The 72089-nt window shown below is 37.3% G+C and overlaps 2 protein-coding genes and 1 non-coding gene across 3 annotated transcripts; 1 reads left to right on the top strand and 2 right to left on the bottom strand.

The window, feature by feature from the left end:
* Positions 1-24378: 24378 nt before the first annotated feature.
* LOC104099855 (DNA-directed RNA polymerase I subunit 1) lies at positions 24379-55963 on the bottom strand. Its single transcript, XM_070194923.1, has 21 exons — positions 55711-55963; positions 54684-54853; positions 49272-49431; positions 48857-49171; positions 44167-44427; positions 43839-44018; positions 40426-40588; positions 38358-38548; positions 36428-36706; positions 34248-34336; positions 34017-34164; positions 33687-33905; positions 33256-33567; positions 33014-33152; positions 32269-32474; positions 29806-30008; positions 28802-29000; positions 27903-28201; positions 26354-26494; positions 25381-26149; positions 24379-25037 (listed from the first exon to the last, which is right to left on the bottom strand). The coding sequence occupies exons 1-21, from the start codon at positions 55717-55719 to the stop codon at positions 24444-24446; spliced, it is 5046 nt and encodes a 1681-aa protein (XP_070051024.1). The 5' UTR covers positions 55720-55963; the 3' UTR covers positions 24379-24443.
* LOC117277640 (U6 spliceosomal RNA) lies at positions 48086-48184 on the bottom strand. Its single transcript, XR_004507952.1, has one exon. It is a non-coding gene; the product is annotated as a U6 spliceosomal RNA (small nuclear RNA).
* LOC104117956 (uncharacterized) lies at positions 51434-53836 on the top strand. The gene is made up of 3 exons (XM_070194884.1): positions 51434-53156; positions 53245-53361; positions 53460-53836. Exons 1-2 carry the CDS (start codon positions 51434-51436, stop codon positions 53319-53321), a joined length of 1800 nt encoding a protein of 599 aa, XP_070050985.1. The 3' UTR covers positions 53322-53361; positions 53460-53836.
* Positions 55964-72089: the final 16126 nt, after the last annotated feature.

Below are 72089 nucleotides of genomic sequence, written 5' to 3'. Positions count from 1 at the left end.
TAGTACTAGGTCAAATCAATTTCAATCGGGAATTAACACTGTTACCGGTGGTATTTTATATTATGATCCAAAAAAAGATCGGGAAGAATTGGCAAAAATGGTTAATGTTATGTGCTTACCCTATAGTTTTTCTTCTGGCCCCTAACTTTGTGCATTATATTATAAAAAAATTTAATCCTACTTATAAAGATTTTCCTCGCACAACCGTAAAGAGCGATATTTATAAATATAAACATGAATATGAACAATATTTGCACTATTTATTTACTCATATAAATTATCGTGTTGCTATTACAACTGATTTTGGTAGAAGTGGTAACGGCTGTGATTACCTTACTGTTATCAGTCATTGGATTGATGAGGATTGGATAATGCAAAAGTGCATTATTGCTTATAGAATAATTAATTCACGTCTCATAGGGTAGTTTATTGCTAGCACAGTAAAGGATATTTGTAGATATTTTTGTATTAGTGATAAAATAATATCCATTTCAATGAATAATGCTACTAGTAACACAAATGCTATAGCCTTGCTTACCATTACACTAAGTCCTACATTTAGTAACATTTTTCATGTTAGATGTATTTGCCATATTTACTATTTAATTGTGGGTGATGGTATGAGAATTTTAAATATTGAAATTGAAAAGGTTAAAATGGCTCTTAACTGGCTTTTTTATTCAAATCGTAGAAGTAGACTTAGAGAATATTTTAAAAGATGCGATGAATTTGGCCTAAGAGAAAGAAAGGTTCCTAAACCTTGTCCAACTAGATGGAATTACATGTATGAAAGTTTAGTTGTTGCATATAAATATAGAAAGCCCATAAAGTCAACGTTTAATGCTCATGTAAGTGATGATAATGAGCACCTTACAAATGCGGATTGGGCTAATATTAAAATGCTTGTAGAGTTTTTAGAAAAATTTTATATCGCTACAAATAAATTTTCTGGGCAATATTATCCGACTATTTCTAACTGTTTAGTTTATATTGCAGAACTTGCAAATTTGTTTGCTCATTTTTCAGAGGGTGGGAAAATTTATAAACTTGCTATAGATTCTATGAGAAAAAAGTTTTAAAAATATTGTTTTCCTATTCCCCCTATTTATGGGGTTGCTACTTTGTTAAATCCTTGTATGAAATTAGGAGGTCCTCAATTTTGGTATGAAACTATTTATAAAGGTTTAGCACTTGAAAATGAGGAGTTGTCTAAACTTCTGGAAGCAATAGCCTCAATTAGAATAAATGCTCAAACTATTTATAATGCTTATCAAGTTGCATTAGATCATGCTAAACCAGATATTCCAACTCCTTCTTCTTCTGATTCTCAATCATCTAAAAGAACTGCGGGAGTAGTAGTAATTTTCAAGATTCTAGTAGTAGTGATTTTTCACAACTAAATAAGCTTGAAATTTATTTGTCATAGGGAATTGAGGAAGTGAATCCCGACGGCTCCTTTAATCTTTTGGAATGGTGGAAGGACAAATAAAATTACTTTCCGGTTCTTTCAAGGATGGCCCGAGATATTTTAACTATTCAAGCTTCAACAGTGGCATCGGAGCGCGCTTTCAGTCAAGCAAGACTTCAACTCGATGATTATAGAGCGTCTATGAGGGAGAGCTTGGAAAAATCAGTACTTTTCAGAGATTGGATCCGTTCGGAAAGAAGAAATTTTTGGACTTGCTGAATCACAACCAGAGGCAGACGAAACTTATGAAGAAATGCTAGTTGAACTTGCGGAGGATGTTGCTTCGCCCGGAAGCGGTGATGTGATGACCCAAAATATCATCTTTAAATTTAATAAGTAATTTTGTGTTCTAAGACCTCGAAAAGTACCATTTATCGTTCCTCGACTTGCGTGTGCAGTCCGTAAAATTTTCCGGAAAGTTTTCATGTGAAAAAATAAATTAAAATATGAAATAGAGCTTTAAAACTCAACTGAGTTGACTTTGGTCAATATTATGAGCAAACGGACACAGATCAGTATTTTGACAGTTTCGGTAGCTCCGTATTATGATTTGGGACTTGGGCATATACTCGAAATTTAATTTGGAGGTCCCTAGCTCAAGTTATGAACATTTAACGGAAACTAGCAATTTAAAGGCTAAAGATTTCCAAGTTTGACCACGGGGTAGACTTTTTGATATCGGAGTTGGAATCTGATTCTGAAAATTTGAATAGCTCCGTTATGTCATTTATGACTTATGTGCCAAATTTGAAGTCATTCCGGATTCATTTAATATTTTTGGCACGAGATTTGCAAATTGAAAGTTTAAAACTCAAAGTTTGAATCGGGGTGTGAATTATAATTTCAGCATTGTTTGACAAGATATGAGACCCCAAGTAAGTCCGTATTATGTTATTGAACTTATTGGTATATTCGTACGGGGTCCCGAGTACCCCGAGTGTGATAAGGATTGAAATCGGATCAAGAATTGGACTTAAGCAAAATCTGTATTTTTGCCTTCTGTTATAATCGCACCTGCGGATTATTGACCGCAGGTGCGAGCTCGCAGAAGCGAGACTTTCATCGCAGATGCGGGACTGGGCTAGCCTGGGGTCTTCGCAGATGCGGCCTTTTTGCGCAGAAGTGGATGTCGTAGGTGCGAAAGGAGTGTCCGCAGATACGGAACTTCACCTGGCAGCCTGGCATCGCAAATGCGAGCTTTGTCTCGCAAATGCGGAACCTTTATCCGCAAATGCGAAATGACTCGGCAGAGCCCATAAATTCGGAAGTCGCCATTTTTACTCATTTTTGAGTTTCAAGTCTCGGATTTGGGCGATTTCAAGAGGGATCTTCACGACTTTAAATTGCGTAAGTGTTTTTTTAACCAAAAGTGATTATATTTCACAAATCCATGTCTATATTCATCATTTATTTCGAATTTAGATGGAAGAAATTGAACTTTTTATAAAAAAAGTTCAAAAATAAAAATTTAAGATTTGAAGGTTTATTTGATATCGGAATTGGATAAATTCTGTATGGTTGAACTCGTAGCGGAACGGGTGTTCGGATTTCGCGAGTTTTTTCGGGATTTGAGACGTGGGTTCCACTGTCAAATATTTTAATAAATTTTGGATTTTTATCCGAAAAAATTTCTAAATTCATATGGAATTAATTCCTATGATTAGTATTGAATATATCGAATTGTTTGTGAATAGATTTGAAGCTTTCAGAGACAAATTTAAAAGGAAAAGTTGTGGTTGAATAATTGATTGGAATTTACAAAGCGAAGTAAGTGTCGTGGTTAACCTTGACTTGAGGGAATAGAACCCTTAAATTATTTGTTATGTGAATTACATGTGAACGACGTATAGGTGAGGTGACGAGTGTCTATACGTCGTCAAATTAATTGTTTGTCTGCTTACTTGAAAAATCATAAATTAATTATTATAATAATTATTTCTCTCTTATTCTTTATCAAATATTAATTCTTGAATTTCTGCATTAATTGTTACATGCTATTTGAATTATGTGCCTTAATTGTTATTTGACATTTAGCATATTAAATATTAAACTGCCTATTTTCTCCCTGATTTCCATAATAATTTGTTATTTGTCATTGTTTGCTTCATAATTAAACCATAATTATTGTATGCTTATTGTCTTATAATTTTATATTAATTGTTACATTTATTGAGGAAATTTCTTCTATAAGAATTGGTAAATGAATATGTTGGAGGAGTGGGTTGCACGCCGCAACAGAATTGATTATAATGAATATATTGGAGGATCGGGTTGCACGCCGCAACAGACTTATTAAAAGTCTATATTGGAGGATCGGGTTGCACGCCGCAACAGACTTATTAAAAGTCTATATTGGGGGATCGGGTTGCACGCCGCAACAGACTTATTAAAAGTCCATATTGGAGGATCGGGTTGCACGCCGCAACAGACTTATTTAAAAGTCGACATACATATATATATATTGGGGGATCGGGTTGCACGCCGCAACAGACTTGATTAAAAATGAATATATTGTGAGAGCGGGTTGCACCCTGTAACAGAATCGAATGTGAATATATTGTGAGAGCGGGTTGCACGCTGCAACAGAATTGAATGTGAATATATTGTGAGAGCGGGTTGCACGCTGCAACAGAATTGATGAAAGTGATAATTGGTTATGACTGTTGTGTTGGCTTCAATTATTATAAATGAGTTACCTGATTTATTTCTATTATTATTGCTATTACTAGGTGACCTTCCTTAGCCTCGTCACTACTTCGTCGATGTTAGGCTCAGCACTTACCAGTACATGGGGTCGGTTGTACTGATACTATACTCTGCACTTCTTGTGCAGATTTTAGAGTTGGTCCTAGCGGCGTACCGTAGACTTGCTCGGATTTTAACTACCAGAGGAGACTTGAGGTATAACTGCATGGCATCCACAGTTCTGGAGTCCCCATCTATTTTACTTTAGTTGTGTGTTTATTTTCAGACAGCTTTATTTTATTCAGACCTTATTTGTATTTATTCTAGAAGCTCGTGCACTTATGACACCAATTCTGGGATGGTATTTAGACACCGTTGTTTTTATGGATTATTCACTATATTTTAAACTTTCTTCCGCATTTGTTCTTGGATTATTAATAATTTAAAAATTATTTAATATTATTCTAACGTTGGCTTGCCTAGCAAGTGAAATGTTAGGCGCCATCACAGTCCGAAGGTGAGAATTTCGAGTCTTGACAATTGGTATCAGAGCACTAAGTTACATAGGTCTCAAGAGTCACGAGCAAGCTTAGTAGAGTCTGAAGGATCGGTACGGAGACGTCCGTACTTATCTCTCAGAGGCTATAAAATTTAGGAACAATATCACTTCTTTCTTATTCTATCGTGCGATTTTATTCTATTATCGATGATTGAACCATTCTACTCTTATTCTCTCACAGATGGTGAGAACACGTAATACCTCTACCGATGGTCAGGGACCAGAACCGCCGGTGACAACTATGGCCAAGGGTAGAGGTCGAGACCGAGGTCGTGCTAGAGGCCGAGGTAGAGCTCAGTCCAGAGCTCGAGCAGCTACACCTGTTGTAGACCCTCAGGTAGACCTTCAGGAGGAGGTCCCAGTTCAGAATGTACCAGTTGGACCAGTTCAGGTCCCGGAAGGATTCATAGCCACTCCAGTGCTTCAGGACGCTCTAGTCCGATTGGTGAGTCTTATGGAGGGTGTGGCCCAGAATGGTACCTTTCAAGTGGCACCAGCCGTCTCACAGGCTGGGGGAGGAGCACAAACTCCCACTACTCCCGCTCCGGAGCAGATGGATCCCCAGAATCAGGCTCCAGCAGCCCCGCCAGTTGGGGTAGTTCAGCTAGTTATTGCGACACAGATCAGTGATAGGCCCACCATGTCTTTTGAGGCCTTATTGAGACTGGATAAGTTTACCAAGCTCTTTCCAGTTCACTTCAATGGTACACCTTCTGAGGACCCACAGGATTATCTTGAATGCTGCCACGAGGTGCTGCGGAACATGGGTATAGTTGAGACCAATGGGGTTGATTTTGCGGTATTTCAGATGACGGGTTCCGCCAAGAGGTGGTGGAGAGATTATACATTGACCCGGCCAGTCAGATCGCCTGCACTTACCTGGGAGCAGTTCTCTCAGCTATTTCTGAAGAAGTTCTTTCCTATCACACTGAGAGAGGAATTCCGCAAGCAATTTGAGCGTCTATAGCAGGGCAGTATGATTGTTACTCAGTATGAGTCCCGTTTTGTGGATTTGGCCTGTCATGTTCTCCTTTTTCTACCTACGGAGGGAGAAAGAGTGAGGAGGTTTATTGAGGGACTCACTCACCCTATCAGACTTCAGATGGCCAAGGAGACCGGAAGTGAGATTTCTTTTCAGGCGGCTGCTAATGTCGCAAGGAGGATCGAGATGGTTCTTGCACAGGAAAGAGGGCAGAGGTCTGATCAGAGGCCTCGTCAGTTCGGTAGTTACAGTGGTGCCTCGTCTGGAGGCAGAGGTAATTTTGGTAGGGGTCATCCTCCCAGACCGTTTCATTCAGCATTTCATGTATCTCTCGGTGCTTCCGAGAGTCACGGTCCTATTATGCCTTACTCTGGGCAGCCAGTATTTAGTGCACATTCAGATCCTATCAGTGCACCACCACTCCAGAGTTACTACAGCGTTTATCCAGCCCATTTAGGTCAGCTTCAGCTTCAGCAGCCACGGCATCAGGATGGGTGTTATGAGTGTGGGAACATTGGTCACATCAGGAGGTATTGCCCTAGATTGGCGAGTAACATATCTCGGCAAGATTCTCGTGCCATCATATCGGCACTGGTTGCTTCACCGCCTGCTCAGCCAGCTAGAGGTAGGGGTCAGCCAGCTAGAGGTTGAGGTCAAGCTATTAGAGGTAGAGGTCAGGCCATTAGAGGTGGAGGCCAGCCAGTTAGAGGTCGTCCCAGGGACGCAGTTCAGAGTGGTGGGGCCCAACCCCAATTTTATGCTTTTCCAGCTAGGCCTGAGGCCGAGTCATCTAATGTTGTGATCACAGGTATTATTCCAGTTTTCCATAGATATGCTTCAGTTCTATTTGATCAAGGATCTACTTATTCCTATGTGTCCTCCTATTTTTTTTCATATTTGGTTGTGCCTTGTGATTCTCTGAGTGCTTCTGTATGTGTGTCTACACTGGTGGGAGACTTTATTGTAGTTGATCATGTCTATCATTCGTGTGTGGTTACTATTGGTAATCTTGAGACTAGTGTGGATCTTCTACTTCTTGATATGGTAGATTTTGATGTCATCTTGGGTATGGATTGTCTGTCCCCTTATCATGCTATATTGGATTGTCATGCCAAGACAGTGACCCTAGCTATGTCGGGGTTACCTCGGTTAAAGTGGAAAGGAACTCCTGGTCATTCTACCAGCAAGGTTATTTCTTATATGAAAGCTCGACGTATGGTAGAAAAAGGGTGTCTAGCCTATTTGGCTTATATTCGCGATCCCAGTGTGGATGTTCCTTCTATGGACTCAGTACCAATTTTTCGTGAATTTCCAGAAGTATTTCCTGCAGATCTTCCGGGGATGCCACCCGACAGAGATATTGACTTCTGTATTGATTTGGCTCCGGGCACTCAGCCCATTTCTATTCCACCATACCGTATGGCCCCGCCAGAGTTGAAAGAATTGAAAGAGCAGTTACAAGAATTGCTTGATCAAGGATTCATTAGACCCAGTGTCTCGCCCTGGGGTGCACCAGTATTATTTGTAAAGAAGAAAGATGGCTCTATGCGGATGTGTATAGAGTATCGACAGTTGAACAAGGCCACTATCAAAAACAAATATCCGCTGCCAAGAATTGATGACTTATTTGATCAGCTTCATGGTGCCAAGGTATTTTCCAAGATTGATTTGAGATCTGGTTACCATCAATTGAAGATTAGGGCATTTGATGTCCCTAGGACAGCTTTTCGGACTCGGTATGGGCATTACGAGTTCCTAGTGATGTCATTTGGGTTGACAAATTCTCCAGCAATATTTATGGATTTGATGAATCGGGTGTTCCTGCCTTATTTTGATTCTTTTGTGGTTGTATTCATTGATGATATCTTGATTTACTCCAGAAGTCGAGAGGAGCATGAGCAGCATCTTCGAAGTGTGCTTCACACTTTGAAGAATAATCAGTTATATGCCAAGTTTTCAAAATGTGAGTTTTGTTAAACTCAATTGCCTTTTTGGGGCATGTTGTATCGGCAGAAGGCATAAAGGTGGATCCTAAGAAGATTGAGGTTGTTCAGAATTGGCCTAGACTTACTTCAGTTACAGAGATCCGGAGTTTCCTGGGTTTAACAGGTTATTATCGTCGGTTCGTGGAAGGATTTTCATTTATAGCAAGCCCATTGACCAGATTGACCCAGAAAGGTGTCCCATTCAGATGGTCAGACGAGTGTGAGTTGAGCTTTCAGAAGCTCAAAACCTCTTTGACTACGGCGCCAGTATTGATACTACCCACAGGTTCAGGATCGTATACGGTATATTATGACGCATCTCACATTGGGCTTGGTGCAGTATTAATGCAAGATGGCAAGGTAATTGCATATGCGTTGCGGCAGTTGAAAGTTCACGAGAAGAATTATCTTGTTCATGACTTAGAATTGGCAGCCATTGTTCATGCGCTGAAGATTTAGAGGCATTACCTCTACGGTGTCTCGTGTGAGGTATTTACTGATCATCGTAGCCTCCAGTATCTGTTCAAACAAAAGGATCTTAATTTGAGGCAAAGAAGATGGATGGAGTTGTTGAAAGACTATGATATCACCATTTTGTATCACCCCGAAAAGGCCAAAGTGGTAGCCGATGCCTTGAGTAGAAAGGCTGTGAGTATGGGCAGTCTTGCGTATATTCCGGTTGGTGAGAGGCCATTAGCTGCAGATGTTCAGACTTTGGCTAATCAGTTCGTGAGGTTAGATGTTTTAGAACCCAGTCGGGTTCTAGCTTACACAACCACTCGGTCTTCTTTATATGAGCGCATTAGAGAGAGGCAGTATGATGATCCCCATTTACTTGTCCTTAAGGACACGGTGCGGCCCGGTGATGCCAAACAGGTTACTGTAGGGGAAGATGGAGTTCTGCGAATACAGGGCCATATTTGTGTGCCTAATATGGATGAGCTTCGTGAATTAATTCTTAAAGAGGCACACAGTTCCAGGTATTCTATTCATCCAGGTATCGCTAAAATATATCAAGATTTGCGGCAACATTATTGGTGGAGGAGAATGAGAAAAGATATAGTTGCATATGTAGCTCGGTGTCTGAATTGTCAGCAAGTTAAGTACGAGCATCAGAGACCTAGTGGTTTGCTTCAGAAGTTAGAAATTCCTGAGTGGAAGTGGGAGCGTATCACTATGGATTTTGTTGTTGGGCTCCCACGGACTCAAAGAAGAATTGACGCAGTTTGGGTCATTGTGGACAGGTTGACCAAATCAGCACATTTCATTCCAGTAGCAGTTACCTATTCTTTAGAGAGGTTAGCTGAAATTTACATTCGTGAGATTATCCGCCTTCACGGTGTGCCCGTGTCTATTATTTCAGATCGAGGTACGCAGTTTACCTCACATTTCTGGAGGGTTGTACAGCGTGAGTTAGGCACGTGGGTGGAGTTAAGTACAGCATTTCATCCACAGACAGACGGACAGTCAGAGCGCACTATTCGGATATTGGAAGATATGCTCCGCGCTTGTGTTATAGACTTTGGAGGTTCTTGGGATCATTTCATGCCACTTGCGGAGTTTGCTTATAATAATAGCTACCAGTCGAGCATTTAGATGGCTCCATATGAGGCATTATACGGAAGGCGATGCCGATCACCAGTTGGTTGGTTTGAACCGGGAGAGGCTCGGTTGTTAGGTACCGATTTGGTACAGGATGCCTTGGATAAGGTCAAGATTATTCAAGATCGACTTCGCACAGCTCAATCTAGGCAAAAGAGTTATACCGACCGTAAAGTTCATGATATTGCATTCATGGTTGGAGAAAGAATATTGCTCCGGGTTTCACCTATGAAAGGTGTAATGAGGTTCGGAAAGAAGGGCAAGTTGAGCCCTAGGTATATCGGACCCTTTGAAATTCTTGAAATGGTGGGTGAACTAGCCTACATGCTTGCATTACCACCTAGTTTATCAGCGGTTCATCCGGTGTTCCATGTGTCTATGCTCCGGAAATATCATGGTGATCCGTCCCATGTGTTATATCTCAGCTCAGTCCAATTGGACAAAGATTTGACTTACGAGGAGGAGCCGGTGGCTATTCTAGCCCGGCAGGTCCGGCAGTTGAGGTCTAAGAGTTATCCTTCAGTTCGGGTGCAATGGAGAGGTCAGCCGGTGGAGGCATCTACCTGGGAGTCAGAGTCGGACATGCGGAGTAAATATCTACACCTTTTCTCCAGCTCATGTACTTTTTCTAACTCCGTTCGAGGATGAACGTTTGTTTCAGAGGTGGAGAATATGATGACCCAAAATGTCATCTTTAAATTTAATAAGTAATTCTGTGTTCTAAGACCTCGAAAAGTACCATTTATCATTCCTCGACTTGCGCACGCAGTCCGTAAAATTTTTCGGAAAGTTTTCATGTGAAAAAATGGATTAAAATGTGAAATAGAGGTTTAAAACTCAACTGAGTTGACTTTGGTCAATATTTTGAGCAAACGGACCCGGATCAGTATTTTGACAGTTCCGATAACTTCGTATTGTGATTTGGGACTTGGGCGTATGCTCGAAATTTAATTTGGAGGTCCCTACCTCAAGTTATGACCATTTAACGGAAACTAGCAATTTAAAGGCTAAAGATTTCCAAGTTTGACCACGGGGATGACTTTTTGATATCGGAGCCGGAATCTGATTCTGAAAATTTGAATAGCTCTGTTATGTCATTTATAACTTATGTGCCAAATTTGAAGTCATTCCGGATTCATTTAATATGTTTTGGCACGAGATTTGCAAATTGAAAGTTTAAAACTCAAAGTTTGAATCGGGGTATGAATTATAATTTCAGCGTTGTTTGACGTGATATGAGACCCCGAATAAGTCCGTATTATCTTATTGAACTTGTTGGTATATTCGTACGGGGTCCCGAGTACCCCGAGAGTGATACGGATTGAAATCGGATGAAGAATTGGACTTAAGCAAAATCTGTATTTTTGCCTTCTGTTATAATCGCACCTGCGAATTATTGACTGCAGGTGCGAGCTCGCAGAAGCGAGACATCCATCGCAGATGCGGGACTGGGCTGGCCTGGGGTCTTCGCAGGTGCGGCCTTTTTGCGCAGAAGCGGATGTCGCAGGTGTGACAAGAGTGTCAGCAGATGCGGAACTTCACCTGGCAGCCTGACATCCCAAATGCGAGCTTTGTCTCGCAAATGCGGAACTTTTATCCGCAAATGCTAAATGATTGGGCAGAGCCCATAAATTCGGAAGTCGCCATTTTTACTCATTTTTGAGTTTCAAGTCTCGGATTTGGGCGATTTCAAGGGAGATTTTCACGACTTTGAATTGGGTAAGTGGTCTTTATCCAAAAGTGATTATATTTCAAAAATCCATGTCTATATTCATCATTTATTTCTAATTTAGATGGAAGAAATTGAACTTTTTATAAAAAAAAATTCAAAAACAAAAATTTAAGATTTGAAGGTCCATTTGATATCGGAATTGGATAAATTCTGTATAGTTGAACTCGTAGCGGAACGGGTATTCGAATTTCGCAAGTTTTTTCGGGATTTGAGACATGGGTCCCACTGCCAAATATTTTAATGAATTTTAAATTTTTATCCGAAAAATTTATAAATTCATATGGAATTAATTCCTATGATTAGTATTGAATATTTCGAATTGTTTGTGAATAGATTTGAAACTTTCGGAGATAAATTTAAAAGGAAAAGTTGTGATTGAATAATTGATTGGAATTTGCAAAGCGAGGTAAGTGTCGTGGTTAACCTTGACTTGAGGGAATAGAACCCTTAAATTATTTGTTATGTGAATTGCATGTGAATGACGTATAGGCGAAGTGACGAGTGTCTATACGTCGTCAAATTAATTGTTTGCCTGCTTACTTGAAAAATTATAAAAAAAAATTAATCATAAATTAATTATTATAATAATTGTTTCTCTCTTATTCTTTGTCAAATATTAATTCTTGAATTCCTGCATTAATTGTTACATGCTATTTGAATTATGTGCCTTAATTGTTATTTGATATTTAGCATATTAAATATTAAACTGCTTATTTACTCCCTGATTTCCATAATAATTTGCTATTTGTCATTGTTTGCTTCATAATTAAACCATAATTATTGTATGCTTGTTGTCTTATAATTTTATATTAATTGTTATATTTATTGGAAAAATTTCTTTTATAAGAATTGGTAAATGAATATGTTGGAGGAGCGGGTTGCACGCCGCAACAGGATTGATTATAATGAATATATTAGATGATCGGGTTGCACGCCGCAACAGTAACTTGATATTTACACTTGAGTCCTTAAAAAAGATTATGTATTACCACTAATCAAAGGCATATTACACCCAATAAATAGAGCAATTTTCACATACATGGAAGCAAACAAAAAACACATTGGTAACTTGTGAAACTCAAAAATAACTATACAAATCGGAGTTAAGGTTTTCTCTATGCAGTGATAGTGAGGCCAATTCACAAGTCATATTATACCATAGAAATACATTGGAAAAAAGGTATAAGATTTTTGCCTCGCGAGAGAATGACAGACAAAAGCCGAATTATTGCCGAAAAAGAGATAACAACGAGAGAGTGGCATTAACATCGATATAGTCCTTAACTTAGAAAAGGGCCCTTAAACGTTTTCCAGTCCTCAAATATTTCTCACCGAGTACTTGAGGAACTTGTTCTAGTAATGCGCAAATTCCAAAACAGTAACCTTACTCTATTATATTAGAATTTTATTCGACTAATTCAGATACTAATGCGGGACTAATTTGTAAGAAAACTTCGTCTGATATTGAGTCTTCCAGAGCCAGACTAAAAATGATAATCCCTATGGAAAAATAGTTCGCTACCATCCTAGACATCATCTTATTGGCCCATGGAAATTATCTAAACCGAGCGGTTCAAACCTTTCTTCTTCCTGCTCAACTAGATGCGAACCTCATTATTTAGCGGCTCTCCGAAATCAGAGAGATGGGTGGATGATGTTAGGCTAAAAATCCATATTTTCGCATGTAATTTGCCTTACATTATATCTCAATCTTGTTAACTTTGGGGTAAATATTTGTGACTCGAGCTTAATAATGGTGTTTATATGTGTAGGAGTCAATTTGAAGTGATTTGGCAAGCTTGCATGCAAAGTAAAGTAAAAACAGAAGAATTTGGAGGGAGTATGAGTTTGGTGTCCAGGTTGGTGCCAGGCACCAACCAAAACGCCAAAGGCAGAATAGTGAAAAATTTCGGTGTCCTGGTTGGCACCAAGTGAGACGGCTAAGGGCGGATTTCGCCTTAATTCGGCTAAGACTTGGTAGTTTCGAACCTACACGCCCCCAACATGTATAAAAGGGGTTCTAAACCTATTTCTTGGGGGAGGAACTATTTTGGAGAAAAAAAGGGCTGCAGATCACGGTGGAGCAAGAATCAAATGACAATTCCCTTAGTTTATCTCTGTACTTTGTAGTTTAATGTCTTTGACTATCATGATGATTGTTGATACTTTTATGAGTAGCTAAAATTTCTAATCTAGGGTTTAATGGAACCTATTGGAGGATGATTTTCTACTATGTTTAATATAGATTTGCCATTGATTTTTCTCTACTTGTTCAACTACATTTACATTGTGGTTGATTGAAGAGCTCTCAATCGACTGTGCCTATTTAGTGTGTATTGCTTGGAAAAAGGTACAAAATTAGGTAGTTGTTGAACAACATCACTCCTAACGTATGTGGGGAATCAATACCGAGGGTTTATAGGTGGGATTAGGAAGAACGAAACCTTGGTGCGATCTTAGTGAGTGGTGAATTAGTGCCAGCTAGCGTAGTTCACACTACTAAAAATCTGCTAAAAACCGACCAAATATTTTCGACCAACGTTGGTCGGTCAAAAAAAGCAACCAAAAACCGTCCAGCTTAGACGGAAACTGGAAAAACAAATTTTATATTTTTTTAAACTAAATACAGACCAACGTTGGTCGGTAAATTGGTCAACAAATTAACCCAACTATCAGACAAGAAAATTTTGGATTACCGACCAATGTTGGTCGGTAATCTGGACCTAATTTTTTAAATTTTAATAATTATTTTATTATTTAAAATATTTTATAATATTTAAGAATTTATATTTAAAATTACCGACCAACGTTGGTCGGTTAATGCAAGGGAAGCATTTACCGACCAACTTTGGTCGGTAATTGTTATTTTCTGCAAAATAACCGACCAAAGTTGGTCGATTATTACGTCAACATTGGTCAAACTTTCGAATTACTTTTATATTTACTATCTAAATAATATAAATGTAATTCGTTAACACTTTTGTAATACAAATAATGAATACACTAACATATACTATATATAACATGCTATATATGTAGTTAAAGTAGTACAACGAAGAGTGTTATATATACACACACACACACACACACACACATACACATATACTATAACAAGCTATATATATAGTTAAAGTATTACAATGAAGTGTGTGTGTGTGTGTGTGTGTATATAGAGGTATAGTCGTGTATATATATATATAGAGAGGTATAGCCGTATATATATAAGAACACGAAGCGCTAGGACCACGGGGTCGGGTTCTTTTAGGGATAGACTTGTGAAGATCCTAATTAGTATATATAATTTATCATCAAATATATCTATTTGTAAATTGATTCATCGACTTATAACTTACTTAGATGCATCGATGAATATTAAAAATAAAACGTTTGACCTATATCGACTAATAGTAAAAATAAAACGTCTCGACCTATATCGATTAATCTATGTCATGCATTATTAGTGATGAATGAATAAAAAATATAAGAATTAATACTAAACATCTTTGACATATATATATATATATATATGGATCACAAATTAAATAAACGAAAGAAGTTATTAGTATTAAGTAAACGAGTTAAATTAATAGGTCAAACATGGTCAAACTTTAACAAGCTATATATATACACACTAACATATACTATAACAAGTTATATATATAGTTAAAGTATTACAGTGAAGTGTGTTTGTATGTGTGTGTGTGTGTGTGTGTATAGCCGTATATATATATATATATATATATATATATATATATATATATATATATATATATATATATATAGCCGTATATATATAAGAACACGAAGCGCTAGGACCACAGGGTCGGGTTCTTTTAGGGATAGACTTGGGAAGATACTAATTAGTATATATACTTTATCATCAAATATATCTATTTGTAAATTGATTCATCGACTTATAACTTGCTTAGATGTATCGATGAATATTAATCGATGATTCATCAAAACGTCTCGACCTATATATCGATTAATCTATGTCATGCATTATTAGTGATGAACGAATGAAAAAAGAAGTTATTAGCATCAATTACAATATAGTGTATGTGTGTGTGAGAGAAAAATTATTCACATACTTAATTATAACTTAGAAAATTTACTTAGATAGATGCTATTATAATTTATTAAAATTAAATAGTTAATATAATTATTTATAAAGACTATGCTTATAGTTTATAATTATTTATATTACTTGTATAGTTAAATAAAATAAATACTTGTAGTTTATAATATATTTTTTATAGTTTATAATATTTTAAGAAAAAAACACAAAAATAAAGAATTTAATTTTTTTTTTTAAAAATACCGACCAAAGTTGGTCGGTTTTTAGTCAAACGGTCAACACTTAATGTACCGACCAAAATTACCGACCAACTTTGATCGGTAATTCAGAAATCAGAATTGAAAAATGGGGGAACCCTCATTTCTCTCTTATCTTCCTCTCTCCTCTATTTCCTTCACTCAAAACCTTCCCCTCTTCTTCTCTATTTCCCTCACATAAATCCCATTCCCCACCCCGCATCGCCACCGCCCAGCCCTCGCCCTCGCCACTGCCACTGCCGCCCCTCTCCTTCTCCATCTCCTAAAAATTTTAGGTTTGAATTACGACCCATTTATTTATTATTTCTAGGTTTTGTTAATTAGTTATGAATTAGTTTCAATTGATTAGTGTTTCAATTATTTGAACGTTGCATTTTATTGAGGATTAGGGGTTAGGTCTTGTTTTAATTAGTTTTGTTAATTAGTTTTATTAACTAATTAGTTTTGTCAATTAGTCAATTAGTTATGAATTAGTTTTAATTGATGAGTGTTTTAATTTTGAGTTTGTATTGTCTTGAATAGTTTAGTTAGAATTGAATTATTAACTTTGTATTGTCTTGAATAGTTTAGTTAGAATCTAGGGTTTACGATTTGTTCTTGTGAATCGAACTTTTAGGGTATGGGTTGAATTTCTTTAGTTTAGTTAGTTTATGTTTAAACTCGTAGGATATGAATTGAAATTTTAGTTTTTAGGATTTGTTCTTGTGAATTGAACTTTTAGGATATGAATTGAACTTTTAAGATATGAATTGGACCTTTTGGATATGAATTAAACTTTTAGGATATAAATTGGTGTAATTAGGAAAAAATAATTATCTTGAATTAACTAAAAAAGATATAATTAATTTATAATTGTAGAATAAATTAATTTGTTCTTGTGAATCGAACTTTTAGGGTATGGTTTGAATTTCTTTAGTTTAGTTAGTTTATGTTTAAACTCGTAGGATATGAATTGAAATTTTAGTTTTTAGGATTTGTTCTTGTGAATTAAACTTTTAAGATATGAATTGAACTTTTAAGATATGAATTGGACCTTTTGGATATAATTGAACTTTTAGGATATAAATTGGTGTAGTTAGAAAAAAATAATTATCTTGAATTAACTAAAAAAGATATAATTAATTTATAATTATAGAATAAATTAATTTATTATTGTGAATCAAACTTTTAGGGTATGGGTTGAATGTCTTTAGTTTAGTTCGTTTATGTTTAAATTCATAGGATATGAACTGAAATTTTAGTTTTTAAGATTTGTTCTTGTGAATTAAACTTTTAGGATATGAATTGAACTTTTAAGATATGAATTGGACCTTTTTGGATATGAATTGAACTTTTAGGATATAAATTGGTGTAATTAGGAAAAATAGTTATCTTGAATTAACTAAAAAAGATATAATTAATTTATAATTGTAGAATAAATTAATTTCTTCTTGTGAATCGAACTTTTAGGGTATGGGTTGAATTTCTTTAGTTTAGTTAGTTTATGTTTAAACTTGTAGGATATGAATTGAAATTTTAGTCTTTAGGATTTGTTCTTATGAATTGAACTTTTAGGATATGAATTGAACTTTTAAGATATGAATTGAACTTTTGGATATGAATTGAACTTTTAGGATATAAATTGGTATAATTAGGAAAAAATAATTATCTTGAATTAACTAATAAAGATATAATTAATTTATAATTGTAGAATAAATTTATTTGTTATTGTTTTATTTGTATAGATGGAACATCGTACTTGGATGTACAATAGAAATTATCCTAATCGACGGGGATTGCGGGAGGATTTTATAGAAGGGGTTGATGACTTTATTAGACATGCAATGTCACTTCCACCATACCAAAGTGGAGGAGTAATTAGGTGCCCTTGTGTCAGGTGCGATTATATGAAGTTTAAAAAACCGGAGGAAGTTAAGCTTCATCTTTATAGGAAGGGGTTTATAGAGAATTACTTTGTATGGACTAATCATGGAGAGATCGATGGTAGCCGTGGGATATTTCATAACATGGTTGTTGGTGAAAGTAGTAGGTCAGTGGAGAATACAAATCTTGATTCTAGAATTCAGGATATGGTTGCAGATGCTTTTGGGATGCACTTTAGGGGGTGAGCCCAATGAAAATGTTGAACAAACTCCTAATGATGACGCATTTTTATGAATAGTTAGAGGAAGCTAGTCGTCCACTACGTGAAGGAAGTCCGCACTCTGAGTTGTCTGTTGCAGTTAGATTACTAAGTATCAAATCTGATTGGAATATTTCTCAAGCAGCCATGGACTCTTTCATTGACCTTATGAGTGAACTAGTTGACCCTAATATCAACTTACCTGGTGATTTCTATAAGGCAAAGAGATTGGTTTCTAAGTTAGGACTTTCGTCAATGAGAATTGATTGTTGTGAAGATGGTTGCATGTTATATTATAAAGATGATGCAACTTTAGACAGTTGTAAATTTTGCGAAAAGCCTCGTTTCAAGAGGCTTTCCAGCGGGAATATGGTCGCTGTCAAGGCAATGCATTATTTACCTCTTATACCTAGGTTAAAGAGGTTATATGCGTCGATGAGTTCTGCTCCTCATATGAGATGGCATTTTGAAAATAGAAGACCACCTAGTATTATGTGTCATCCTTCAGATGGAGAAGCTTGGAAGCACTTTGATAGGACATATCCAGATTTTGCTAGTGAACCAAGGAACATTCGGATAGGTCTGTGTGCGGATGGCTTCACGCCTTTTTCTATATCTGCGACACCATATTCATGTTGGCCTGCCTTTCTTACACCTTATAATCTATCACCTCAGTTGTGTATGACTAGTCCATATATATTCTTAAATTATATTATCCCCGGTCCATGTAATCCAAAAAGTTTGATTGATGTATATTTACAACCTTTGATTGATGAGCTAAAACAATTGTGGTGTGATGGTGTTGAAACATATGACATATCAACCAAGCAGAATTTCAATTTGCGTGCTAATTTAATGTGGACTATTAATGATTTTCCTGCGTATGGAATGTTGTCTGGGTAGATGATTGCTGGGAAGCTAGCTTGTCCTTACTGCATGAAAAATAGTAAACTGTTCACTTTGAAACATGGCCGAAAGCAATCATGGTTTGATTGTCACCGTCAATTGTTGCCTGATGATCATGAGTGTAGAAGGATGAAAAATGCATTCAAAAAGAATAAAGTGGAATATGATTCTCCACCTCCGATACTTTCAGGTGAGGAAATTTGGGAGAGGGACAACTCCAGTAAAGTTACTGAGGCTCCACCTTATAGATTCTCCGGATATGGTGCTAATCATAATTGGATGAAACAGAGTATATTTTGGGAGTTGTCTTATTGGAAGGATAATCTTCTCTGACACAACCTTGATGTAATGCATATTGAGAAGAATTATTTTGACAATTTGTTCAACACAGTGATGGATGTTAAAGGTAAGACAAAAGATAACCCGAAGGCTAGAATGGACTTACAAGAATATTGCAGGCGGCCTGAATTATACTTGCAGACAGCAAACAATGGTAAGGTGTTCAAGCCCAAAGCAAGTTATACATTCACTTTGGAGGAAAGACGACAAATTTGTGATTGGGTTACAAAATTGAAGATGCATGAGGGTTATGCATCGAATCTTGGAAAAAAAGTAGATATGGAGGTAGGGAAGTTGAGCCATTTGAAAAGTCATGACTGCCATGTTTTCATGGAGACCTTAGTGCCTATTGCATTTTGTGGTTTGCCTGAAAGGATCTGGAAACCCATCACAGAGATTAGTTTGTTTTTCAAAGACTTGTGTTCTACCACATTAAGGGAAGAAAACCTACTTCGGATGGACCAGAACATTCGTGTAATTTCTAGTAAGATGGAAAAAATATTCTCATGTGGTTTCTTTGATGTGATGGAACACCTTCCAATATACCTTGTACACGAGGCACGACTTGGAGGGCATGTTCAATGCAGATGGATGTATCCCTTTGAGAGGTAATATTATAAGTTTGATGTAATATTCTATTTTATTTGAATGTTCTTGGCTAACATGACATTATGTAGGACAATTGGCAAATGCAAATAATTTGTTAAGCAGAGGAATAGGATTGAAGGATCTATATGCGAAGCCTATCTTGCAAAGGAAACTGCATATTTTTGTTCTTATTATTTTGAGAGTAATGTGCCATGTTCTAGGAATAGGCCCAATAGGCACACGGTCGAATGTGTGAATGATCCATTATATCCACCAATGTCCATATTCAATCAACCGGGCCGATGTTCTAAGGATGTTAGAAAGAGAAGTTTGAGTGATATGGAGTACAAGTCAGCTACACTTCATGTGTTGCTAAATTATCCCGAAGTTGTACCATTTCTCAAGTAAGTATTGATTTATTAGTTATCAAAATGTAAAATTTATTGTGACTACATATTGATACAACTACTAAAAATATTTGATATGTCACAGTCACTTCGTGGGTCAATTTGGCCATGATGCTGTATATACGAGATTTGATACGTGGTTCAAACAGCTTGTAAGTATATATATATATATATATATATATATATATATATATATATATATATATATATATATATACGTATACGTAGTGAATGTATAAACAATGATTCATAAGTTGTGCTAACTTATGAATTTTTTTAACACTATATAGGTAAATAATTCAAATAATGGTGTAAATCAATTTTTGAAAGATATATCTTGGGGACCTGGGCTTCAGGTCACAACAATGTCTAAGTACGTAGTAAATGGTTATAAGTTTCATACAGAGGATTTCTCTAAAAATAAAAATAGCAACAACAGCGAGGTGTGGGTTCAAAGTGGTGATGGCAACCAAGTTTGAGATATTGATTATTATGATGTGGTCAAAGAAATATTACAAATAGAATATATAGGTTGGCCATATAAGAAATTGATACTCTTTAGATGCAAGTGGTTTGACCCAAATCCAACAAGAGATACAAGAGTACACCACCAATACAACATAATTGAGGTTAATCATACGAGGGAGTATGATCGCTATGATCCTTTCATAATTGTACATAACGTTAGCCAAGTATATTATGCTCCTTATCCATTGCGGAAGAATAAGTCCGATTGGTGGGTTGTAATAAAAACTAAGCTTGTAGGTAGGGTGGAAGTCGAGAATATATTAGATGTTGCATATCAAAACGATATCTCCAATGTTCACCAAATAGTGGACGATCAGTTAGAAAATGATTTGGAACATCCTGAACGCATATTGGAAGAAGTTGATATAAATAAAGTAACAATTATAGAAAATGAGGACGAAGAATCAAGTGATGAAGCTCAAACAAGTGAGGACGAATAATTCTCGGACGAGGAACAATACGTCGATGAGGATTAAAAAGTTGGTTTTTTAAAGCACTCTCGTTTTATAGCTAGTTTCTTATATTTTTCAATCTAAATATGTATTATATTATGCAGATGGCAGGCAAGGGTCAATGTAACAATGACCCTACTAGTTCTCGGGGTCGAGAAAAGGGTAGGAAGGGAAAGAGAGGGGTAGAAAACAATAGTCCCTCTTGTCCACCCTTTTCAGAGATGCCTATGTCTTATCCTCCATCACATGGCTATACTGAGCTACCACAGCATCACGAGTCGTACACCTTCATTCAGACATCAGGTCTTCCATCACTAGGCCATAGAACTATACGTCCGACATACAGTCCAGCTGCCTCATAACCATCTGCATCGCAGCCATCTACATCACATCCACATGGATCACATCCCTACATATCACAGCCACATGGATCGCATCCATCCATGTCACATCCACTCGAGTCACAGCCACTCGGGGTCACAGCCATCAGTATCACATCCACTTGGGTTGCATCCAGCTATGTCGCAGTCACAGGGATCGCAACCATCTTCATCATCGACTCCATCTATTGCAGGCCTTCGCCTGTGAGGCAGTAGCTCTGACCCGCCTACACCGTCTTCACATGCCTCTAATACATATGCTTCAGATGGTGATGACGAGGTAGTGCATTATGATCGATATGGCAGGATCATCATAGTCCCTGAGGGTGATGAGTAAGTGTTATTCATTATTTTTGCGTCTATTGATTTGTAACATTTTTACTAAGATATTAATGTGTTTTTATTGTTAAATTGCAGGTTCAGGCCGGGTAATAAGACTACATAGATAATCACCAATGCTATCAGAAAGCTTTATGATGGCCCTTATGCGACTTGGACTGATTGCCCATTCTCACTGAAGGAGCAAATTTCAATCAATTTAAGGTATAAATATTCTTTTAAACAGTTTAATAATTTATATTTATGATGTTTTCATCTAATATTTAACTTTTGAAATACAGAGCAAGTGTGTATGGGAAGACCGCTATAGCACGGAAGTGGCTGCAAATTTTCATCATAAAGCTCGCAAGAGATTGGCGGATGCTTTCTCGGATGCTAGAAAGAAGAACAAGAGGCGTGGCTGGTTACTTGAGAATTTGTGGAATGATTTGCAAAGGCAATGGCTTACCGCAGAGTTCTTAGAGAGGAGCGAAAAAGGAAAGAAAGCTCGCATATCCGAGAAGGGAGGCTCCTTGCACACTGGAGGTGCGATCAACCTAGGGACAATAAAAAGAAGATTGGTACGTAATTGCTTAAATTATTTTACTTTTCTAAGTATATCTATTCTGTTTATTAACTAAATTAATTTATTTTCAGGAAAAGAAGTATGGGCGTCCAATGAGTCATGATGAGTTATTCAAGGAGACGCATATTGTGAAGAAGAAGAAAGGGGGGATCAAGATAGGTGGGTCGAGGACCGGGCCTCGACTGCATATGTAAGCTTTTAATTTTCTTTAAGTATTATAATTTACTTTTATAAAAAAATTGAAATACTGATTTAATTTAAAATAATATAGGGTCGCTACCAAAGTAACGTGGAGGAATTCATCCGTAGTCATCCAGCTAGTGAATCGGGTGAGCCAACCTAACCTTCGGACGAGGATGCTGAAAGAATATGGTTGGAGTTTGTTGGCGGTCCAAAATGGGGGAAGGTATACGGGCTTCCTACTAAAAACTTTCATCGCTATAAGTGTGGAATGCGAGGAATAGGGACTGCCTCGCAAGGCGAGCAACTTAATAGGGAGAGCCTCTCCGCTATGCGGGAGACAGTGACAAAGCTCACATCCGAGCTAGAAGCGGCCAAGGAAAGATAAAGGCTTAGAGATACTCAATTCCTTGGCATGCAAGCTCAGATCAGAACTCTCCTATCTAGTGGAGCTTTTCCGTTGCCCCGATCTCGTGAGTCATCTCCAGAGGGCCGACCTCCACGTGATCGTTCCTCCCGTCCTGCTCGTGATTGTTCCTCCCGTCCTCCCCGTGATCGTTCTTCCTGTCCTCCACAAGACCGTTCTCTATACCATCTTGTAAATGAAAGTTCATCAGACGGTGATGATGATGTTGTAGAAAATACCCCTTGACTTTTATATATTTTGAACTAGACAAATAGAACCAGTTTTGAACTAGTTGTAATTAGTTTTAACTTGGTTTTGGATTTTTATGTTCAATTGAACTTTAATTTGTTAGTTTTAAAGTATTTATTGAATGTTTTTGTTGTTGTGTTGTTGTTGTTGTTGTTGTTGTTGTTGTTGTGTTGTTGTTGTTGTTATTAGGTGTATTGGTATGCTGACAGGTGGTGTAGCTGCCAAAACAGGCATTTTATGCTAAAATTACACCCAGAAAAACCGACCAAAGTTGGTCGGTTTTTAATATAAAAAAAATTATTCCAAAATACCGACCAAAGTTGGTCGGTTAATGAACATTGAATTCCCAGAATTCAACATTACCAACCAACTTTGGTCGGTATTTTGCCTGCACTGTTGAGGTTACCGACCATAGTTGGTCGGTAATGTTTAATTTTAATTATTTTAAAATATATATATATTTTCAATTACCGACCAAAGTTGGTCGGTTTTTTAAAATTTTAATAATTAATAAAAAATATAATTTAGTTAAACCGACCAACTTTGGTTGGTAAAATTAAATTAATAAAATATGTTTCCGGCCAAAGTTGGTCGGTAAGTACTTAAACTTGTCAGATGGTCGTTTTCGGTAATTTCCGACCAACTTTGATCGGTAAGCCATTCCGACCATCAAAACACCGTTCACACCCTAATGGTCGCGTTTTGGTCGGTAATTGGCCATAACCGACCAACTTTGGTCGGTTTTTAGCGAATTTCTAGTAGTGTCAGAAGAATATGTCTAGTAAATTATGGTAGTTGCTCGGAAGAGAATTATGGCACCCGAAGTACTCACGATAGGTAGAGAATACTTAGGCGAAATTGAAGAAGATGTAGCGGGAAGGATTCCGACAATTAGGGAAATCATAACTCTAGACCTCCTTAATCTTGTCTCCAACCCTTAGTATCCCTAGTTGTTAATCTACTAATTTAATTTGTTAGTTAATTAGATACAATAATCTTAATATTTATAACTTAGGAATTGTCCGGACTTGTCTTCTTAGTGATTATAAACAGTTGTAGCTAAACCTTAGTTCTCTGTGGGATTCGACTCCGGACTTTTAGACCAGAATATATTTACAGCGATCGCTAGACCTCTTAGGAGGCATAGTTGGGCGTGATCAGTGGACACGAGAAAGATACTGGTATATATAAGAAAGCAAACTTTAGAACCTAGTTCCATATTTTAAGACCATGCAATCAGAAAATATCACTTGTGATTTAAGCTGTTATTAACGTGGTGTGATTAACGTGGTAATTTTGAGCAATATTGTGTGGGCAGGATCCTAAACTGATAATTACTGATCAAGACAACTCAGTCAAAGCAGTTATTAAAGAAGCATGAGTTAATCGAATTTTTCAGCAGGTGTATATATAATTAAGCCACTAACTAAACAATTTGATTTACAGTGGAAGTTGGTCAGTAGATTTTAATTACAAGAGAATGATAGTAATATAAAAGATGACACTAATGATAGTAATAATGGAATAAATAAGCGAACTAAGTGATGAAAACAGTTGCAGCACAGAAACTGAAAATCACTAATAAATAATTATATTGAAAACTCAGCGAATAATAATATCATATGGTTATTACATCAAATATCTAGCTTCTGCATTATGTCAAAACAACCAGTACCCATTTTCACCGGCAACCCTAGGCAAATTCTGGAGGATGGTGTCTCCAAGTTGTCAGTCAAACCATGAGATGCTGCTTCAACTATGAATTTTGATGCCGTTTCAAAAGACATCTTAAGGAACGGTGACAAAGACTCGGATATGCTTCCATGTCTGCTCATTGGCTGGTATCCACCCGTATGAGTCATGTAGTCAGCTATTAGGCTCAAATGCCGGAAATCAATCTCAACCCCATATATTCCAAAAACAGTCTTAACCTCTCGTATGATTGCTGCCCGAGCAGCTTCAACGCCATAAGTATTCAGCATAGAGCGAATATTATTTGTGTATATTCGATTAACATCAATGTCATCTTGCATTTCCCAAAAGGTACCAAAATCTACTCCAGCTGCCTTCAGGGCCCAATAAGCAGAATCAGTGTCTTGGCTTTGATTCTTTATTTGCTTTACATCCCACATCACAGTATTTTCACTAACATCATACTTGACCATTCTGCATTGCTCGATTTTACCGGCGTTCTTAATATATACTTTCTTTGCAGTCTTTTGGGCAACCTGCATGAGTTAGAAATTTAGAAGCTATCTCAGTGCAGCGCCACGTAGAGCATTTTGTATATGAAGGGTATTATAAACCACAAGAGTTCAAGGCAAACAATTTGCCAAGAGGTGCGCAATGATCAGACAGAAAATAACATTTGCACAATGAAGATCCAGTTGATCAACTCATGAGTCTACTCAACATAAGCTAGCTGACGGATGATTATATGGTAGGTAGTGCATAGCAAAGTGCTCAATTAAGTGCGGATTTAGGAAAAGAATGTAAGAGCATAAAAAGAAGGGTATGCAATGTCTTTCTTTAGGTAATAACTGAGAGAATAACAAAATTGATTGAAGATACCTGAGCTAACAAGATATGAGGTTCATTGACGAATCTAAAGTGGACCTCAAAATGCAATCCCTCCACAGCAATAAAGACAGACCTGTCTGAATCCTTTTTGCTACGTGTTTCCTTCTTTTTCTTCTGTTGGACAGTTGTTTTGGTCTTTGACTTAGCTGTTTTGATATTTGATTCCTCAGAGTGCAATTTAGACGTTTGCTCTTCATTGCCATGGTCTCCAGTTTCCTCTTCATCCCTATTTCCAATCTCGTGTGTTTGGTCACTTTTCTCATCTTCAACTTCAGCAGTGGTCTCAGCTTCACTAGCTTCATCTTCAGGACCATCATCATAATCCATCTCATCAGTGGTTTGCTGTTTTCTTTTTTGTGCATCTGAACTAAGATCTTCTTCAGTTCTTTCGTCCTCAGCTTCATCATCATCATCCAACATCTCTTCTTCATGTCTGGTGCTGGAAGCATTTTCTTCAGTCTCATGTGAAGCCACTGAGTCTGAGCTTGACTTGAAGTTCTTTATACCATTAATTTTAGAGAGCAAGGCCAAATGACTTTCTATTGCATCCTCCAACTCCCTTAAGAACACATATTTTAGGGTATAATCACAATCTTCTGATGACACAAACTCGTGCTCTTTGAGCTTAACTGTGAGCTTGTAAAGTTGAGAAACTTGATGGTTGTATATTGACAGTGGCAAAAGATTAACTTCCATACTCTCAATCATATCAGCGACAGTGATCTTCTTCACTTCGGCCAAAAGAGACTGGGCATCATCCCTGATGATCACTTAAATCTTTTAGATTTTGCAACAGATTTCAAGGAAGTGTCAACAAGAAAGACTACATAGAATCATTATCCATGAGAAAATGCAGTGTCTTTATATTGTCAATGTGGACTAGAGAACTATCAGCTCAAAGGGTTTCCAATCCAAAGACATACTTTACCCATCTCCAAACAACGAAGAGATCAATTCAACTTACTTTGATTTCCAGCCAAGGAAGGGGCACGTCATGATGGGAGTCTTAATAGCATCAGAGGCAGTCATCAGAATCTCCTGAAGACGTGGAATTCCAAGAGTGACATTCATTTCTCCACGGCCGGCAAGATGAAAAGTGTTCAGTCTGGAAATGATAACAGCATTTAATACTTTAAGGTTGCATTTGGATAAGTGAATTTCAAAACATTGTATCTGAAAACACTACCACTGTGATCTTCAATATTTAGGCAAAACACATGTTCCAACAAGATACCATTATCAATGAATCCCTGGAGATGCAAGCACAATATCTAAAATGTTTCGTCTATGACTCAGTGCATTCAATATTTTTTATTTCCATCTCACTTCGCCTTTGTGATATCAATTTTAACAAATTTTCACCAGAATTCATTCACAGCAGCAGTACTTTTGCACACAATTTCAATTTGCCAGTAATTGGCAAGTAAGCGAAATAATTGGGATGGCTGGGTGGAATTTTCAAAAAGTTGGATGACCAAGCTTCTAGACAGACTTTAATAGCTGACAATATGAAACTCTGTAACTAGAGAAAATCAAAATTTCACCAATACTGGCGTACAAAATCCTCAAACATCATGAGAACCATTTTAATATCAGACTAGATCGGATCAAAGCAGGCCACAATAATTCAAGCAAGTGTATCTGAAATGCATCAATCCAACTGGACATAGAGCCATAGAAAGCAGAAATTTAAAATATTGGACCAGCAGAATGGTCACTGATCGAAAACAAGAAAAACAGGCACACCCATAGACACACGGCCTCATTGTTTCTCATCGAAAAACAGGCACATCCAAGGTATTAACATGCAGAACGAACAATTAAGCCACTAAACAAGTTGCACATTCAGGGAAAGAAAGATAAGAAAAAGAGGTTTGAAGCAGTGAAATACTAAATATCCATATAATTATTCTTCCATACACCTTTCTCCAGCTCTGATTATCTATTGGAGCAGTACAAACAAATAATTCAGTCACTATATTAATCATGTAGCTTCTAAAACCGACAGAAGCACTAAAGTCAGCAAATAATATTGTCTAATTTAGACCCAGTTAGAATTATTTCAAGTTCATAAACATTACATCCTACGAATAACATACATATTTGTACCAGTTGTTTTGTAAAGCTGCTACCAGGCTTCCCTCTTCTGCATCTTGTTACTTTCATTTTCTTTTGTGTGAATGTTAGAATGGGAGTGTTTAATTAATGCACTTCACCACCTTTAATGTTTTAGCAAATAGTAGTTGAAGTACAACCACAGTAACTTATTCCACAGACAGTATGTTACAAGAGCAATATTGGAGCAAAATGCCTGAATTCAAGTATTGATTGTTACAGTAACATGACATTTTGCCTTAATTTCATTTTATTTGCATCATAGGTTAGCATTTCCATTAGGAGATATCAATTTCCGTTGCCATTTCCATCTCAACATCCCTCATGGTTCAAAAGTACTTAATAACAACAGAGTAAATAACCTATGTAGAGAAGAAAAGAGAAGCATATTGACTTACGTCATCTGGGTTGACGGTTCACCTACAGACTGACCAGCAAGGACACCAACTGGCTCTCCTGAATCTGCCAAACTTGAGAAGTATTTTTGTCCCACTAATTCTAGAAAGTCCACCTCCTCCTTTTTCAGTTGCTTCGATATCTCTTCCTTCTTCACTTGCTTCTCTAGTTTCTTCTCTAACTTTTTTGCTTTTTTACCCCAGAATTGCTTCACTTTTTCTTCCAGGCCATCAGGCAACCTTTCAATATAGGAATTGAGCTTCCGTCCTTGCCGCAACTTTTGGCAAATAGTTTCTTGATTCTAAAAATCAATAAATGGATAAATGAGTCATTTAATAATTCTGTCAATGACAAACTTCAATTATTACATGCTAAATACACAATTCCTCCCAGCAAGTTTCGAGCTTGAATAAGTCGCACTAGTTTGTACTGATCCTTTCTTTATATTCACTGTAGTATCTTAATGTACACTTTACTCAAATATCTTAGGTAATTATATTTATGCTTATTAAAAACTTACGAAATGTTAACATCCAGAATATACAACTTTGTTCAATAGAGTAACTGAATAAGTCCTTACGAATTGTTTACATCTTCATCCAGTTTCGTAGGTACTTCACTGTTGCATAAAATAAAATTCCAAAAATTCTAAATTTGAGAACTGTTATAGATTCATAATATCAAGATACTAAAACAAAAATGACTAAATGATGTTATACACAGCATTTGACATGAATTTTTACAACAACTAAATACACATAATCAAAAGTGTGATGCATCGTTAAAGTTAATAAACTATTAGTATATTGGGAAAAAATTTGGATTATCTTAATGGCAAACCTTACACACAATCAGCACACATTTTATTAGTCAATAAAGGAATTCGAAATCCAGTTCTTACATCTTTCAGTGCTTTGAAGTTTTTGAGAAAACTTGTTCGATGTACATCAACACCATCTTCTCCATAATAAAATTGGATAATTGAACCATCTGCATCACGGACAGTATAATCATAACAGACTTTAAGAGATTCCAGATTTTTTATCAAGCACCTTTGTAGATATCCACTGCGAGATGTTTTGACAGCAGTATCAACTAATCTGTACACAAGGAGCCAACAGTGAGGCAAGTAAATGCAAATATGACCAACAGAACAGTGATTGATAGAGTACATGGTAATGGTTATCCATAAACACTAAATAAAGAGATATAGGTAGTCTCCAACCTTCTCTTCAGTAGCGGAAAGAGAATGGAATAAAGAAGTATTTTAAGCTATGGGTGTTAATAAATAAAAAGTCAAGCCACCATTCGATAACTAGATTATTCATATGCTTCAACAAAACATTAGAAGTAGCATACATAATGCCAAATCCTTAGAGAACCTAGGTAAGAGCTAGCTTTTGGGGTTGAGTTAGATCCTTGGTCTCCTTATATAACCTTGGGAAATCCTCAACGCAAGAGCTAGCTTTTAGGGTTGAGTTAGGCCCAAGGTCCATTTCTTTATCATAGGCTTGAAAAAGGATTTTGGAAATAGAATTTCACTTAGCAGTTCTACAAATAGAATTTATCGCTCAGCAATTATTAAATGACTCATTTATCCATAAACCCTCACCATATATGGGAGTTGATCCACATTTTTTGTACAGTTCATTTACAAGGCACTAAGTTTTATTCAGCTCATCACTCTTTAGAGTAATCTTCCCATTGAATTTTACTGCGCTTGGTGTAGCAGAGGAATATAGAGCCCTACCATCTGTACAAAAAGGTCTGGCTTCATTTTCTTAAATTACATAGCAAAGGCTCCTCTCAAATGAGAGCCTGAGCATACAATTGCTACATTTTTCCTGACCCAAGTGGGTAGAAGCCACAATGATAAAATCAAGAGGGAACAAATCATATATTTACCCTTCACGACCAGCCATGCAATGAAAGTAGTACTCCTGGGGACGAAGTCCAGAAAGAAACCGATCACTGACATAGCCTCCTGCCCTAGAAGCAAAATCCCATGGTGGAAAACAGGGCAATGTCTTTCCAGAAACCATCCGTGGCACTCGTTTTCCTTCCAACTCTTGTTGGCCCAGATAAGAGGAAATTTGTTGAAAATTAACCTAAAGAAATGACACAAAATCCATCAGTACTCAGCAAAGACAATGTGAAAATGACAGTTACGATAAAGCTGAACTAACAGTGTAGGCAAAATGATATGGAAATTTTCTGGTCAACAATCGTGAGTCGTGCAAAACCATACAGATCATCCTTAAAAAAACCTACCAATCTGTGGCATGCAGCAGACACAAAAATGTGTACAATCATAAAGTCTAGCATAACAATATTTAAAACATAAAAGTGTGCACTGCTACAAATTTAGTTGGAAAGCATACTAACCATCAAAACCTATGTGAAAGTTAAAGGAAAACAAAAGCACTTAAATGATAGAGTTAACCATTTACTTTAAGCTTCAAAACAAAGTGTTTCCAGTTACGAACTTTTAGGTCATGCCAAACAACATGTGACTCTTTTCTTATTAATTGCACCTTTTTTGTTGTATCAGAGAGCTTATGTGGATCATTACCCATTCCAGTACTTAATATCTAAACACACCTATTCCTCAAGAGGAACATCACACTAGTTAATAGATGCTACATGTGTCAACAACAGTCAGAAAGTGTAAACAACCTATTCCTCCAGTGCTCAGTTGCAAAAGAAATTTGGAACTTCTTCTACACTACCTTTGGTCTGAAATGGGTTATGTCACAATCAACAAAGAAAGCTTTTGAAAGTTGGTGTCTTTGGAGAGTTGACAAATCCATCAGAAAAATCTGGAAAATGGTACCGGCTGCAATGTTTTGGTGTATTTGGAAAGAAAGGAACCGAAGATGTTTCGATGGCATATCAACTCCACTCTACTCCCTCAAGGCTGCGTGTTTAATTAACTTATTAGCTGGAACTATCTCACCCCTGTTAATAGTGCTGATACTTTTGTGGATTTCATTAGCTCCCTGATAGTAGCATAGGCTTTTGTAAATGGAGTTAATTATCCTATCTCTTCTGTACTCTTTGCATCTTCTTGATGCCTTTTAATGAATCTAATTTACTTCATCAAAAATATCTAAACCCAGGCAATTCATAAACATTTTCACTCGAAAGCCAAGTTGCTCCAACATGGAGGTTTAGGTGTTGCACCCGTGTCGACACGACACTAGTATGGGTGTGGGATCCGTACCGGATCTGGTCAAACAATTTGGGTACTTTGACCACGACGGACGGAAAAATTCGAGACAACATACAATTTGATTCCCGAAATCAAAACCAAAACTGGGGAAGAAAATAGCTTACCGTATCTATGAAATCAATCTTTACTTATCTACAACTTGAGAATAAAAAAAAATTCACACTTTACAAGCTATACGCAAGTATTCCTCAAAATTTGCTTATAATTTAGAGATATTTTTATATTTTTATTTTCTTGAATTATTTTTAGCCGGATCCCCGCACCCGTATCCGTACTAGGATCCAAATCCCCGAATCTTAGAAATTTACATCTTGAAGGATCCGACCTCTAGATCAGCACCCATGTCCGAGCAACTTAGCTCGAAAGCAATCAGGAAGATCATGAACAATTAGATCTTCTCAAAGTATTTTTATCTATTCAAATGTGGAAGGTAGTTCACTATCAATTTATGACATTGACGATTTCTTCTAGGACCTAATCTAACCTTTTCAATTTTATAACAAGACACAAACATACAGTTGTTTACATGAGCTCCTAAATCTATTAAGGAATTCTGCGACAGTGTAACAGGCAAGCTTCTCCAGAACACGGATCTACGTTCACGTAACATTTTATGAAAACCATAACTGATTTAAGCAGAACATGCAGCTATTACATAAATAGAGCAAGACAAAAAAGTATCTGACAACTCAAGCAATATGGCAGCAGCAAAGCAAAAAGTCACCTTTTTTTGGATACGCTAAGAAGTCACCTTTACTTTCCCAAGCTTTTCTTTTAGGTTCAAGAACAGGTTCCTTATAAGGATTTTGGACACTTACAGCCAAACACTATAAAATCATGCATCAAGAGTTTTTACCCCGTACTCACTCTTTCACTTAAAATACCACACTCATAAGCAAGATGTAACAGAAACAATACAGAAAATAATTATAAGGAACTAAAAGGTTATCAAGAAATATAATCTACAATTAGTCATAGAAACCGCATGTCTTGACATTAAGTTAAAAACTTATTGAGACCTTTTCTAAGAACTTTATACATATGATGAGACATTAACACAGAACCAGCCTTAAAGTATGAGTGTTGTGAACTTTCCCATAATTAAATAGCACGATTTCAAAAAATTACCAACTTACCGTACTCCCCTTTGCCCCAGTAATTGTCATAAGGGCAATGCAGTTTCTGGGAAAAGGTTTCAGCAATCCCTTTAGCAGCAACTCTTTATTAAATTGTGAGCCTTTATTTGCCAATTTATTTTTCATCTTCATATCTAAGGCTGCTGTGGCAGCTTCTTTATTGCTGCTTATGGCTTTCTCAATTTCCAGTTGGAGCTCCAAAGGGCCTGCATGCCAAATTACCAACACGCAACAGTCATTTGATGCCAAGGAAGACTTCAATAGCAAACAATGGTACAGAACACTGATACTATATAACTCTTCATATAGAGCATACAAGACCTAAATGATTAATTTCCTTCATCCATTTTCCTTCAGATTTGATATATATTTGTTTATACAGCACAATGTAACTTAATTTTAATGTCAGTATTAAATTCCTCATGCATGCTGGTAATGAATCTAGTTAGTGAAAAGTCAATTTGTTGCCTCCAGCTCACACATCAAAGATAGCTATATAGTAAGGGGTGTGTGTTTGTGTGCGTCTCTCTCTCTCTCTCTCTCTCTCTCTCTCTCTCTCTCTCTCTCTCTCTCTCTCTCTCTCTCTCTCTCTGTATGCAATAAAAAAAGAAATGAAACTGTTACAAAGAAAGCCATGCATAGATATGATAAGGCAATATGTTTCTCGTCAGTTACCACACAATTCCTTAGCTCAATGAAGATAGAATAACACTTAAAACCTCAAAGAGCTTCATGACATGCTCACCTATTTCTCCAGGCTTGAACTTCACAAAATCACAATGAGCCTCCTCTCCAACATCCCCTCCTTCAAGTTCCTCCTTCCTCCGAATATCGTAATGTGGTAAGATGACAAGATCATCAATACCACAAGTGAAGCCATGAAGCTGAAGAGAATGAGTAAACTTAGATGAAAGATTTACCCAAGCACGCATGAAAAAGAAAACAAACGTGTCAGGAGAAAGAAATAACTAAAACAACATACTGAACCTGCAAGAAAATAGTAAATAAACGACTCAGAGCAGAAAGTAAAATCCCTGCTTTGTTGGCCCCATAAAGCTCCTGAATTGTATGAACTAAACCAAATTTTCCAAACTGAGCCTTGTCAATTACACCACGCACAAGCTCATTTTTCCAAATTAAGAACTTATTTTCAGCGGTTCTATCTTCTTCTTCTTCTCTTGACTGATACTCAGCTAGGCGACTCAGGCTCAGGAAATACGGATATGGAATTTTCCCTTTGTTTTTCACAGTACAAGGTGGACTACCCTTTGTCAGATGATTTAGTAATGCAGTGATGACCTACAAATAAGAAGCTAAAATGATCAGTTCACTATGAAGTTGACTTTTATGATTACTCTCAAATCATGTTGAAAGTCTCAAAATGAGTGCATAATGAGCTTGTTTTTGCTAGTCTTCACCTGCTTCCCTGTCCAAAGAGGCTTTGGTTTCCAGACAGCAGGCAAGATAGTTTGTACAACACCTTCAGAATCTACTACAGAAACTTTATTTGAATGATTTCCAGAAGTTGAACCAGGCCCAGCAGCAAACACACCAGATCCATACAGAAGCTGGTTGAACTCTTGAAGGGTTAAAAAAGTATTCTTCATGGTAAGAAGCACTGCACCTACAATATGATCCTGGAGAAATGAATACAAGTCAAAGAACTATTAAGAGAATACAAAATAAACAGACAACAAGAACGAATCATAAAAATTTCTGGTGACAATGTCCAGTTTGGTTACTCAAACCTGAATCAGGCCTCTAACTGTATCTCCCTTAGTCGGAACAATGTACTGTTCGTTAGCATTTACAATGTTATATGCTTCAGCACGAGAAATTTCATCTTGTGGAAAGTGGACATTCATTTCATCACCGTCAAAATCGGCATTATAGGTACTGAAGCAATACAAGAACAGATTAGTCCTGGAAAGGTAAGTTTGTACCATTACAAACATGGAAAAACTGATAAGAGTTCCAACCTGCAATTAGCATAGTGCATGCGAAGAGTTTTTTCTCCTTTCAGTACACGGACAACATGAGCCATTATACTGGGCTTGTGTAGCGTAGGCTGCCATCAATTTTTTCCAGTTAGACCACGTGCAGCTATAAAACAACACGTAACAAGGCAACACAAAGGAGCTATGGATACCCTTTTCATTGATCACTGTCGTAAATATTTTTGTTTATGCAAGTGAAGCACCAAAGAGAAAACCAAACAATTATGTACCAAAAACTAGAACCAGCTCATTTTAGCCCGCAAAAGGTTAACACAGCGTAGTTATGGGTATTTTATCACTGTCGTCAATATTTTGTTTATGCAAGTGAAGCAACAAAGAGAAGAACCAAACAATTATGTACCAAAACTAGAAAGAGCTCATTTTAGCCCGCAAAAGGTCTTCAACATGGTCACCACATCAACATAAGTGGACCCAAGTCACACGTCACTGCTTCAGATATGTGAGATCCAAAAAGGAACCACAAGTATTCAGGATGTCCTTTGAATCCTCCAGGCAATTTAATGGTGCATTTAATAGGCCAATAGAACAGCTTGTCCAGAATACCTACCCCAAGGCCATGACAACTAATGCAACCTTTTTTAGTCAAGTAGTTTTGATCTACTACATTAATATTCGCAAGCACTACAGTACAGCTACTATGAGGGCAATGAGGGCACTACAGTACCGCAACTATGAGGGCAATGGGAGGTTAGTCATCTAGCTTAACTCAAGATAATATGCAGAAAAGGGGGATTACACTTTGCTACAGATGCTACATATGTGAGGATGCTTTGGAATCTGTCAATCACCTCTTTTACATTGCAATCTTACATGGCAGAATGTTCCTCAACATCTTTGGAGCCAGCTGGTTATTGCAGTTCATTGCAAAGACTTGCAGCTTTGGAGCAGCTCCTATATGCATATTTTGGAGTATTTGTCTTGATCGAAATTGCAGATGCTTTAGTAAGAAGAAAGAGCTTATGTCCTCTGTACATCTAAGAGTCTTTTCTTATGGTGTAAGAAGAAAATGGTCACTGATTTTGCTTTTCTGTCTGAGCTTATGTACTTCTTCAACCTATAGAAGGAACATAATTTCCTTGTACTACTTCAGTGCCTCCTTCGTACATATTTAATTAAACTTTTACCCTCTTCACAGGAAAAAAAAAACAACACAGAAAACTGTTAACTATGGAAGGGCAACAGCAAATTCACAGTTAAGAGTGCTTATTCTTTATCGTCTTCTACAAAGAAAATGTTGGCCCTGGAAACATATTTGGAGAGTCTGACTACCATTTAAAGTGGCACGTTTTCCTGGTTGGTAACTAAATAGGCTTATCTGACCCAGGAAATCCGTAAAGGAGGGAAATACAACTAAGCTCCAGATGTTTTTTATGTCATGCAAATACAGAGAATAACAGCCATCTTTTTTTACATTGTAGAGTTACAGACCAGCTGTGGCAGCTTTTTACTACACTGATTCGCTTCAAATCGGTTATGCCTAAGATTACATATGACCTTCTTATGTGTTGGAATAATGTGGGAAGTAATGTTAGGCAGAAGTGGTGGAAAACAATCCCAGCATGTATACGGTGGACTGTGTGGGAGGAAAGGAATGCAAGGTAAAGAAAACTATGTAGAGGTAGCTGATCTATTAGAATTTTTAGTACCCTAGTATGAAGAGCAAGCTCATATTTTTGCTTTTTAAAGTTGTAAATATGGCTCCAGCACACAGCCTTTGTGTTGATTATTAATATATTGTTACCTTTCTAAGAGAAATGAACAAGAAACAAAGGGAAGGACCACACGTTTATTGTAATTTTGCTTCGTTTGTGCTATGAATAAATTAATAAAAGCTTAGATACCATTATATTTAATGAGCTAAACTGCTGAAATTGTTCCTTTGCATCTAAACCCAGGCAATCACATAGTTATCTTGATGAAATTTGATATCCTTGTATGATCCATGTTATAGCTAGCAAGAGTTACAGTGGCATATCCATTAGAACTACTTTTTCCTTAATTACATCACATCATAGTTGCAGATGACTAATCTGTTAAACAACAGGTTATTTTGTTAATTTGAAAATAGTAATTGCACCTCTAGAAGGAAGCGTAAAATACTGCATACAATTGGCTCCGCAAACTGAAGCAAAAAGCTCTACCTGCCGATTCACAAGGACAATATCCCCATCCTGCAAGTGCCGGTAAACAACTTTGCCTTCAAATTCATACTCATCGTTCCTCCCAGACTGAGTCACTGCCCCCCTTGAAGAAGGCAATTTTCTAGATATTGCCATACGGATTTTTTTTATATTTGTACCATTGCCTGACGGCAGTTTCACAGTAGATATTCTATCAGCAAAAGAGAGAGCCCCAGGATGGTTTTCAGGCCCGTTAATGATAGCATCTCTCATTTTACCAGCATTCCAAGGAGTCACCCTCTGATAAAAGAATGAGATATCAGCACAGAACGAGCAAGTACAGGTAATGCCAAAAGTTAAGCATTCAGCTCGAATATAAAAAAAAAGATGTTTCAGAATGCTACTCTGCTTTTTTACTCTTTAGTCATTTTTTATTTTTCATTTTCTTGTTTTCAGGTAATTAATATAGCCAAATTGAACTACATGAGTATAGCCTCGCTATTGTCATTCTCAAAAAAAGTATAACTCGCTATTGAACAATACAGGCAAAGGGGATATATTTGCTCTAACTGGTTCATTATTCAACCCATGTAAATCGAATAGGAATCCTATAACAATCCTAGACACTTCCATCTAAGCAGCTTAGAAGAATCTCGGACATATTTAAGCAAAGACAATGTTTTCCATGGTTCCACTGTATGAAGCTTCGCTGACATTTATCTTTACAAAGCATCAAATATACCAGTAAATTAACAATTGGAAACCTTTCACTCAGTTGTTATCAACCCTTCCGCTCAACTAAAAGCACACACTGCAGGCGCTTCAACTTTCGAGCCATCATTTTAAAAAACATAACCTAATACCCCACCACCACCACCACCACCACCTTTTTTCATTTATGATATACAAGCATGACCTTTGAAGACTTCTTCTTGGTCCTGCCAAATAATTGTAATCTCTTCGTAATTTATTTTTTTGGAGAAAGGAAACAATAAAGTTAATCTCTTAGTTAATAACACCAGCTTTAGTAGTTTTCTTTCCTGTTACAAGTGCATAATTAAACTAGAGCACATAATCAAGGATGCACAGAATATCTTGATAGATTCAAATCTGTTTGACTAAGAAAATCTTGTTGGTACAGGATCCAACACTATCCCCAGACAATAGCCTTGACAATAGCCTTTTGTCTTTGATTGCTTTTTGGTGCACCCATGAGAACCCTACTTGTGTAGATGATTGGGTCTCTTTCGTAGAGAATCATGTTTTGTTGTAGATTCTCTACCTTTTGATATACCTCCTGTTACAGGAATTTTCCAGTTGTTGATAATATTATTTGCCTTGTCAAAAAAAATCTTTAGTTGGTTTCCAATTGTTTTAGGGAAACAACACACTCTAGTTTCGTATTAGTTTAAGAGAAAAATGGAGTTCATTTTATAGCCTTAATGTACACTAGTCCTTCTACCACCCTCTACTCCTTTGCTCCAAAAATATCAGTACCACCAAACTGCCTTTAACCTCATATGAGCCACTCGGGGACATTGGTTTTGATTTCGCGTACTGTGGTAGCGAGATTAAAGTGTGCATGTAAGAGTTTGAGAAAGTTTTGCACAGGGTTAGAGGCTATGCAAGCCTACTGCGTATATTTTCTTTAATTTAGCCAAGACCATCAAGAAAAGGAATTTGAATGCATTTAAGTTAAAGAACAGAGCACGATAAATACATTTTCTTTAATTCAGAATTTTCGCAGAATATGAGGAGAAATGCATATAATAAAAATAAAAAATAAAAAAAACCAAAACACAAATAAAAAAGAGATTAAATCTTTTTAATAGTGTGCGAGCAGAAAGTTGAAAGTTGAATTTCTTGTTTTTTAAACTTTCTTGATAGATAGGGAACAGTAGAAACAGCACAGGAATTTTAAAATAAGTAAAATTAGCATATTCACCAATACCTCAGGATAGGTTAGTCTTAAAGCAAAATATGGTGGAACTCCAATTTCATTGACAGACAAATACGGATCCGGAGATATAACTGATCGGCAGGCAAAATTGACTCTCTTTCCCATCATTTTCTGGCGGAAGATACCTTCTTTCTTTTCCAACAATTGACATATGCCCACACCAACATCTTTTTGACCTGGACCTGCCATTTAAAATAGAAGATGCTGCTAATCAGCCAAGAAAATGATTGTTGTCGGACCAACAGATCAGCAGCAATAGCAAATAAACTACAAATCAGCAGCAATAGCAAATAAACTACAAATCAGCAGCAATAGCAAATAAACACTATAACACCATCACGCAGACAAGAATGCAGAGAAAATTAAATGTTATTTTCAAAAGGAACACGTGTAGACCCTTGATTTATTTAGAGATTAAATACCCTGCCACATACATGCAAATCTACAGAAAAATAAACCAACTAAAATTCAGATAACAGGGATTCTCAGCTGCGGTCAAGTCTCAAGTCCATTTCTATTTGGATGGTTGTAGACCTAGCAAAGATGTTCACTCTAAAGATTAAACTTTTAGATGAAACAGTCACATAATTTAACATGATATCTAGGCAAAAGTCATGGGATCAAGTCTCATCGTCACCCATTAGCAAAAATATTTTCACGTGCTTGGTACTAGAAAAAAGAATTTAAACCCGTACAACATAAGGGGGGGTTGTTGAAGACCCAAAATAAATCAATAAACGTGTCCCATCTCTAAAAATTTAAATTTTTAAATTGAATATAGACGGATTATCAACAAACTGACAATTTTCCTACTTACGGTGGTCAACACAAGTGAATGCGACCTCTACAATTTTGCAAGACAAATCAGGATATGCCATCATAGTTCCCAACTGCATCACTTAAGGCGCTTACAAAATGCAGACCTAGTTCTCCTCTTCCAACCTACAAATGGCAGCTGGATCTGTCAGACCGTTCTCTGACAGGTTTGGGTAAGATATCTGTTTAGTGATGCCTATATAATAGTCTGGTAAAAGAAGAAGTAACTCCGGGATGTGACCAGCGTTGATAATACTCCGGATAGTATATGTAATAGAGTATATATGTGTGTGTGTGTGTGTGTATGCTAGTTATTAGTATAGTTGTAACTTTTAAGGAGCACATGTGCAAGTCTTCTGTACATCATGGCACTTCCTTGGTGCTCTTATGAGTAAAATAAAATTCCAAATTCACAAAAAAGGAACTTTTAAAGAGCACTTAATACAACTTAAGCTTGTTGTGTAGGGATATTGTTGATGTTACAAATTTTTGCTCATTGATTATCAATTAAGGATTCCAAAACTTACTGAAAATTTCTTAATATTTGAAGAATGGCCATGAGATTTATGTTTACAACCATCCATTATTTGCCAACTAAGTTCTCAACTGAGGCTGGAAACCTAAAGTTCCCAAAATTTAGAACGTCGCCAATTCAAGAGCCTGAAAGATCCAGATGACAAGTATAAGCCACACATAAATCTTCCAGATCCAGAAGAGACGGGCAAGTCAAAGTTAAACTAAATACTGCCTTCCAATGGTTCTAGAAAAAGTACTAACTAACCAGGAAACAACCCCCCAGTCAAACAATTTCAAAAGCAGTGTCTTTAAAAGTGAAAAGCTCAAAAGAGTAACATGGTCCAAGGGTCTTGAAGCGAAAAGCGAGAAGTGAGGTGCACGCTTCTTTAAAATGAAGCACGCAATTTAAATAATAACGGAAAGTACCATACATGTATGAATTTAGTATACGCCAATCAAATTTTCAATTAAAATGACTAATTTCAACATCTCATACACAATAAAGTTGATATTAATCCAATTCCTCAAAGTTGAGATTCAAAGAATAAATCGTTTCTTGTTGGATTACTTTGCGTGTCATTTTGAAGTGCATGCTTATCTAAAGTGCATGGCTTCGCCCATGAAGCGATGACCCTCAGTTTGCATCGCTTCATTGCTTTAAGCAATGGCTTTTAATAACACCGTTTAAAAGTAGCACTGGTAGCACAACAGAGAAGAATAAACTCACCAGCAGCTGTTTTGCTATCAAACAGCACGTTTACAGATTGTTGAAGATCCATCAAGCGGCTAATGATCTTAGACCTTCCAGCCTGGTTGCTATGGGCATTTCCCAAAGCTATATTTGACTGAAGGACCTTGCCAAGAAGAACAGTATGTGGATGTTCCATAACCTGAAGAAACATCAAAACTTAAATGTAAGTTAACAAGGGATATAATTAGAAGGAGAAAAATTCACAAAACTCCCCTGAGGTTTTGGCAAGCACACAGCAAAGGTTAATTTACAATTAAGTCGTGTTATGAGTCATTGATAGAAGGACTTCCCTAGAAGAACAGTGGCCTACAAAAAGATATGGAAGTCAAATGCACCAACTAAAGTTGCTGGTTTCTCATGGATTATAGCCCACAACGGCTGTCTGATACAGGACAAACTACAGAGGAGGGGATTTCGACTATGTAATAGGTGTTCTTTAATAAGGTAATGTATATTGAAATGAGCGAGCAAAATGCTGGAAAAGAAATACAGGCAAAAGCCGAAAAACATTACAAAGAATGTAAAATGCAAAAATAAAATCAAGCATGGCTTCAGGCTCTTAACACATTTGACATTGCCATGCTGCACCAAAAACTAAGCAATAATAGACAATTCTGTTTGAGCTTAAGTATATTGTCATTCTTGTCTTTAAAAATTCTAGCATTCCTTTCCTTCCAAATTACCCAGCAGATAGCTGCAGGAATAGTGTTCCACATGGGGAAGGAGGACTTAGCATTTGCTTCTCTCTGCCAAGCCATCAAAAAATCCAGAAGAGGTGGGATATCAACAGATGTGTTCTAGTAATCCCATGATAGATAACTGGCCCTGGAAACTTATTTGGAGAACCAAGCTGCCACCAAAGGTTATCTGTTACACCTGGACAGCATTATATGAGGCATGCCTCACACAAGATAACCTGATGAAAAGGAACTTCCAGTTACCTAACAGATGCTACATGTGTCAAAAGAAAGCTGAAAGTACCTGCCACTTGCTCCTACACTGTGAGGTGGCTTCAGACATATGGTACATGTTTTTTTGCCTTTTTGGTCTCAAATGGGTCATCCCTTACACAGTCAAGGACGCTTATAAGAGCTGGAGTTTATGGAGAGTCGATGAAGCCATCAGGAAAATCTGGTCAATGGTCCCTGCTTGTATTTTCTGGTGCATTTGAACAGAGAGAAACAAGAGATATTTTGATGGAAACTCAACTTCTATAGGTTCTTTAAAGGCTATGTGTATTGCCAATTTGTTCTGTTGGTCTAGACTGTACCCTAAATATTGATCATCTTTTGGATTTCATTAGTTCCTTAGCTCTGGCTTAGCCAATTAAGTATAGGAGCCGGAATACTTTTTGTAAGCTCAAATGCCAAATCATGTACTTCTTGCATCTTCTTGATGCCATCTATTGAAATCACTTCCTTTATCAAAAAAAAAAAAAAAAAAAAAAACAGAAGAGAGCTAGGCATGCACCAGTTCAAGCCCATGATGGAAAAAACTAGGTTCCAAAGCTGGTTAGAGACACTGCAATGTAAGAACAAGTGGTTGATGTTCTCCGCATCTTCTTTACAGAGAATGCATCTATTGCAAAGGTGTAGGCCTCTCTTTTGACGGTTGTCGAGAGTGAGGCACTTGCCATTAGCCGCTATCCAGATAAAGCATTTGACCTTGTAGGGCTTGCTTCTCCAGATAGTTTTCCAATTCCAAGAGATGTTGGGAGGGGAAGGAACAGTAAGTGAGAGGTAACAGCCTTTAACTGAAAAAATTCCCTTGGAGTCGAGATTCTATTTGACATAGTCAGGTATGAAGATAAAAGAGGGATTGTTGTTAAGAAGTTGAAGCAACTGAATGTAGCTTTCAATTTCCCAGTCGTTAAGATTCCTTCTAAAAGAGATGGACAGCTTCCTAAAGGGATGAGAGTCAACCATCCCTTTCTGCTTTGCCCAGTAACAAACAACCCATGGGCTCTTCTTCTGAACATCTGGATTACAATGGATAATGCGAGAAAAATTGGATGGGGAAAGGCTGACAAGGAGCAGGAAAAGTTATGGAGGATAGCACCAGCTTGCATTAAGCGCAGCATATGGAATCAGAGAAACCCAAGATGTTTTGAAGGATAGAAGGAAAAACCAATTCTATCACACAGATCAAGTATAACTGCATTTTTCTGCTTTTTGTAAATGAAGGATTATGTAAAAGAGGCAAAGTCCATTAGACTTTATCACTATTGTGAAGAGATGGACCTTTGGCCTAACTCAATCCCAAAAACAAGCTCATGAGGTGAGGATTGCCTAAGATCATATAGTGAGACAATTAACTCATCTGTCAACCAATATGGAAAACTTAACAACTATTACGTGTAGATGATGAGAAAAGTAGTCTGTTCTTTTTCTTCTGTTTTTGCTGAACTAATCTCAGCATACATCGTAGTGCTGAAACTAATTTACTGAAAATTCACCATGTCAAAAAACAAATCAATTATTTCCTCAAAGACATATGGAAGTTAGTCCAACACAGTGAATGCAACTTTTTGGACCTAGATAAAGTGTACTATGAGCTGTAAAAGGGCCAGAAAGGTAAAGGATTTTGCTTGTGGAAAGGTTTTTTATAGGTTTATAGCTAAATCTTTTGCTCTGCCATTAGAAAAAGGCAACACAAACCAATTGTTGTGGATGGAATGGCAGACTGGTGGAGTGGATATGATGTCTCAGGCAGACCTCCATTTCAGCTGACAAAGAAGCTCAAAATGCTAAAAGGGGAATTAAGGTGTGGAAGAGGGAGATTTGAATATGTGAGAAGATAGATAACTCAAAAAAACTGTAGGCATGGGGACAAGAGGGTAGATGTGAATATGTGAAAGCTTATGAATGAGTTGAGGAGAGAAACATAAAGCTAGCATACCTCCATAAATAGAAACATAAAGCTACAGCTAACATCTACAGTATCCACCAAAAGTAGTGGACAAGAAAGAAAAATATTCAAAGATTTTGAAAGATAAATTTCATTACTGCTGCTTACGTACAGGATAAAGATAGAGGAGAAAGATTCAAGTAACCGTGAGATAAAGACCTAATGTGAAATATCATTTTTCAGAATCTGTTCATGATATAGCAAATATCAACCAAGTAAGAAGACATACTATACGCAATATGTGAAATTGGCAAATATAGATGCCAAAATAACCTCCAGAAAAGCTTCACTAGTCAAGAACTTTAATAGCATATGTTTTTGTGCTGTAATTATACCAGAAAAAACATTTTTTGACAAGGGACTATTACACACAAGTTTGAAGAGCACAACTTCTTGCAGTACATGATTCGTAGCCAGACTGACAAGACAAAAAGCATAAATACAAACTTAAGAAATTTTGGAAAGGTGTTCAAAATGCTTACTGAATCACCCCCTTTGGCTGGAGGACGGAACCTGATTGGAGGTACAAGAATGGACTCCAAAAAGAACATAGAGGGCCCAGCCACCTTGATAGGTGTATTAAGGTGCTGACCCTGAATATTACAGAAGAATGCGCACAGACGAGCTTCGTTTTCCCATAAATGCTCTATAATTTTCCTGACCTGTCAATTATAGCATAAAAAGATTGCTAAAGAGAGCACCAAATGTATATAGCAACTAAGGTATTATTATCATCAGAATAATTATGCCAAAGACTATAAGCTAGAATACATGTAACTACTAGCTTATGGCTCACGGTGGAAGCCATACCTGAGACGGTAAATGAGCTACTGAAAATAAGTCTTTCTGTTGCATCACAATAGACTCCTCATCCCCTTGCCTTCCACGTGCCATAGAATTTTCTAATCTACCCGAGGAAGCCATAGATAAGCTGGTTTCAGCTTCCCCTAATGGCTCAGTGGCATTTACCACCTCAGGGGAAAGATTTTCCTCGCTTCCACCAGTGCACTGCAGATTGAACGTTTGACTTTTTTTGATATAATTGAAAATAATTTGCTTACTTGAAATATCCTGCAGAAAGCAGCAGTTTAATACTTCATAACTGCAAGGTAATCTGTATGCCTGTAGAAGTAGTGCTGCTATTTATTTAATTCGAGAAAACATTTCACAAAAGAAATAAAAAATCATAGCAACTAATAGGCAAACTCCAGAAATTAACAGAAAATGTTGAGGATATATGATGCCTGCATCTGATGATCCTATGAGATCATGTTGAAAGCAGGTATTTCTGAAAACATTGTACACAACAAACATAACAAGAGTTCCCAGACAACCCAATCAAGAGTACCTTCCATTGTGAAAGCTCCACAGTAGGACAAATTTAAGAAAGGGTAGATATAGAAAACACAAACATGTGCACTCATGCTCAACCAGAATTATAGCAGGATGGACAATAGTACTTCGAAAGCTCACAATTAAAACAATAAAGTACCAGTGGAAATGGAAAAATAGCCACAATTAGAACATGTTAATAACAAAAGTTTATCCAAATAGAGAAGCCCCCAGGGCCCTGGTGGCAAAAGAGCAGCTTGTGATTTGTGGGTTAAGCACACGTCACAGGTTTGAACCTTGCCGCAAACAAAAGCCTGGTATTTAAGTGGAGAAGGGTAGAAGGACGGGCTTATTATCCACCGAGTGTTCGAACTGTGCAGGACCAAGACAGAATACTTGGAGTGTAAGTTCAGCGGCGAGACTCTAGGAGGGGAGGGGGAGGGGGAGGGGAGGCTGGACTCGCAGGTCATCCCTAGGAGAGGGAGTTTTTTAAGTACCTCGGATCTATTATTCAGGGGATGGGGAGATTGATGAAGATGTCGCACATCATATTGGCGCGGGATGGATGAAATGGAGACTCGCTTCCGGTATTTTGTGTGACAAGAAGGTGCCACCAAAACTTAAGGGTAAGTTCTACAAAGTGGTGATCAAACCAATGATGTTGTATGGGGCTAAGTGTTGGCCAGTCAAGATTGCTCATGTCCAGAAGATGAAGGTAGCAGAGATGAGTATGTTGAGATGGATGTGCGGGACACCAGGTTAGATAGGATCAGAAATGAGGTTATCCGCGATAAGGTGGGTGTGGCCTCTATTGAGGACAAGATGCGGGAAGCGCGGCTTAGGTGGATTGGTCATGTGAGGAGGAGGAGCACAGACGCCTCGGTGAGGAGGTGTGAGAGGTTGACATTGGAGGGCCTACGGAGAGGTAGAGGTAGGCCAAAGAAGAGGTGGGGAAAGGTGATTAGGCAAGACATGGCGCAACTTCAGCTGACCGAGGACATGACCCTTGATAGGAAGGTATGGAGGTCGAGAATTAGGGTAGTAGAGTAGGTAGCGTAGAGTGTTCATAACATTAGTATTGGCACGCATTCTCGTTTTCTGTTGGTAGTAGGCTTTTATGACTAACCGTTATTTTCTTTCATTGTTGATCACTTTACTGTCTTGTTGTTTTATTCTGCTTTTATATGGCTTTTTGATATTGCTCCTTCTTGCCTATATTTTTATTAATTTGGTACTTATACTATCCTGAGCCGAGGGTTTATTGGAAACAGCTTCTCTATCCTTACAAGGTAGGGGTAAGGTCTGCGTACACACTATCCTCCCCAGACCCCACGGTGTAGGATAATACTGGGTATGTTGTTGTTGTTGTTCGAACTGTGCATCACTGGTCCTTGGGATTTCTTGATTATCAAGAAAAAGTTTATCCAAATAGAGAATGTTAAGTTGAACATGTTATCGGCAGTGTTTTAAAAGGCGTGGGCGTAAAGCGAGGCGTTTTACATATGCCTCAGCGAGGCGTAAGCCCCGAGGCACGGGGCGTAAGCCCCATAGGTATTTGATTTTTAATATTTTATAAAATAATATAATTACAGTAAATATTTATAAACATGTAAAATTGCATAAAAAATGAAGAAAACTATAAATATGTAAAATATATATATATATATGTGTGTGTGCGCGCGCGCGCGCGCACTTCATCCCCACAAAAAACTAGTCAAAACAATCTATTATACGCTACTTAAAAGCTCAAGTAACTTGAGTCGAAAAGAATAAAGTTTTCTACATGAAGGAACAAAAAGGATGACTAACCTTCAATTTGAACTTTGAACTTGCTGCTATGAAGGAGAATGAAGTTCTCTTTGTATTTGTAAAAAACAAATTGAATATTCGTTGCTTTTGAGAGATATTAGTAGACTAGCGGACAAGATAAAGAATTGGGAAAGACCATGAATTGGGGCTTCGATCAATAAAAAAGGTCTTGACTTTTAAATTTAATACATTTTAGTTCCTTTTTAAAACTTTTGAGTAATTACTAAGCTGAATTTTGAAAATTTGGATATTATATGAAGGATTTATTCAACAAATTTTGTTTTAATTTGAAAAACTCTCTAGGGCTTACGCCTCACTAAAAAAACTCGCCCCGAACGCCCGGGCATACGCCCCGAATTGCTGGGCGTACGCCTCTTGAGACTTTCGTCCCACACCATTGCCCCGGGGCGTTTTTGATGCACCTCGCCCCAGGGCTCGCCCCGAAAACGCCTTTTATAACACTGGTTATAGGAAGCTGCAATTATGGAAATTTGCAGGACGGCTAAAGCAACACTTGCAGATATAAACAAATAAATTATGCAATATAGACTGAGAAAAAGAACAGTTGTCAAGCTGTTTAGTTCTTCACCTATTGAACACGGTTTTCTTTTTTTTTCTTTTTGTTGTACTTTCACTGGGGATCGCAAGTTGTGGAGGGAGGCTAATTTTAAAAAAAGAATTTGTGATAGCTTATACCAGGGAAAGAGGACTTATGTTTCAACCCGAGGCTAAACTCTGTCGGGTTTGAATAAACACCTGTTTGACCACCACTAGATTAACATCTCACCAGTCATGCTCTCGAGGTTAACAACCTTTTTTAATCAGTAAAAGGTAAAATTTTATTTAAAAAAACTGTCAGCCAGTACCAAGATGATACTGCAGCATTAAAAAAATAGCCGACTGGAAGCAGATCCCTCAAACCTGAAGGGAATCTAGGAAATCCAGCATTACATCAACTGAAAAATCAAAAGAGGCACTACACCATAACTTTAGATTCCGAATACATCTATTTTTAACAAAACTGATATTCTCCTTGCTTCCTTTAAAGCACCTATAATTTCTTTCAAATCCAGCCATACTGTCCACACAACCAAGTCGTCTTCTGCTTTTCCTAAAAGGTTGTCCTTGTCATCTGCATAAAGCTTGCTTGATGTTGGCAGGTATCACCCGATGAATCCCCATACAAGTTCAAGAACATACACCATATTTGCCAAACAAACCTGAAATGCAACAGCAGATGATTCACTATCTCCCATTTTTTCTGCAAAAGTAGCACCAGCTGCAAAGATTAAATCCCCTTCTCTGCAAATTTTCCTGCCTCAAACATGCTTCATGTGTTGCAATCACCCAAAGCAAAAAACTTTGCTTGGAGCCTTGGTTTCCAAATAACTTTCAAAGGCCACACACCATCATTTCTAGACAATTTCTTCAACAACAGCGTACAACAGGAGCTCGCAGAGAAAATTCCATCCTTCTTTCCTAACAAGAAAAATGAATCCCTTGCGAACTATCTACCACAATACCTTCTGCAGCATTTAGTAGAAGTCCAACTCTTTCTATTTCACAATCACAAAAACAAAACCTTCTAAAGAATTTGGACCATTTCTCGATTTGTGCGTCATCCTTGCGCAGGGGCCATGCTAATCTTAACAGCCTAGTGTACATGTAATAAAGCTTTTATGAAACTATCCATATCTTCAATTGGTTTCTCCCAAGGCAAAGAGGTGGGAAATGGTATTGACTTAAGGAGTATTTATTTGAAGAGGTGAGAGATAAAGTATTAGGAACGGAATGCTGGCTTGAAGAGGTAAGAGAGATTGTATTATTCTACCACATGCCCAACAGTCGATCAGGCAAGAACGAAGAGTAGACGACCATGGGAGATCAGAGTTTGAATCAACCGAGGCAAACAAGTGATTTCTTTCCATCTACTTAAACTAAACTTTAATGGGCAGAGTTACTCGATACTTTTCCTGGTGGAAGGATGTAGCACGCGTTGGACAGTCAAGGTACACGCAAGGTGACCTAGAAACCAACGCCATCCCCCAAAAGAGAAAAATTTGGTAATTCTTCCACAGAACCATGAATGGCTACAAACTACAAATTTCCCATATGTACCTAAGTGCTGGATTTGTTTCAGAGCACTGTCGGCAATAAAATGATATGGCATGCTATTTTTTAGAAAATGATACGTCAAGCTTAGGACAAAAAGCATCTACTCTATAACACAATCAATACTTCATTCAGTAACATCAGAAGCTCATACAACATGACATCCAAGAAATCTGAACAATGCATCTTTTTTAAAGGGAATCTGAACGACGCATTAAAGAGACCAATGTGATGCAATGAAACATACCATATGAAACCGTCCAAAACTCGGTTTATTGATCTTTGGATTTTTAGTTTCACAATTGCTGCATTTCTCAGATTTAGTCTTGAGAATTCTATCGATAACTGCCATAGCTTCAGTAAACTGGAAATTGTCCCAAGATGGCCTCTTATTGTACTCAGAACGATCTTGCAAATTTAAATCATCCGTTGTACATGACATATGGCTCCCTTCACTTTCCTCCCGATCAGCAGAGTTATCAGGAGAGAGAACATCCATGGTTTTGGCCCCAATAACGTCACCCTTTGCGATTAACTCTAATTCAGAGACACACTTTTCAACCTAACTCAGACAAGAAATGTAGAGTATTAGTAAGGAAAAAATATATTGCAATACAAGTGCTAAAGGAAAGAACTAATAATACTTTCTTAAAAAGACTTGCCTCTTCTTTTGATGCCCTAAAATGAAAGCAATAAAAGCATGTTCGTTGCAGAAGATTGTGCAGCATATTGAAAAGCAGGGGATTGAAGACCGGCGAAACAAGTTCAATATGACCACAGTGACCAGGGCAGTGAACTGTACCTTGACCACATGACTTACATCTGAACAGGTCATTAAATAGCGAAATCAACAGAAAGACTTAAGAAAGAAAAAGCATCCAACAGAACAAGAACAAATTGAACTTTTTTTTTTGAGAAGGTAACATTTTTTGTATATGCATATATTTACTGGACCAAGGTACTACAGTCAAACAAATTGAACATAACGAGCTACAAACATTTTCCATGCGCAAATATATTTCTCAAATATATTAACTTAACCAAAAGACAAACAGTACTATAATTATCAAATCCAAATCATTACACTAGCACTTTAGCATAGTGTGGCACTCAATAGAAAATACACTTCCCAATCAAGTTTGGATTTCCATAGAAAGAAATCCAAATAGTTAACAGGTGCTATATGTGTACAGAGGAGGCAGAAACTATCAATCATCTATTCCTACACTGCGGAGCTGCCACGCAGTTGAGGGCCTTGAGGCAATTATTCTTGAACATCTTGGGACTTAAATGGGTGATGTCAAGCATTACTGCTGAGTTACTGTCTTGCTGGAATAGAAAGGGACTATCAAAGCAAATGAAGAAAGATTGGAATACAATACCAGCAGCTATTTGGTGGCGCATACGGAAAGAGAAGGACATGAAAACTCATTCTTGAAGATCAAATCAGACCGCATTTTGTCAATATTTTTTGGTGTAAATATGATTGGACAGATGATAGTGAAACCAGTGTTTAGAAAAGCGATCGCTTCGTCGCTTTAAGCGCGAAGCGACGCGACGCGACTCAGTGTCGCTTCTAGCTGCCTGAGGCGACTCGACCGAGGGAAGCGCACGCTTCAACGGAGGAAGCGACGAAGCGACGAAGCGAGTAAAGCGACGAAGCGATCGCTTCTGTTAAAAAAGCGACATTGAGTCTGTTTTTTTAAAAAGAGGGCCCTTTTTTAAAAAGAGGGCCCTTTTTTAAAAGAAAAAAACTTTGGGTCTGTTTTTTTATTATACAAAACAGACCCTAAATTGACAAAAATTGGCCATTTCTTCTTCTCTCTTCTACGATCGAGGTCGACCAAAGCCTAGGGTTCTTCATCGACATTTCTGACCAGTCCAGGTAATTTTCTTCTTCTCCTTTCTTCTTCTCTTTTTTTTCTTTCTTCTTTCTTTCTTCTTCTTGGTCCTGTCAGATTCTGCTTTTTTTTCTTTCTTTTTCCTTCTTTCTTCCTTCTTCTTCTTCGTTTATCTCTGAGACCCTGACAGTCCAGTTTGCACTGTTCAGACTTCAGCGTCTTCTTCTTCCCTTTATCTCTAACCCATTTTGTTTTTCCCCCCTTTTATTCTTCTTATTTATTACTTTTAATATGTATTTTAGTTTATAAAATTAATTATTATTTATATATGTTATATTTTTCAGTTTATTTGATTTTTTTAATGTATATTTCAGCATATAAAACTAATTATTATTTATATATGTTATATTTTTCAGTTTATTTGATTTTTTAATGTATATTTCAGTATATAAAGTTAATTATTATTTATATATGTTATATTTTTCAGTTTATTTGATTAATTTTATATGTATTTCATTTTAGAAAATTAATTATTAGTATATAAAGTTAATTATTATTTATATATGTTATATTTTTCAGTTTATTTGATTAATTTTATATGTATTTCACTTTAGAAAATTAATTATTATATATACATATATATATATATATATATGTTATATTTTAGTTTATTTGATTTTTTTAATGTATATTTCAGTATATAAAATTAATTATTATTTATATATGTTATATTTTTCAGTTTATTTGATTTTCTTAATGTATTTTTCAGTATATAAAATTAATTATTATATATATGTTATGTTTTCAGTTTATTTGATTAATTTTATATGTATTTCATTTTAGAAAATTATATATGTTATATTTTAGTTTATTTGATTTTTTTAATGTGTATTTCGGTTTATAAAATTAATTATTATATATATTATACGTATTTTCAGTTTATTTGATTATGTATTTTCTTATATCTTAATAGGGATTTCAAAATGTCTCAAAGATCGAAAGATAAAAACCCGGCTTGGCGATATGGCGATAGAGTTAATGAGAAGAATACAAATATTGTATGCAAGTTTTGTAACAAGATTACAACGGGTGGAATTTATCGCTTTAAATTCCATCTTATTGGTGGCGATAGAAACGTCACAAGTTGTCTGAAATGTCCACCGGAGGTGAGGGATGAAATAAAGAATTTTGTTGAGAAGAAGAAGGAGCAAAAAAATCAAATGAGTCATCAACCATTGGTGACCAATCTTGATGATGATGGTGATGATGATATTGAAGAATTGTCACTTCCAACAAAACGGGGAAGAGATGCAATCTCTTCAAGCCATGGATCGACGGGTACGAGTAGGACTAAAGGTCCTATAGATTGCTATTTCCCAAAGAAGCCGGAAGGAAAGAGCGGTGGAAAAGATGTACAAAAAATTGCTAAGGACATTTTGAGGGATCGTGCAGTTAGAGCTTTTGCACGATGGGTCTATGATGCTGGGCTCCCCTTCAATTGTGTCAACTATACTGACACTTTTGGAGACTTTATTGAGGCCGTTGGTCAATACGGACCTGGAATGAAGCCTCCCACTTATCATGAAATCAGAGGTCCTTATCTAAATAAGGAAGTGGAGGAGACTAATAAAATTGTGGAGGAACATAAAGTTGCGTGGAACAAGTATGGCTGCTCCATTATGATGGATAAGTGGACGGCAAGAACTGGGAAAATGATTATTAACGTGTTGGTGAATTCTCCCAAGGGAAGTTTATTTCTTGAGTCCATTGATGCTAGCGACTCATCCACTGACCACATCAAAATGTTCACCTTGTTTCAGAACACCATTGAAAAGATTGGCCCAAGCAAAGTTGTTCAAGTGGTCACTGATAATGCGAGTGAAAATGTGAAAGCGGGTGGCATGGTGGAAGGAGCGTACAAGAATGTCTATTGGACTCCATGTGCGGCTCATTGTATCAACTTAATCTTCGGGGACATTTTCAAGGAAAAACCCTTCTCTACAGTTTTTGGCCAGGGCGTTAGGGTACATTCTTATATTTCTCAGCGGCCCTTGTTATTGAATATGATGAGAAGATTCACCGGACAAAAAAATTTGGTGAAACCGGGCAAGACAAGGTTCGCCACTGCTTTCTTGACTTTACATAGTATCCACTTGCAAAAATCCAATTTGAGAAAGTTGTTCACTTCAGAGGAATGGAGCAAGAGTAAATTTGCAAAGGAAAGTGCAGGGAAAGATGTTGCACGCATTATTCTTTCTTATTCTTTTTGGAATAATGTCCTTCATGCTCTTAAAATTGGTGGCCCTTTGGTTAAAGTACTCCGTTTGGTGGATGGGGAGCAAAAACCACCAATGGGCTACCTCTATGAAGCTATGGATAGGGCCAAGGAGGCTATTCAAGCATCATTCACTGATGAGCAGAAATATGCAAAGGTCTTTCAGATCATTGATGCAAGATGGAGTGAGCAACTTCATAGACCTTTGCATGCAGCTGGACTTATTCTGAACCCGTCACTCTTTTATGATCAGCATGAGAATAATTCATTGGCTAGAGAAGTGTGGACAGGATTCCATGAGGTTGTTATCAAGTTGACCCCAGATGAAGACATGCAAGAAAAGATAGTAGATCAGCTTGCTATTTACAAGGCAGCTGAGGGACTTTTTAAGCTCCGACTTGCTATTAAACAAAGAAAGACGAAATCGCCAGGTGACCAAGTGCTTCTATATTTTATAGCTCTAACTTTAATGTATTTTTTATACTTATTAACTCTTGAATTTTTTTTTCACTTCTATAGTTGAGTGGTGGGACCAATATGGTGTAGACTCCGGATTTACAGACTTTCGCCATCAGAGTTCTAAGTTTAACTTGTAGCTCATCCGGATGTGAAAGGAACTGGAGCGTTTTTGAACACGTGAGAAATAAAAAAAATTATTTCGTGTTTTGAGATAAAGTAAATTATATCTCAATTGTCCCAACTCCTACTAATTAGTTGACACATCTTGTTTGCAGATTCATACAAAGAAGAGGAATCAACTAACCTTGAAGCGCCTCCATAATCTAGTGTTCATAAAATACAATAGAGCATTGAGGCGTCGCTACAACCACTGCAATCTAATTGATCCAATTCTTTTGGACAATATTGATGAGGCTAATGAGTGGCTAACCGGAGTCCCCGAAAATTGTGAAGATGAAGAAGTATTTGAAGGCGATTCTAATTTCACTTGGGGTGATGTTGCGGTTGCTAGTGGAGTTGGGGAGAATCCTTATGGTTTAAGGGGGAATACTTCAAGTTCAAGCTCGATTAGGAAGGGAAAAAGTGTGGCTACTACAAGTCGATCCCTATCCCTAATTGATGAAGATGAAAGTGATCATGAAGAGGAAGAGGAGGGGGAGGAGGAAGATGACGAGCAATATGAAGATAATAGAGGAATTCAAGATTTTGACAATCTTGAAGAAGAACAAGAAGAGTAGAAGAATAAGAGGTTGATTCTAGTAATTTAGTAGCTTTGATTTTGACAATTTGAACTTTTTGATTATTTATAATTTTATATTGTGTGTTTGCAAGGTTTACATTATGTTTTTTAAGAATTGCGCTTCACTTTAATAAAGCGTGCGCTTCGCTTTGCGCTTCGCTTTTGAAGCGAGGCGAGCCCTTGTCGCTTTTTTGCGCTTCTCGCTCTTAAAAACACTGAGTGAAACCCTGCTAGAATTCATAGAATCTTTTGTATGGACACACAGGGTTTTCTTTTTCTCTCTTTGGTTATTTTCTGGGATGTAACAACAGCACTCACTCAGTGCTGGTCTTTTGATATCTATAATACCTTACCATTTCTCAAAAAAAAAGTTAAACAGCATCTAAATCCAGATTTTAAGATATAGATGTTTATGCCTGTTAGCATCTTCCTGTAAGCTACAAGATGTGTCTGATGAGAACAGCACGGTTGATTTCGTTGACTCATTACAGGAGCACAAGGGGAGCCCTTTCCTTTTGTTTTTATATAGGGGAGCCTCCCATTTTTGTGATGTCCAGCACAAATTTTGTGCTCGGCTGCTTTCTGTTAATAGAATTTAACTACTGATCAAAAATATATATACACACACATCAATTTACTTATTAAAACAAATGTCAACTTATGATTAATACTAACAAAATTTACAAAAACTTGCATCAATTTACCTATCTAAGCAAATATCAATTTATGATTGAAGGTAACAAAATTTACAGAAGCTTACTGAGATCTCTCACTAAGGGGACCCATTGCTGGATCGTAGAGCCCACCAGGCAGTGGTCCGCCTAATGTATCAAGCAAGTTAGGGCTTGTAACTTTTATAACACTATGCTTACGAACTTCTTCATCCGTCATAAAACTGAAGTGAACAGCCTCAACGGCCTCTGATGCACCCTATAAAAGCAGCAATCGTCCTTGTTACATAACCACAAAAGAATATACATCCAGAATACATGTAGCCTAAAGTATTTTTCAGACAAAGCAGGTAATGTTACTGATAGTATACTATCACCCTATTAGCACTTTGGGAATCAGTGGGAGATTATAAGTATAACAAATTAGTGACATGGAGCATTTACATGAAGCTAACATGTTTCAAACAGTATGGCTAAGTGGTCAATAAAGTTGGGACGAACTATGGAAGACCAAGATTTTGAATAAAAAAACTAGGTAATTCTTCTCATTTGTCAAATTCTTGGTGAACAGAGTTACCGGGTACCTAGGTTCCAGAGGTAGGTGAGAGGAGCAACTACCAGGTGGAGGTAGGGGTAAGTTGACCGGACACCTCAAAACATAAACAAATAATAAAAATTACGTAAGTGGTGGAGCTAGCTCGGAGAAAGAGGGTTCATTCAAATCCCTTTTGATGAAAATTATACCGTGCAAATAGGTTAAAAAGAAGTTTTTTGAGCTATATATAAGCTGTTGAATCCACTGAGGAAAAATTATAATAATAAAGTGGCAAAGAAGGTTCAAAAATCCTTTAGGTCATGACTTCAAATTCTAGGTGTGACATTTTTCGAATCCTCTTTATATAAGATCCTGGCTCCACCACTGGTATACACAGCTCAGAACTTCAAATTCACTAAAAATTATGTTTTATCGTTGAAAATCATTAAGAAAAAGGATAGTTAAGCATATAGATACCATTGATTCTGCCGGAGAAAGAATAATACGAGGAGAGGTTCGGCAAAAAAATCAAAAGAACAAAAACAAATATAAACTAAAAGTTTGAAAATAAAAAGAGATACCTGAGCCATCTTCAAGTTCCAGTTGGAACAATTTAAACTTCAATATTCAACCCCAGCTTGGGAAAATTAAGCCTGTAAATATTTGAGCTGGAAGGGGTGAAGCAATACTTGTGGAAAATTTTTGTAAGAGAAAAACAACTAAACCCACTTCTCTCTGCGCCGTTAGAGGGAGGGAAATTGACGAGATGTTTTTTTGTACTTTGGCTTGGAGGCTGTGGAGGAGGTTTGAAGAAAAGGGGTTTAACACCAAGGGTTTAGTAGCAAGTAGCAACAGCAGTATTAATATTTCTTTTGCTGCTTTAATAAATAAAAAATAAAAATTCCTCTCCCCATTTCCACTGTCCTCACTCGTTTTCTTTGTTCTTTTTTCTTTTTCTTAAACTAATTTTAGGATATAGGTTTTGCGTGTATCTCATATTAATGATTATCAATACACATTTTAAAAAAATATTATTAAGCATTGTATTTACATATTTTACTGGATACGAAATTTAAAAAAACAGAGAAGACTTTAGTACTTATAGTGTAAAATGAGGTACATATATTTTGTGTAGATATAACGGTAAATTATTTCTAAATAAAAAAAAGAATTTTTTTTTTACGGGCTAAAAAGAAAATAATTTCACGTAAAGAAATAAGTATTTAGCTAATTCAATAAAGGAAAATGTTGGTCGGCTCGGCGAAGGAATATGTCTTATTGTGATTTTTGCCGTTGTCTCCAATTAATGAAGTTATATGGTAGTCTTCTTTTCTTTCTCTCCAAATCCATCTCTCTTTCTCTCTTTCTTTTAATATTCTTAATTATTTTTTTGTTATTTATTCTAATTGTTGATTATAATTTTTAAATATTGTGCAGAAAAGCTTGATAAGGAAAAATATATTACTCGACTATAAAGTTAAAAGAGTTCAAATATTAAACTATAGTCATGTTATATTATTTAAATAAAAAAATTATACTATAAGATAATTTTAATTGATTTTGAAAATCTAAATAACAAGACTTTTGACACAGTTTACATAAAGAAGGATTTACAAACTTTTTGTTGGTTTTAAAATTGGATATGAAACCATTTTTGTTACCAAAACTACCTAGCTTTCAACTTCTTGATTTTGAAATTCATATAGTAGGACTTGTAAATAGTTCAATAAAAGAAACGTTTAATAATCAATATCTTTGTTGATATCAAAGTCCTATATATAGAAAAATAATTAAATGGCATTTTTTACCAAAAAATATTGAATGAGATTTTTATTCAATGTGAAATATTTTTTTTAATAACGTTGATTCATATTATAATTTCGTGCTTTTATAATAGTACATTGTATTTTCTCTGAAACAACAAAATTATATTTTTTTGGAATATTTTATGAATATTATTGTTATTTATACAACCTAATAACTAAAAAGATTGAATATTTGTAGCAAGAGATGATCATGAACAGGATACATAAAATATTATTCATTATTTACCTGAAATAATAAAAATTGACAAAATTCTGGGTGGATGCAAAGTCACTAATTGCCAAAATACTTTATACAATGTTTGGATAGATTGTGTCGTTTGTCATCGTTTCATGATATCACACACCAGCAATATGAAGAATAAACTTGCAATATTATAAAGAAAAATTATTATACAGGGTAAAATTACTATATAAAAAAGTAGGGTAAATGATAAAATAAAATTATTTAATAATAATGAAGGGTGAGATTGAGATAAAAAGACAAGGTAACGACGCGATCACAACAAATCAGTCATTACATAAAGTGGCACATTTCGTCGTTATGTAACGACGGATTTATGTAATAACCCAAAAAATTTTGAAGTACTTAATCGCTATTAAGAAAGTTGATGTGCGCTAATTATATTATTTTGTGTGCAGACGAGGACTATTAATATGATGGATATCAATTGGATATGATAATAAGTGTACGAGGCATATTATAAGTGGTGTGGGGTCTAAGGAGAGCCCTAAGTCTAAGTTAAGTTGGAAATTGCATGATAGATTAAAAGTTCCAAATGAGTATGCACAAGACCAAACTTTGGACGAGTATATCTACATATATAAGGAGTTATGTGATGTATAATCTATCAAATGAAAGATCGTTGAGTCTAGTTTCTAACGCTTCAAATCGTTCATCATATGGACACACCTACAAGAAGTTATGACCAAATTACCAAAGGGTGGAAGAATGTGATTTTGCGGTCAAATGTGCGACCGCAGAATCATTATGCGGACCGCAAAAGTGGTCTGCGGACCTGTGATGACCCAAAATATCATATTTAAATTTAATAAGTAATTCTGTGTTCTAAGACCTCGAAATGCACCATTTATCCTTTCTAGACTTACGTGCGCAGTCCGTAAAATTTTCTGGAAAGTTTTCATGTGAAAAATGAATTAAAACGTGAAATAGAGCTTTAAAATTCAAGTGAGTTGACTTTGGTCAATATTTTTAGCAAACAGACCCGGATAAGTATTTTAACAGTTCCGGTAGCTCCGTATCGTGATTTGGGATTTGGGCGTATGCCTGAAATTTAATTTGGAGGTCCCTAGCTCAAGTTATGACCATTTAACGGAACTAACAATTTAAAGGCTAAATATTTCAAGTTTGACCACGGGGTTGACTTTTTGATATCGGAGCCGAAATCCGATTCTGGAAATTTGAACAGCTCCGTTATGTCATTTATGACTTGTGTGCCAAATTTAAAGTCATTCCGGATTCATTTAATATGTTTTGGCACGAGATTTGCAATTTGAAAGTTTAAAACTCAAAGTTCGAATCGGGGTGTGAATTGTAATTTCAGTGTTGTTTGACGTGATTTTAGACCCCGAGTCAGTCCGTATTATGTTACGTGACTTGTTGGTATATTCGAACGGGGTCCCGAATACCCCGAGAGTAAAACGGATCGAAATCGAAACAAGAATTGGACTTAAGCAAAATCTGAAATTTTGAGTTCCGGTGTAATCGCACCTGCGGAATTTTGACCGCAGGTGCGAGCTCGCAGAAGCGAGACTTCCATCGCATATGCAGCCTTCGCAGGTGCGGCTCTTTTGCGCAGAAACGGACGTCGCAGGTGCGACATTTTGTCTGCAGATGCGGAACCTCGCCTGGCAGCCCCTTTTCGCATATGCGAGATTTTTCTCGCAGATGCGAGCTCGCATGTGCGAGTCCGGGCACCGCAGATGCGAAAATGCTGGGCAGAATACATAAAATCGGGTCTTAGCCATTTTTACTCATTTTTGAGTTTTGAAGTTCGGATTTGGGCGATTTCAAGGGGAATTTTTACGACTTTGAACTGAGTAAGTGTTCTTTATCATATAGTGATTGTATTTCACAAATCCATGTCTATATTCATCATTTATTTCGGATTTAGATGGAAGAAATTGAAATTTTTGTAAAACTTTCCAAAAACAAAAAATTAAGATTTGAAGGTCCATTTGATATCAGAATTGGACAAATTTGGTATGGTTGAACTCGTATCGGAACGGGTGTTCGGATTTCGCGAGTTTTTCTGGGATTTAAGATGTGGGTCCCACTGCCGAATATTTTAATGAATAAAAGAAAAAGGTGTGGTTGAATAATTGATTGAAATTTTCAAAGTGAGGTAAGTGTCGGGGTTAACCTTGACTTGAGGGAATAGAACCCTTAAATTGTTTGTTATGTGAATTGCATGTAAACGACGTATAGGCGAGGTGACGAGTGTCTATACGTCGTCAAATTAATTGTTTGCCTGCTTAATTGAAAAATCATAAATTATTTTTAATCATAAATTAATTATTATAATGATTGTTTCTCTCTTATTCTTTGCAAATATAAATTCTTAAATTCCTGCATTAATTGTTACATGCTATTTGAATTATGTGCCTTAATTGTTATTTGACATTTAGCATAATAAATATTAAACTGCCTAATTGCTCCCTGATTTTCATAATAATTTGCCATTTGTCATTGTTTGCTTCATAATTAAACCATAATTATTGTATGCTTGTTGTCTCGTAATTTTATATTAATTGTTACTTTTATTGGGAAAATTTCTTCTATAAAAATTAATAAATAAAACTGTTGGAGGAGCGGGTTGCACGCCGCAACATGATTGATTATAATGACGATACTGCTAGGACCCATAGTGGTCGTTTCTTGCTGTCATTTCACTGATTTCATTGATATTTCGTACTCAGTCATATTCATACATTCATATCATATCTCAGTCTCAGTTGTTATTTATTGATACATTATATCATTATTGCCGGGCTAGTTTCATGACATTGTGTGCCCGTAAGTGAGACTGGAAAGATTGATGAGTGAGTGAGGCCGGGGCCTGTTTGTGAGGATATTGATACTATAGCACGTGAGTTGTCCGTGCGGATTATAGCGCTTGGGCTGTAGGAGGCTAGGAGCCCCTCCGGAGTCTGCACACCCCGAGTGAGCGCAGTTGATTTTTATTATATATATATATATATATATATATATATATATATATATATATATATATATATATATATATATATATATATCATGGAAACATGCCGTAGGAGGAGTAAAGTTATTCGGTGATAAATCGTGATAAATCATGAAGTCTCTACAATAACAAGTCTAGTCTCAAGTAGAAATGTAAAATAAGGAATTAAACAAGCAAGGATAATACCTATAGTACAAGTACAACATGTGTGATCCTAAGTCTACCCGGACAACAATATGAATCTAACTACGTACGGATTCTCGTCATCTCTTGCGTACGTAGTCCCCGCAACAAGTTGCACCCATTAAATACATCACCTAGGGGTAATTTCCCCCCTCATAGAGTTAGATAGGAGACTTACCTCGCTCCGAAGTTCCATAACCAGCTCCAAAAACCTCTAACACCTCAAACTGATGTCCGTCACTCCAAAACTAGTCAATTAAGATGCAACCCAATCAAAATGTACTCTAATACTCATAATTAATCAATTTATAACAATTTTCATCTTCGCTCGAAAAATCGATAAAGCAACCCTCGGGCCCACGTGCCCGGATTTTGAAAATTTTTCAAAGAAAAACACTACCCATAGCACTACGAACTCAAATATATAAATTATTCTCAATTTCATGCCCAAATTCGTGATCAAAATCCAAGAATACGAATTTCTAAGTTTTTCTTCAAAATTCCAAATTTCCACAAATTTTCAAGTTTAAATCCTTATATAATCCAAATATTTAACTTGAAATAGGTGGGAATCACTTACCATGACATAGATGACGAAAATCTCCCTTCCAAGAGCTCCAACAATCGCCCAACCAAATGAAAAATGGGTGAAATGAACCCAAACCCCATTTTAAAAACATTCTGTCCAACCCCACCTTCGCATATGCGGTCAAATAGCCGCTTCTGCGGCTTCGCACCTGCGGAAATTCCATCGCAGGTCCGGCTCCAGCTCGGCCCAATAGTCCCGCATCTGCGCTCCATGTAGCGCATCTGCGCGTCCGCTTCTGCGGTCCATGCGCTGCACTTGCGCCCATCGCCCGCTCCTGCGTTGCCCACTTCGCACTTGTGCCTTTGCAGGTGCGTCCAAATGTTACGCACCTGCGGTTACTGACCAGCTTCCTCTCCTTCGCACCTGCAACTCGTGGCTAGCACCTACGACCCTTTTTCATGTAGGTGTGATTGCACCAGGTATCAACTGCCTCAGCATTTCATCCAAGTTCAACTCTATCCGTTAACCATCCTCTATCCACCCGAGGCCCTCGGGACCTCAACCAAATATACCAACACATCCCAAAATACCTTACGAACTTAGTCGAGCCTTTAAATCACATCAAACAACGCTAAAAACACAAATCACCCTCCAATTCAAACTTTGTGAACTTTGAAACTTCAACTTCTACAATCGATGTCGAAACCTGTCAAATCACGTCCGATTGACCTTAAATTTTGCTCACAAGTCATAATTGACATTATGGACCTACTCCAACTTCCGGAATCGGAATCCGACCCCGATATCAAAAAGTCCACTTCCGGTCAAACTTCTTAAAAACCTTCAAAGTTCCAACTTCCGCCAAATGACCCCGACATGACCTACGGACCTCCAAATCCACATCCGGACGCGCACCCAGTACCAGAATCACCATACAGAGCTATTCCCAGACTCAGAAATCCCAAACAGACATCGATAGTATTGAAATGCACTCCAACCCAAATTTATTAAATCCTTCCAAAATGCCAAGTTCCACAATAGGAGCCGAAACGTTCCCGGGTCATCCAAAATCCGATCCGGACATACGCCCAAGTCCAAAATCATCATACAAATCTGTTTGAACCTTCAAATCCCGATTCCGAGGTCGCTTACTACAAAAATCACCATTTAGTCAATTCCTTCAACTTAAAACTTCCGAAATTAGAATTTTCTTTCTAAATCAACTCTAAACTTCCCGAAATTAAATTCCGACCATGCGTACAAGTCATAATACCTGAAGTGAATCTACTCAAGGTCTTAAACCGCTGAATGACGCGCTAAAGCTCAAAACGACCGGTCGGGTCGTTACATTTTCTCCCACTTAAACATACGTTCGTCCGCGAACGTGCTAAGAGCTGCTCTAGAGTTGTCTGAAATTGCTGTTTAACACCTCCTGCACCTACCCGTGCTACCATAACCCAGTTGAGCATATTAGCTCGAGCGAACCTGAATATCCTTCCTTTTATCTGGTCAAATAAATCTTAGAACCAAATTCAAACATCTGAAATCCCCTTCCAGGTCTGTTTCCAACATACGAACACCGTATTAATCACTACACGATGTACCAATACATGTTTGCATACCTTCGCGGAATCCACACCATACACCGCATAATTCACATGACCATAATAACATCCCCTGATAACAACAACCGAAATTCCACGAATCCGATGCTCACAACACACCTCACGACCCATATAAGTCATGTTCCAACTCTTGCAATACTGCTACGACAGAGAAGATGTGTAGAACTCATAACTACCTGCCGAATCACAATTTATGGAGTCTCTCCTCCCGACAAGAACCATTATCTCATTCTGGACTAAATAACAATATTTACTTTTTAATATGCTTCATATAAATCTGATCGGACTGATCCCAGGTCCAATAATCTCGTCTCACGCAGTACAACCTGCTCGGGCAATAAGCCACCTCAGACACTGCCAAAAATCTCATATGATGCCACAATGTGCCAACAAGCTACATACTCGAAGGCAATACATAAGGAAAAACGAACTCTAGAAAGAACTACTCACCCCACGTAACTAATTAAACAACCGAAAGGATGTTATGAACCTTCCTCAGGAAATGAGAAGCAAAACACGTAATAATAGATATGGGAAACTGTACTCAATAACACACTGTTGCGTCGTGCAACCCGATCCATACATGAAACTGTTGCGGCGTGCAACCCGATCCAACCATGATACCCGTGGCGGCGTGCCACCCGATCCAATCAATATATCCGTGGCGGCGTGCCACCCAATCCAACCATATACCCGTGGCGGCGTGCCATCCAATCCACACATAATAATCTAAAGAAAACACACATCGAGCCGTAAAGCTCATATACACGAAATGCCCGAACAACCATAAGCACGCCAAGTGCATAAGACAAATCCTGGGGGGACGGGTAGCGTCACGCGCTACAAAACTCAAGCACCACTAAGGTGCGATATATGACCTGCAACTCGAGAGCCATCCTGCTCACATAATACCACAAACCATACGGGACCTCAATACGAGTGCGAATAATCAAACCACCTCACAACTCACCTAGTATAATATAGATTACACGAAATAGTTAACGATAAAAATAACATCCAAGGCCCGAAGACCCTTCCGAAAACAATGCTAAGCTAAGATGAGCACATCCGGCCTTATATATAGCCCACATTCACATTTAGATCTATCCACGGACCTCAAACTGATTCTGATCATACCATGCTTGGCTAAATAGACTCTCAAGGACCCACAATGACCTATTCACGACACATAAGAACAACCGTCAAATTCGGAACAAACTTCCACATTCCATAGCCAAATGAACCGAGCGCCCTTTAGGCATAAATTCTCACATTAGCGATAGTACCACGATCTCCATACTTAGTTTTAAATCTTTAATCAATCCAGTGATTACATGTCACACTTATACAATATTCCCGTGGGATACACTCCCATGACCTTCACCAGGTAACAAGTCTGCACATCCATACCACCGGTCATACTAAGGTTGTAAAGCAAATCGGGGATCCGCAAATCAGAACACAAAGCCCCCTACACAAGACACTGATCTCAGGTGACGCTAAAGGCAATACCAGCTCACTCTAAACATATGAATTCTTCCATACTCATCCAAGCTCTTGACATTCTTATCAATACCGAGCCGCAACCTTGATACTCAACTTCCAATTCCCATGCTACCCACTGCACTTAATCATGCCAATACGCAATAGTATAAGAATTTCATCATAACTCCTGAACCACTAATAGGGTACACCCATTCTGAAACCCCCCTATGAATCTGAAGTTATTTTCTCCTATTCCTCCAATGCTATATCGCAGATTGAAGACAACATAAAATATTCCAAGCTCCTTTTCATAATCTGCCGCAAAAGCTCGATACTCAGCCATACTATGGACTCGAAATCCTTAGGTACCGCACTTCAACTTTTGAATCCACTAGGACCGTTATTGAGAGTCACCCATTCTGACTTGGTCCCAAATATAATCAACTCCAAGGCCCTGCTAGCACAGGTATACCCTTTCAAAGAAGCAACCGACTAAATTCCTTTTCCTTGTACATCACATCCCCACGAAGCATAAATTCTGAGTCTTCCCAAAACCTGAACATGAATCGATATGGCCAATTACAACACACATTCCTCAAATCCTTTGCTCAAATTACCACTGATGTTCTCTTTCCTTAGTCATGATAACCCGCCAATACACCGATAACCAGAAACCGCACAAGTTGACAACTACGCAATCCAATCATAGACGGTGGGGCCCTCCCACTTAGCTTGAATATACCATTGCATAACTCTAGAACCCACCAAGATTCCTTATCCCCTATTGACATGATCTTGCACAACCAACCCGCCAAATTCCTCAAAATCATTAGGTTAAACATTTCATGAACGTCCTAAATCACTAGCCACATTCACATATTCGACCTCTTACTGGATAGCCAGTAAAATTCTTTGTAGAAGCTTCATCAACACCACGCAACTGCTAACCTTCTCACAGGAGATATCTCACCTGTGGAAATTTCATGCCGACATCCTACAACAACGCTGCACCGAGTACAATTACCATGAAACCAATAAACCATCCTGAGCCCGTGCTCGTTCACCAGCTGTACAAGTCTGCTCACTCCTCATGGACATCAACTAAATTTGCGAAAATACATTCCAATCCAAAGTCGTGTTGTATCCTGCTTCATATTAAGCAACTCCCTCCCGTCACACCCAATCTTTCTCAATATAGCATCCAATATTCCAAATTAAGCCCGTAGACCTAGTCACCGCCCATCATGGTTCCCAAATTGCTCTAAGCTTCCCTTAAGGCGTGTGGCTATCCTACCACAGAACCCATATGCTACTCTGCCACTCTCCCACTTTGGTCAAACCCTCTCCTTTAAGCAACTACTCGGCTTCAGCTTCACACACTTGGCCTCCTAAACATTTAACCACCGCAAGACACCTCCCACATGTCCTTCCTCATAAATGCCCAGTTGTGGCCGTAAATTAACTCCATCTCTGTAGCACTTTGAACCAATAGATCTCTACCACTCTAAACCTCTCCGAAGATCATCCTTCTCGAGCCATCAACATTAGGATTACCGATTCGATTCTGAACCACAGCACACTGCGACATCTGACAGCTTCTTCCCCGGCACCATTCACAATACTCTGCCCCAAAGGCGATTTGAAGAAGGCCATAACACCGGCAAACTTAACACATTCAATCAAGGACGACGACACCACATCTAAGATGAAGATTCCACCACACTCGAAAATACTAAGTCTCGTCACTCCATCAACCCAAACCTGAACATTCTCAGTCTGATTGCCTTTCCTCCGCTGGAAATAAAATACTTAATCTCTGAATCATGCACTGAGTAAAATCTCCTTTCAAGTTATTCTCTACCTCGACGCATAGGCAAGCGTCCCACCATTACACAAATACTGTGCGATAGAAACACACGAATTTTCATAACAATTAATGACAAATCTCAAAACCATAGGAAATACTGATGCTGAGCTGAAACGACAGGACGACCTTCCGCAAGGCGACGGTAATAGCCCAATCAAACACGCAGGCAGAGACATCCTACACCACCTCCATAGTACCATGACAATTCCTCGATTCTCAATCTATAACAAGCGCTTCATGTCGCATAAGATTGAATAGGAAAGAAATAAAGGTACATGCCTCAAAAGAATCAATTCGCACGATGAGGAATCAAGAAGGGAAGTGCTCCTAATAGCCTTGTAGCCTCTCGAAGATAAGTACAGACATCTCTGTACCGATCTGCAATACTCTACTAGACTCGCTCATGACTCGTGAGACCTAAGTAAACCTAGCGCTCTGATACCACGTTGTCACGACCCAAAATCCATAAAGATCGTGATGGTGCCGGACACCACTGTCAGGCAAGCCAACAATAATAACTTAATTTGGGTTCTCATTTTATTAATTTTGAAATCATATTTTTCCTTCAATTTAAATAGTAAAGAATGGGGATTTACAGGAAAAATAATAATACTTTTAACAAATTCAATATAGAACAACCCATAATCATCCCAAAACCCGGTGTCACAAATGCATAAGCATTAACTAGGAATATAAAATAAAATACAGCAGATGTTCGGAATACAAATTGGAAAGGAAAAATGTAAATACTCTGAAGGAGACTCTGCTGGTTGCGGGTCGACAAATGGAATGCAGCTCACCTAGGTCCCCGCATGTATACACGCCTTTGCTCTCATATGGCCTCTAGGCATATATGTACCTGCACAAAAATATGCAGCAAGTGTAGTATGAGTACGTAAGCAACATGTAACCAGTAAGTATCTAGCCTAACTCCAGAGAAGTAGTGACGAGGGGTCGACATCGACACTCACTAGTGGTCTAACAACATAAGGTACAGTAAAGAGGTAGCAAATATGAGGCAGAGTAATTAAGTAAAATAGACAAATACAGACCACGTGATACAAATCCCCTCTCTTTACGAGGAACTCAAGCTCTTCTTTAGAAATTCTCTCCTTAACCGGAGCATATATATAGATATAGTGAAACTCATCAAGTGGCTACTATAATTCAAATCCGAAATTATAGATACACTAGCTTCTTGCCAAGGTTTTACACACAATTTCATGGGAATGTGATATAGGAAATGCCGACGTGTACGACCCGATCCAACATAATAATAAAACTGTACATTGCCGAGGGTCGAACGGCCCGAACCATATGATAAATCAATTAACCTGCCGAGGCGAACGACCCGCTCCCACGAGAGTGTGGTACATAAATCCTGCCGAGGCGAACAACCCGATCCCATATGAAGTGAAATATAAATTCTTGCCGAGGCGAATGGCCCGATCCCATAAGAGTGAAATACAATTTCCTTCCGAGGCGAACGACCCGATCCCATAAGAGTGAAATACAATTTCCTGCCGAGGCAAACGGCCCGATCCCATAAAATAAGAATATTTGACGGGTCCTTGACCCCACTCACGAATAAACGTGTGAGTTATAATTTCTATAACAAAAGCCTTATATATATATATATATATATATATATATATATACACGGAAACATGCACGGAAACATGCCGTAGGAGGAGTAAAGTTATTCGGTGACAAATTCTGAAATCGTGAAGTCTCTACAATAGCAAGTCTAGTCTCAAGTAGAAATGTAAAATAAGGAATTAAACAAGCAAGGATAATCCCTATAGTACAAGTACAATATGGTGTGAACCTAAGTTTACCCGGATAATAACATGAATCTAACTACGTACGGACTCTCGTCACCTCGTGCGTACGTAGTCCCTGCAACAAGTTGCACGCATTAAAAACATAACCTAGGGGTAGTTTTCCCCTTCATAGAGTTAGACAGGAGACTTACCTTGCTCCGAAGTTCCATAACCAGCTCCAAAGCTCTCTAACACCTCAAACCGATGCCCGTCGCTCCAAAACTAGTCAATTAAGATGCAACCCAATCAAAATGTACTCTAATACTTATAATTAATCAATTTATAACAATTTTCAACTCCGCTCGAAAAATTGATAAAGCAACCCTCAGGCCCATATGCCCGGATTCCAAAAATATTTCGAAGACAAACACTACCCATAGCACTACGAACTCAAATATATAATTTATTCTCAATTTCATGCCCAAATTCGTGATCAAAATTCAAGAATATCAATTTCTAGGTTTTTCTTCAAAATCCCAAATTTTCACAAATATTCATGTCTAATTCCTTATATAATCCAAATATTTAACTTGCAATAGGTGGGAATCACTTACCTTGACATAGATGACGAAAATCTCCCTTCTAAGAGCTCCAAAAATAGCCCAACCAAATGAAAAATGGGTAAAATGAACCCAAACCCCATTTTAAAAATATTCTGCCCAGCCCGACCTTCGTACATGCGGTCAAATAGCCGCTTCTGTGGCTCCGCACCTGCGGAGATTCCATCTTAGGTGCGGCTCCAGCTCAGCCCAACAGTCCCGCATCTGCGCTCCATGTAGCGCATCTGCGCGTCCGCTTCTGCGGTCCATGCGTCGCACCTGCGCCCATCGCCCGCTCCTGCGTTGCCCACTTCGCACATGCGCCCAAATGTTCCGTACCTGCGGTTGCTGACCAGCCTCCTCTCGTTCGCACCTGCGACTCGTGGCTCGCACCTGCGGCCCTTTTCACGCAGGTGCGATTGCACCAGGTATCAGCTGCCTCAGCATTTCGTCCAAATTCAAACTCGATCCGTTAACCATCCGGAATCCACCCAAGGCCTTCGCGACCTCAACCAAATATACCAACACGTCCCAAAACACATCACGAACTTAGTCGAGCCTTTAAATCACATCAAACAACGCTAAAAATACGAATCACCCTCTAATTCAAACTTAGTGAACGTTGAAACTTTAACTTCTACAATCGATGCCGACACCTATCAAATCACGTCCGATTGACCTCAAATTTTGCGCAGAAGTCATAATTGACATTACGAACCTACTCCAACTTCTGGAATCGGAATCCGACCCCGATATCAAAAAGTTCACTTCCGGTCAAACGTCTCAAAAACCTTCAAAGTTCCAACTTATGCCAAATGACCCCGAAATGACCTATGGACCTCCAATTCCACATCTGGACGTGCTCCCAATACCAGAATCACTATACAGAGCTATTCCCAGACTCAGAAATCCCAAACAGACATCGATAGTATTGAAATGCACTCCAACCCAAATTTATTAAATCCTTCCAAAATGCCAAGTTCCACAATAGGAGCCGAAATGTTCCCGGGTCATCCAAAATCCGATCCGGACATACGCCCAAGTCCAAAATCATCATACAAATCTATTTGAACCTTCAAATCCCGATTCCGAGGTCGTTTAACTCCAAAAAACACCCTTTAGTCAATTCCTCCACATTAAAGCTTCCAAAATTAGAATTTTCTTTCTAAATTAACTCCGAACTTCCCGAAATTAAATTCCGACCACACGTACAAGTCATAATACCTGAAGTGAAGCTGCTCAGGGTTTCAAATCACTGAATGACGTGCTAGAGCTCAAAACGACCGGTCGGATCGTTATACCAAAGACCTATATTTTTAACTTTATAACTTGTGAAATTCAAGCTTTAAACGAAAGTATCAAATAAGAACGATTCATATCATTCATTCGAGTTAGAGTATTTTACGTTAAGTTATTCACATAAATATATTCTACTTATATGAAAATTATAAAAATCTATCTTTACCCATGCAAAGATTTAAAAAAAAGAAAAAGAAAAAGAAATTAAGTAAAAGCGGGAAAATACAAAGTTGTAGATAGCAAGACAAACTTGATAATTGCTCAAATATGATTCTCTCCAAAGTTGTACCTGTTGCAAATTTAACAATAAAATTAGTGTATGAAGAGATAGAAAAAAAAAATTATCTTTCACTGTCTTTCCTCTTATTCCCAGTCTTCTTTCTTCTGCCACAAATCTAAATAACTTCTTTTACTCTCTCTAATATGCAATAGAAAAAAATAAAGCTCTAATTCATAAAAGAAACTACTTACATAAAACAAATTAAGGAGAAAGGCTCATCACAGACTTGTAAATATTGTGGCCAATCACTAACGGAGAAAAGTGAAACTTTTAAAACGTAAAGAATTAATGAAATTTTTTAGTCTCCTAAACCTAAAAGGATTTCAAAGTCTTCCACTCCTAAACCTTAAAGGAATTCAAAAGTGCTCTAAATTTTACCTAAAATAATCTAAGGAATTAATCGGTTAAAATTTAATAACAAACAATAAGACTCCTAAGACTAAAAGGAGGTCAAGGTGATGTAAACGACTTTATAAAATAATTTGATTTTTATGAGTTAGGTTTTTTTTCCCCACACAAATCTATTATATGACACAATTCAAATTAGGAAGGATTCAAGACACCTAATTTAGTTGATTTAGAAATCCTAAATATTAGGTAAATAATTAAATAACTATTTATAAAAATTAGGAATCTAACTTAAATTACAATATTGTCCAATATAAAATTTATTTTATAAGGATAAAAATGGCAAACGATATTTCACTAAAGACTTTCGTGCTTTTAATATAGTATAGATATAGATAGATATAGATTTTTATTTGAATTGAATGAATCCTTTTATTTGTTGTAATATTTTGTACTTCTTACATTACTAAAAGAATGACACACATTTACCTTTGAAAAGTCAAAAGAAAAAGGAAATTTTAATCGAACGAAAAGAAAAACATATAAATAGAAAAATAGAAGATAAAATAATCTCTAATAGAAAAAAATAACTTTATAAAGATCTAATTTGTTTTATTTACTAAGAATATGTATTATGTTTTTAGTGATCTCTTGTGAAAATGATTTATATAACTAAAATAATATTGATAGTGAACTACGAACCAAATATTTTGTTATAGAAACGGTATTTTTTATGTAAAATAGAAAAATAACCCATGATATGTGAAAGTAGGTCCACTTACAATTTGGAAGGGGGTGTCACGACCCGAAATTCCCACCTTCGAACCGTGATGACGCTTAACATTTTACTTGCCCGGCAAGTCAATGTTAAAATAATATTATCCATTTTTAAAATAATTTTAAATTTATTAATAACAAGGAAACGAATGCGGAAGCAAAGTTTAAAATATAGTAAAATAATCCATAAAAACAACGGTGTCTAAATATCATCCCAGAATTTGTGTCACAAGTGCACGAGCTTCTAGAATAAATACAAATAAAGGTCTGAATAAAATAAAGCTGTCTGGAATCAAACACACTGCTAAAGTAAAGTAGACGGGGACTTCAGAACTGCGAACGCCGTGCAGTTATACCTCAAGTCTCCTCTGAATAGCTGAAATCCGAGCAAGTCTACGGTATGTTGCTGGGACCAACTCCAAAATCTGCACAAGAAGTGCATAGTGTAGTATCAGTACAACCGACCCCATGTACTAGTAAGTGCTGAGCCTAACCTCGACAAAGTAGTGACGAGGCTAAGGCGGTTCACTTACATTAACATGTACGCAATACTGATAACAACAACAATAATAGAAATAAATTAAGTAACTCATTTATAATAATTGAAGCCAATTCAGCAGTCATAACCAATTATCATTTCAACCAATTATGTTGTAGCGTGCAACCCGCTCTCACAACATATTCACATTCAATTCTGTTGCAGCGTGCAACCCGCTCTCACAATATATTCATTTTAATCAAGTCTATTGCGGCATGTAATCCGATATTTCAATATGGACTTTTAATAAGTTTGTTGTGACGTGCAACCCGATCCTCCAATATGGACTTTTAATAAGTCTGTTGCGGCGTGCAACCCGATCCTCCAATATTGACTTTTTAATAAGTCTGTTGCGGCGTGCAACCCGATCTTTCAATATTGACTTCTTAATAAGTCTGTTGCGGCGTACAACCTGATCCTCCAATATATCCATTTCAATCAATTCTGTTGCGGCGTGCAACCCGCTCCTCCAGTATATCCATTTCAATCAATTCTGTTGCGGCGTGCAACCCGCTCCTCCAGTATATTCATTTACCAATTCTTATAGAAAGAATTTCCCCAATAAATGCAATAATTAATATGAAATCATAAGACAACAAGCATACAACAATTATGATTAAATT

This window comes from Nicotiana tomentosiformis, chromosome 2 (assembly GCF_000390325.3).
Source record: "Nicotiana tomentosiformis chromosome 2, ASM39032v3, whole genome shotgun sequence".
Lineage (NCBI taxonomy): Eukaryota > Viridiplantae > Streptophyta > Magnoliopsida > Solanales > Solanaceae > Nicotiana > Nicotiana tomentosiformis.
This window is presented reverse-complemented; position numbering and strand designations above follow the sequence as displayed.

What these genes read in the sequence shown, in the direction of transcription:
- LOC104117956 (XM_070194884.1), top strand. Translation starts at nt 51,434, where the DNA reads ATGTCTCAAAGATCGAAAGATAAAAACCCGGCTTGGCGATATGGCGAT. An exon ending in AAGAAAGACGAAATCGCCAG is followed by an intron (nt 53,157 to 53,244) that starts GTGACCAAGTGC and finishes TCACTTCTATAG; the next exon opens with TTGAGTGGTGGGACCAATAT.
- LOC104099855 (XM_070194923.1), bottom strand. An exon ending in TAAGACTAACCTATCCTGAG is followed by an intron (nt 36,707 to 38,357) that starts GTATTGGTGAAT and finishes TTCTTTTATCAG; the next exon opens with AGGGTGACTCCTTGGAATGC. An exon ending in ATGCACTATGCTAATTGCAG is followed by an intron (nt 34,165 to 34,247) that starts GTTGGAACTCTT and finishes GTATTGCTTCAG; the next exon opens with TACCTATAATGCCGATTTTG.